We start from the raw sequence: 70541 nt of genomic DNA, 5'->3' as shown, positions 1-70541 counted from the left end.
TATGTATGTTTATATGGATATGTACGTATATATATTGTTGATTATCACTTGATGACTTAAATCTTTTGTATTGCTTTTAAAAGGTGCTCGGTGATAATATAGAGACCAATTTATTATAGGACCAATATCCCTTATAGCACTTACAACCCTTAGAAAATTCAACGTCAGCTTGACAAGATCCAAGATCATCAATCTCCCCTTGGGTAACATCAGAGTACAACCGACGGTAGATGGCAAGATGGTAATTTACTGCAACGCGAGGCCCGTTTAATTAGAACGACTATAGAAGCCGTAGCTCCAGCATTCCTTGTCCGCTTGCACCCGTAAGCAAAAGCGGGAAAGTATCTGCTTCTCCTGTCAGATACTCCGCCAGTCCAACTTTCCCTATATGCCTCCCTCCTCTCCTCCCCCTGCCATTGAAAAGTTAAAAATAGGAAAAACGCCAGCTTTACCAAAAAGCCTTTTCCTTTTACAGGCCCCCGTACCAATCAGACGGCGCACAAACACGCTCCATGATCACCCACGGCTGAGATGCATCAAGCAGTACCAAATCCCTGCCGCTCGGTACGAGTCACGTTCCTCTCGACAGCACTTCCTTTCCCACCTCACGTGACATTCCCTCCCGACCATGGAAATTGGAAAACGACTTCAGCACGAGCTTTGAGATGGCTACCGACTGGGGCGCACGCTAAATTCAAAGTCCAGCTGTATGAAATTCGACTGACTGGAATTTATAATTCTTGCAATCCGCTTTGCAGCGGGGCTGCCATGCGGACGCGAAAAAAGATATTGCAGTATGTTTAAATTTCTCTCACTTCCGTCCGTCCCGTGGAAAAGGCATGATTGTCCTGCCGAGGCTGCACTAACTGCTGCTTTCTGACCCTTCACACGGTCTTTGCAGCGTTTCTGCTGCCCAAACTTACTCTCCTCCCCTTCCCGCTTTCTTCCTTCTTCCTCTTTTTTAGTCTCCTGCTCCTTCTCCTCTGCGCTTCTCTTCCCTCTCTTTAAAACGTAGTAAAGAAGAGAGAGCTGAAGAGGGAAAGGAAAGTAGCCGAGAGCGCTGCCCTGCCCCTGGCTAACCCAACCATGGAGTCATTCAGCTTGCTCAAGTACTGGAGGGGCGGTGGCGGAGCGGCTCTGGCTGCAGCCGCCGCCACGGCCGCCTCTAGCGTGTGCACCGCTGCCAACGCCGCCACTACCACCATCGCCACCTCTGTCCTCAACCCGTCAGCAGAGACCGACGACGACGGCGGAGATGTCGGCGACGATGGCCCCTTCTTCGATCTCGAGTTCGCCGTGCCGGAGGAGGACGGCGAGGGGGAGGAGGAGGACGGTGGAGAAGAGAAGGATGGCTCTGCGGCGGGGATGGAAGCGGAGTCGGACGATAACGAGGAGGGGGAGTTTAATTTCATGGTGTCTTCGGAGGGGAGCTGCGGCGGCGACCTTCGGTCCGATCCCCTCTCTCCTTCAGACGATCTCTTCTTTAAAGGGAAGCTCGTGCCTCTGGAGCCATCCTCGATCGTGATCACCTCGTCCGAGGCCGATCCCAGGCCTCAGTTCGCCGTTTCCCTTCTCAAGTCCGCGACCAAGTTTCGAGTCTTCATGTTAGGCCTCCGGAAGGCAAAATCCACACCGGCGGAGCCCAATGGGGCTCCCGCCGCCCCGAGCACGGCGGCCACGGCGTCTCCAAAGCAGCAATCGCGGCCGCAGCCGAGCAAGTTCTTCATCAAATTTAAGGTGGAGGAGGTACCGATCATCTCGCTCTTCACCCGCGACAACGGCTCCCGTAACTCCAGCGGCAGTAAAGCGGCGAAATCCCAGGCGGAGGAATCCGCAGCAGCGCCGTCCTCGGCAGCGGCGGAGGACTCCGCAGCAGCGCCGCCCTCGGCAGCGGCGGAGGAGAAGAAGTTCTCCAAGGAAGTGGTGCATAAGTATCTCAACAAAATCAAGCCGCTCTATGTCAGAGTATCGAAGAGGTACGCCCAGAAGCTGAGGTTCTCCGGTCAGCTGACCCCAGGCGAGGCGGCTGCGGCGGCGGCGGCGAAGGCCGGGCCCAACGAAGGCGAGGAGACGGACGTGGAGGCGGAAGCGGCCGCGCCGCCGTCGGCGGCACCGGCGACGACAGCGGGGACGGCGGCGAGCGGCGTTAAGTGCCAGAAAGTGAACTTGCCGACGGGGTTGAAGGTGGTGTGCAAGCGGCTGGGGAAGAGCCGGTCGGCTTCGGCCGCCGTCGCCGCGGTGCCGTCACCGCCGCCGCAGAGGCGGGACGACTCGCTCCTCCAGCAGCAGGACGGGATCCAGAGCGCCATCGCGCACTGCAAGAAATCGTTCAACGCGGCCGAAGGTACGAACGAGCCGGGTCCGGTCACCTCTCTTAAGGAGCGGTTGGTGATGAATTTTGTTTTGTTTTTTTTAAGTAATGATTGGTGATGGTTTTAAAACATTAGGTTTCTGTCTCTTTTGGTGGATTTGGGTCCGGTTTGGCAGGGTCCGAGTCGCCTCTGGTGCGATCCAAGAGCGATCCATGCGATGGGAGGTCCGATAAGGGCGACTGCGTTTGATGATCTGATCCTCACCGTTGGAGTTTTGATACACGACGTGAGAAAAAAGTTAGATGTCTTTCGTCCTATGGTGGAAGTATGGCGTTATGGAGAGAGCTGGCGGCGAAAGATCTCTTTTAGCCGCGGCGAAGTTGTGTGCCTCTTTCTTTTTTGGGGGAGGGTAAGTTTTTTCTCTATCTTTTAAATGTTCGAGTGGCGGTGCTTGTGTAATTATATATCTTCCTTATCTATTCGAACTTTACCATTGCGATGGAGCCGTTCTTTCTTGTTGGTTACACTACACGGAAGACGAGGAGAGAGCGAGAAGGAGAAGACAGTAGTTTCTTTTTCTTCCTAGTTCTCGTGAGAAGGAGAGGACGATTACGTGAAAGATTCTGTGGCATGGGGAACTCTGCTGCTATTTCTTTAACCATCATTTTTGAGCATTTATGTGCAATGCTGCAGCAGCTCTGCGGCAGTCCTATGTATCTTTAGCTCTTTTCTTTCCGTCTTTGCGTGGGTGGGTCGTCAGGAACCTGAATACCGGGGCCTTTTTTAGCTTATGGCAAAGAGAAAGTAGCTAGCCAAGGCCAGAAAGGAAACCTGAAAAGCTTTGACAACAGTGAGAAGAGCATAGCTGCATCGGCCAAGCTCTCCTCTCTCCCTCTCTCCCTCTCCCCCCCCTTCGCTTTTTGCCTTTTGTTTCAGAAATGTAGTGCCAGCACCGGAGCTCTATCTACTCTTCTTTTGCCTCTCTCTCTCTATCACTCAGTGACTGCAAAGAAGGTACGACGGGATGCGATTTGTCTGTTTGCTTGTGACCCTTATGGAAGAAGAGCTGCACGCCACCAGAAAGGAGCAGCGATAGATAATATTAGTATTACTGCTAGATCGAGGCCGAGACACAATCCAACACAACCTGGTCTGCGTTCTATTCGGTTGTACGCGCGGGTGTCAACGAATCCTATGCTCTAGTTTTTAAATGGGGTGTTACATTAGACTGGCATAATATATTCCATTTACAAAAAAAAAACCCGGAAATATGGACTCGATGTGTTTCTTAACGGTTAATAGACGTGGCTGCGCACCGGCTTCCATCTTGCCGTTTGGCCTCCTCGGGCAACGTGCTTTGATGAAATAAGCTGGGGAGTTTGCCGGCCGGGGGTGGGAGCGCGAGTATGGCATTTGTGACCAGGCTGCTTGCCATGGAAAGATGTCGTTCTTTTGAGGGTTTAGTTTTGAGGGCGGAGCTCAGGGCTGCATGGGAGGAGCTCTCAGGGCTGCATGGGAGGAGCTCTCATATACGAGATATGTACTTGATGCCAGCTGTATCATCATGTTGGTAGAGCGTTTAAGGGAGGAGGGGCAGGGGGATGAGCATCCGCTACTAGGTGATACACGGCGCATGCTGCGGGAGTGCCGTGTTGTCTAGGTTAGGCACGTTTTTTGGAAGACGAACCGAGCTGCGGATTGGGTCGTCTCGTTTGTTGCTCATCATTCTGGAGATTTTCTGCGAACCCAGCAGTTATCTGTTTCTTCTGCTTTTTGTAGTCTTTTTGATAGTGATATAGTTGGCTGTACTTATACGAGAGCAATGTAAGCAGCCGTTTTACCAAAATAAAAAATAAAAAATAAGCTGGGGTGGTGAATGTGACGCTGCTTATGATTCTAAAATGAAAGCGACGATATATTTGTCTTTACTGGAGATACAGGGATGGCTTTTATGTATACTAATAGTTTTTATATTGGCTTATTAGTGGAAGGGTCCCAAAGCATCAAATGCTCAAACTTGCCATCATGAGGCTACCCGGAAGAACCGGAACTCCTAGCTTTTTTTTCCACTGTGCCAAGGCGGGATCTACTATAGTGGGGCACATATGTCTAAAAAGAATTAAGAGACTTTGATAACATAAAAGGAATGACAAAACTAGAAATCCTTGACAGTATTTTGGGAATCAAATTTAGATTTGAATGATGGGACGTGCAACACTTAGTATACGCATTCTGCTCGTGGAGGGCCCCATCACACGCAACCATTATTCAAAGTGTACGTTGCTTGGCTTGCTAATGTGGTCATCAAAGCTATGTTTTTCGTATGCTACGTGCATGCTTCCATATCTTCTTGAACGGTGTCGTAAACTTGGATCGTTTTGACTTGGAGATTAAGTGTGTTGTGGAGACCTTCTCATAAGCTCTGGTACTTAATTATGAGATGCTATTGCCACTGATATCTGCAACTTCCTTGCTCAGAAGATGACCTGGGACTGGTGCCCTGAAATAATTTAGGCCTGATAGTGGCGGAGAGGGAGCATGTCATGGTGATTTCTGCGCAATTCTGATATAGTAACGAGAGGCTTATTAATGAGAAGCTTAATCCACCTTGGCATAATGAATGATTTACTTGCGCGGGATTGGTGGTATGGTAGTAGACAGAAGGCTTAGTTTTGCTTTGTTAATTTAATCACGGTAAATACATTAAGAAGTTTCATGTATTTTGTGTTCCATTAGAATTAGTAGGCAGATGTGGAAAGAGGCCGTGTATTCTGTAATTTTCAAAGTTCGGTAGGATGATTCTAAGAATAAAAAACCCACTCAAGGACAGTCTGCTAAGTTGTTTGTTCTTTAGTTAAGGTGGCACGCGTTCCCATATTTCAAGAAAAATATTATCAAAATATAATGATCCAAGATGATTCTTAAATTCTATGTCGACCATTTTAGTTCTAAGGCTGGATAGGATCCAAGTGTGAGATCTACCATATAGAAAAGCTTAATCTGGTCATACGAAGTTCGATTGAGATGATTTTTTTAAAAATAAAAAGTCAGATAATTTTTTTAGATATACGATGTGATGTCACGCCCTTCAGGAGGCGGCACTCATAGTGATCGAACCCAAATTCTATTATTTGGGGTCTGAAATAAGCCGATCAAATCGAAACTTTTTTTGGTAAGACTTTGGCTATATTTTAAGCCATACCTCCAAAATTCTTTCGGTGAGGAGGTATTGATTATCCTGACCTTGGGTTGAGCCGCCCTCTTTGTCCTTGGCTATAACCGAGGTAAACGATTTTGGAAAATACCGCCGTGTCATTTTGCTTGGTGCGATAAGGATTGACAGTTACGCTTATACAATGGTAAATGCATGATTGACACAATTATCACCGCATGCTAATTATGTGGAGCTGTTACCAACTTACCATGCTATTAATGCACAATCAACTGTTATCATGCGGTTATGGCACGTCTCACTAAATTAGGTAATGGACTTTAATTTCATCCTATATATAGAAATGATTCGGAAACTCTAGGGTAAGCAATCTCACGCTCCTTTCTACACATTCTTCTCTCTCTTCCATGGTTGCTTTAAATTTTTAACTTAAACATCGGATGGTCTCTCGCCAAAAACCTTCTGACAAGTAGACTTTTTTTGCAGGTTGACACCGCCTCCCATCTTAGTTTCAACCGACCTCAGATCACTCCAGTTCCAACCGAGCTCAGCACAACAGCAGGTGGAGTTCGGCCTTAGTACAAAATCTAGCGGCAATATCTTCCATCTTCTTTTATTTTTTTTTTTTAAGAAATTCGAGTTGGACAAATTGAGATAATTTTTTTTTCTTCGATCAAATTATATATAAAATATATTTTTTGAACTTTTATCTAAAAACCAATCATTTCATTGGGATGAAGGAGGAATTGCAGTGTTCAAATCACCGACGGCCGCCTAATTAGAACATGGAACCTCCTTTCAAGTCTCAACTGAAGAGGGATTCAATTACTAGGCTACAATCTCATCTGCGAACACCAAATGTCTTAGAATTATCATAAATTGTGCTTAAAATTTTGAATATTAAACAGATTATTGCACAGTTGTTCATAAACACTCAGTGCAACTTGGACTTAGTCCAAGCTTAAGTGTTGTTGACTTATGAGCTTTGTCAAAGCCCAGGCATGGACCAGATTCTTAAATAAAAGCCGGTCTGTAATCAAACAAAATTATTCCAGATATTGTTCAATTGGTCTCAGCCAAAAATCGCTTGAAAGGTCAGGTTGAGGCTTTTAGCCTAAAACTAAGAATTAATCCAAATTAGATCTGAAATGCAGCACTAATTACCAAACATGTCCCAAAAAAAAAATCAATTATATTTAACCCATTGACCATTCACCAGATGCGTAGTCCTCTCCCATTGTTTCTCTCACGCATGACGTGATTCACATGCATCTCGAATTTCCCAAGAAGATTAACTCTCTTGAACATTTATTTTGACGGAGATGGCGAATACTAAAGAATTAATTGTAGCTAATTCAAGGGACAAGCATAGGCCCAGAAGCATATTGTTTGCAGTCTTCAATTTAACACCAGTAGAAGGCAAACCCCAACGCATGATCTCGTGTTATGTAAGGGGAACACCAGGAGGTTTTAAAGGGAGCATTCATGCCCTCTTGACAGTAATCCATTAGAATCCAAAGCATTGCACAAATCAAAGCTTGGTATGTGGTTCTTTGCCTTTCATAAAGCCATGGGGTCCGGGAATTGCTTACTTTTTCTTTTAACAGCTGGTAATCTTCACGCTAATGTTAATGGTGTGATGTCTCATCTTTCATTTCAACCTTTGGAACTAGTGGTTCCATTAACCTGGAGGGGTTCCGGAGCAAATGCGCGAGGCTTTTCTAATAAACAAAGATATATGATAGTTTCTTTCTGCTAGAGGTTTGATAAATTACAGTATGTGAATGGCAATGCGTGGTCCATGCGTCCAGTGATTACTACATTAATTGCAATGGGTTTGTCATTGGATGTGGACATGTTATTTGTTACACAATAATAAGAGTGCCTCTTGTGGCTTGTCCTTTCTCGATCCTTGTGAATGGTTAAGCGATTTTGGTCAAAATGATCATATTTTTCAACGCAATGGGCCCTCTTCACTGAAGTAAGGGAATGTTAAAGGTAGTTCCAAGATTAGTCATAACAAATAAATAAATAAATGATAGTTCCTCGATTTTATTACATTTGCACTAGGCTTCTTGGGTATAGCCCAAATTTGGAGGAGTTTATGCGAATTTGTCGGTCTAGGCCCCAACTTGGTCAAAGACTCCTAAAAGATATTGCAAAGGGGAGAGTTTTATTTTTAGAATTAAGGGCTCGTTTGGTTTGCGGAAAAAGAAAGAGAGAAAGTATGGTCAACGAAAAAGTAATAAGATGTTTCTTATTTGGTTGGAGTTTTCAAAAAGAGAGACGAAAAAGTTGTATTTATATGGAAATATGATTTCCACATTTAATGAAAAAGTATTTTCCATGAGAAATATAGGAAAGTAACTTTCCCATGAGGCGGGAATCACTCAATCTTTATTTTTTTCCAAAAAATCCCTTTAGTATTAAAGAGGCATTAAAGACCTAACTTTTATTAAGGATATAATGGAAATAACACATAACTTTCCTAGGAAAGTGGATGGTCAACCAAACATAAGTACTCTAAAAATCTGTTATTTTTCCGTATTAACCAAACATGCCAAAAGTACATTTCCAGACATTCTTTTTAGGAATCATATTTTTAGAAGGAAAAATACCTGGTTTGGAAGCTAAATCTCTTTTCACTGGCCACCGAAAGAAAATAGGTTAAAAAAATTAAAAAAAATTAAAATACCAAATCAAGCACACCGTCTGCGCCATTACAATCACCTCGTCTCATTTATGTGAATTATACTTATTATGCATTCATCTTGAACTACCGTCCTTCTCATTTCATCTTGAATTGTGTCTATGGTGCAAGATATAATCTCTTAATATGTAACGTCATATCAAGTCAGCTTCCTCGATTCCCTTTTTTTTTCCCTGCGATCTATAATCTACCTTCGAAATCATCCCTATTTAGAGTACGAAAGTGACAAAATGGCTGCTGGGCAGCTGTTTAATCGGCAATTTGATATTTTTTGGGAAAAATCATATTAATGTTACTATTACAACATAATCCAAAATTGTATGGCTGTTACTTTGGTCTCCGGACTAATCTTTTGTCAATATCGCCGGATCGTGATTCTACCAACACAATCATTAATATTCAATAGTCGTGTCTCAAATCATTATAGATTCTTTTCAACAGCACTTTCTCATTGCTAAAGAGGCTGAAACTAGTAAATCATAAGAAAATCCTACGAAATTATTTGGTAAAGCGAACATCATAATCTTAGACATAATGCCAAAAAACGACTACTCTATTTAAACCGACACCTATATTGTCAATGATAATGAAGAGTATTAATTAGGACTATCATAGCGGCGCAAGAACAACATAACAAGGTTCACAGGTTTTAGCCACGCACAGAAACTTTTTGACAAAGAGAGCTTTTGTAAGCGACGATTCTTGAGTAATACGGTAGAAAATACCACCACACAATTCATTAGAGCTGAAATGGATGCAAAACAAGAAGAAAACATAGAAAAAACATAGGCAAGCGATGAGTGTATTCTTTTTAGGAACTCTTAACAGCACAAGTTATAGTCCTAAGACTGAATAGATAGCTGATGACTTGTTGCACGTTCACAAATGTATGTAGTGGCGTATGTATGTTGGTATCAAGTCTGGGGCTTGGAGTGAGATAATAAGCGACCCCACATAGGTTTTTTATTTTTTTTATTTTTTTTGCTGAAAAAAAGAGAAGGGGGGGGGGGGGGTGAGGAGAACCTCACCTGCGTGGCAACCCCCACTGGGTCTCCTCCCCGTTGAGGAGTATTTGATGCAGATAGAACATTTTTTACTCATATCCTCCCCACTCGTGGCAGAGCTCCACCAGCGTGGCAGCCCTATCTCCGTGTGAGTATATCACACCAGCACCACATAAGTAACGGCATATCAGATAGCGACTTCACCGAGCAAACCAGACGGAGGGCATCCGGCCCTCACATTTAATCGACGCCCGCATGTTTCAAATTTGGGACCCTTCGGTGAAGTCAAAGCCTCGTTCCCACTGTGCTACCACCTCGGTGGTACCCCACATAGGTTTTAAGAAGCAAAAAAAGACTGGCTAGTGGCCATTTACGTCTCATCAACATTTCTATACTTGAATTCGCAGAGAAGATGGAGAATTTAGGGCATGAATTAGGTTTTTAGGCATGCAGGCTGGCACTGATCTAGGTAATATATGTCAATGCCTCGTGTATCAAATAAATGTTTGGATCTATGGTGGGGATGTACATTGGGCTGGCCAAGCCATGGTGATGGATTAAAGTCGGGTTAAATTTGGGATTAGAAAAGATGGACCAAGTTGATTGTCACTTTTTCACTAAACAAAGTTGGGTTGTTTGTTTACAAGTCTAAAAGCATTTCGCTCGACTATTTAAACAAGTAATTCAGCTGTATCTGCCTTTGTAGGTAATTCGGTTGTATCTCTACTATTTAAACAAGATGAATTTTTTGTTCCCTCTTGCATAGCTTGATTGCCTTTTAAAAATGATTGGACATTTTAGAGTTTTATCAAAGGTGGAACAAGTTCTGAAGAGAGCCGGGGAATTCACATGTGACTATCCTTAAGGTAAGAGAGTCTATGATCTTTGATCGGCATCTTGCGTAGGTTATTATGTTTAATTGGAGTCTTGATGCATCTTTTTCTTTTTGGTTTTACTTTTGAGAGAGAGAAAGGATCCATTAGAGCCCAAATACATTAAACATATATCCTCTCAAAGTGAAGAAGAGGGGTAGAGATAAAGAAAGAAAATAAAAAGAAAAATTACAGAAGCAGCAGGATAGCACTAAGAAGTGTTAATAGACGGAAAGATTCAGATTAGAGATTCTCTGCAAAAGAAAAAGATCTAATATAGAGAGGACAAATTAATTCATCACGATTCTTCTAGAAAATAAATCCGCCCCAATCCTTTAAGAAGACATATACTTTGTCAAGGAGAGCAAGTTGCCGCTAAGTTTGTTTATAGAAGACTTCCCTCCAACCAAATGCACGAAATTATAGAAGACGTATTAGCACCCAAATTAGAAGTTAAATCCTGCGATAAGTTTTTGGTGAAAGCACAGTTAAACATTATATAATCACTTTTCTCCTCTTCTAGCACACGAAACAGCGAACCGCGGACCAATCCATCAAAAATAAATTTGTTCTTAGCTGCAAGACATGCGAAAATCAACACTTTGGCTGGGAGCTTTCACAGAGACTTTGTCAAATAAGACATCGCCCCCCATAGTTAAAGAATATTGTATAGGTCGCACTCATGCAGGTGTTGTGTGAGGCACCGTTGTATCAAAAAATGCTCTTTGTCGTAAATGTCCCCCGACTTTTCCATTTCCATTTGATAAAATCTTGTCCACTCATCTAGCTAGTATCTTGAAGGACCTCCCCAAGCTTCGATCGATGGCGTATATCTTGTTCACAGCAGGATGGGGCCTACCGCCGTGATATCATGGCTATCCATGCTTCCATATGCATGCATCAAATATGCCCACTACTAGTATATGCACAATTAGCAAAGATCGTAGCACAGCAGAATTCAAAAAGAATTTTTGAATTCCCTATAATATTATAAGAATACACATTTGATGACACAGTTTTCCTAATAAAATCAAGAAGATGAGAATTATTTGAACAATCTTGTATCACCTGGATTTTTCGTGGACTCATATTTAACCTGCATTTGATCAGTCGTTGTAATTGTGCACTGTTGAACTCTTAGATTTTGGATGGTGGACCTGGCCTGAGAGCCTACACTGACGGAGGAACTTTGATGCCACGTTTTAAAACGCGTTCCTACCAACAAGAGGAAAACATACACCTCTGAAGTGATACCTTTTCAAAGCTGGGGTTCAGTGACCTCAGCTAGATTTCCTAGTTTTCTGGTCATGGGAGTGTTTTTTCTTGCCCTCTTTTGCGGGTGTCGATGATCAACATTAGAAACTGCTGGGCCAAAGTTCTTGGAGGTCTATTGGTCATCCTTTCAGCATCAAGGATTGTCTTATTGGATTCTTTTCCACACAAGACTAAATAAAAAACATCAAATGATGACCTCCACATAGTTTTGCAAAGCTACCAAGGTTCTACAAGTTGGAAATTTAGCAGCACATAATTAATACTTGAGTCATATTCTCAAATAGTTGTAGGTTTACTTGGTGAAACACGTGGTAAGACAATATCTTTTACCTAACCAAATCTTTTCCATTCTTAATATTTTATTTGGAACCAGGATCTGAGTTACCTTGTGGAATAGCCATAGCTTTACTTAGTGAAACGCCGGGTAAAACTAGTTTTTACCTAACCAAATCTTTTCCATTCTTAATATTTTATTTGGAACTAGGATCTGAGTTATGTTGCGGAATGGCTATAGGTTTACTCGGTGAAGCAATCTGTAAGAAATTATTTTTTACCTAATCAAATATTTTCCATTCTCAATATTTTATTTGGAATTAGGATCCTCTACGGCGCACACTTTGCACTGCAAAGTATTATGTAGTGCTTGATAGCTGCCATCAGAAGATTACAATTATAAAAGACAGACAAAGTTGGTATGTCTAGAAAAAGCAAAATATATCGTATATTAGTAATCCGTAGCTATAACCACATCCGATAAACATAGTGAAATCCTAGGTACAAATCTATAGGGATGGATATTCCAGCCTCACATAATTTCGAGGTATAGTGTGTACATACATGTATTCGGATCTCGCCTCACCTATTTCTGAGCTAGTTGACATCTATCGAAATGTTTCTACTTCAAATCTATAAGCGTATTGATCTAAAATCCATACCAAATCTATCATAAATTATAGCCGCACGCGCTGGTTGCAACTCTGATCCAAAATCGACATGTTGGAGACGGCCACGGTGAAGCTGCAGTTCATCATCACATCCGCATGGCGTTTGATGATCAGAAAAACCGTCGCCCTTCCGCCGACTTTGGTCGACGTGGTCAAGTCCAGCTTCCCGGCGGCCAGATCGCCGATCAGATCCAGCGGATCGGCCAGAAGCTGGTTGGCTATCACGTCGACCGTCACCTTGATCGGGAACGTCTTGTGGGCCCCCGCCGTCCCCGGGGGTCCATAGCCCACCCCCATCACCCGCTCCCGGTAGTAGACATCGGTGGTGCTCTTCCCGAACCGGAAGGAGGCGGCGTTTGGGTTCTTGACGGAGGCGTCGGCGACCACCGTCATGTTGAGGGAGACTGGGGAGGTGAGGGAGGAGCCGGTCTTGAATTTGAGGTTTTTGATGGAGATGGAGTTCATGGTTATGACTGGTTCCTTGACCTTGTAGACGGTGAGGACGATGATAACGAGGACGATGACGATGACGGCGACGAGGGCGGTGCAGGAGCCGCAGCAGATGAGGCAGCGACGGCGGCGGGAGGAGGGCCGACGGGTACTCGTGGTGTTGGGATCCTCCTCATCGCTGGTGGGGCGGTCGGCGGCGGCGGTGGCGAGGGGGGTGATGTGGTCGCGGTCGGCGGACATGGCGGCGGCGGGCGGTGGCGAATGTTGGTAGGAACGGTGCGGTTTACTCGATTTGATGGGCTTTATAGTGCTTGCGGAATTCGGATTTTCCTTTTTTTCCATGGAGAAAATGATTTAATAATGGGTCGTACGAGTGCGGTTGGACCGGGCGGAGGTGACGACTAATGATACTAACGTCGTAGATTGGGAGTTAGCTACCGAGAAATCTAGTCAAGTGAAAAAATAATCATACATGTTGTACTTTAAGATACACGCCAGAAAGATGATACCAATGAGACTCGTTACACTTGCATAGGGTGTGCTCTTGACTTTTATAACATTTGTTGCCCAAACAGTTAAAAGATGATACCAATGAAACTCGTCGCAGTTACAAAGGGCGTGCTCTTGACTTTTATAACTGTTGCTGGAAATTGGACCCGGGGGCCGCCGCGAAGTCGGGGAAGGAGGAGCTCCGCTGCTGCAGGGGGCGGACGGCGGTGCGCCGGCCGGCTGCGTCCTCCGCCGCGGGGGGTGTGCAAGTCCGAAGAGGGGTGGTGCGTCCAGTCCTGTCCTGTCCTGCAAAAAAGCCGGTGGCCGGGCTCCCCGGCGCCGGCCTTCCGATGCCTAAGTCAGAGGGGGCAAGTATGTGGAGAGAGCAGGGAAGAGAGTATGTGGAGAAGACAGAGAGAGCTTCGGATTTTTCCTCCCGTTTTTGTCCCCTTTTTCTCTTCCCCCCAGGTTCCCTTTTATAGGAGGATTCGGTTACCTGAGAGGTGACAGGAGGTTTGTCCCGTTATGTGATAATTGGGCACGATTTGGCCCATTAATGGCGTGGTGTTAAAAAAGGCCGAATCAGACCGGAACCAGGGAGTTGTCACGGTCGATCGGACCTGTTGGAGTGGCTGAACCGTCGGCCGTAGCGGGCCTGGGGTCTGTGGATGGTAAGTGCATTTATTACCGAATGAACCGGCGGTCAGGTAGAGCCATGCGCTCTGATGGTTCAGTGATCCGGAGATCGTCTTGGGCCGTGTTCATTAAATGACTGAGTGCATCGGAGACTTGAGAGAGTCTCATGCATTAATGGCAGGTCGTGCCGAATACCTGCGAAGATCTTATGCCTTGATGACTTGGAGATAGTGGCAGGTCGCAAGCCGTAGGAGTTGTCAGTCCCTTGGACTTTAGGCGGAGGTTGAACATTTGGTTAAGGCATCGGCTCGGCAAGAGTGCCGAGCCGAGCTGGTCGCCCAATGGGGCGCCCTGTGGCGGGGTTGCTTCAAGTGCTCCTGGTTGGCGCCCTTTAGGCGAGCACCTTCTAGCAGAGCGCCTCGGCGCTGTCTTTGGTCGGCACTTTCTAACCGAGCAGCTTTGGGTGGGGCACCTCTTGGCGCGCGCGCTGGTCGACGCCCTCTAGTCGAGCGCCTTCCTGGTCGGCATCCTTTGGCCGAGCAGCTTTCCGGTCGGCGCTCTTCGGCCGAGTGGCTTTCCGGTCGGCACTTCTTGGCCGAGCAGCTTTCCGGTCGGCGCTCTTCGGCCGAGCGCCTCTGTGGATATATGACTTGGGGTTTTTCCCCTAACACTACCCCCCGACTTCCGAGCTCCAGTTGGCTATCAGCTGGAGCGCGGGAAGTAGCTTTAATTGGGTCATCACGAATTCCGAAAATTTTGATTTACTGTGCGTTTTGAATTATCGAACGCTTCGAGGAGCCTTTAATAGGCGGCGTCTCTTCTTTCCCGAAGAGCCTCATTATTGGGACACCTTTTGCGAAGCGTCCTCGCGTCGTGGGCTCATGATGGGGCCGCACGATCTTCGATTGCGGATGCCTTTCCGCACGATCCGATGGGGCGCTTCGACATTCGAAGCGCCAACCCTAATTAAATGCGTCGTTCTGTCTTTTAGGCCGACACGTGTTATCATCTAACCAGGACGCAGCGCTTTCTTCGCTGATCCGGGCCGTCGGGGAGGTCTATATAAACTCTCCCCCGGCCCCCTGTCCTCTTTCTATTGCCTTCTGCTTCCAGCTTCCTATTCTCCCAGCCTTCCTCAGACCGAAGTCCCTTTTCTACGGCATCTTTCCCAGGTCCCCCTTCTTTTTGATTTCCCTCTCTTGTAATGGGTTCTTTGCCTAGCGAAGTAGTATCCACCATGAGTGTCCTGGAGGTCGAGATGACCGAAGAGTGGTTTTTCCCTCTTCATTCCATTTGGAACCCGCCAGGCGAAGGGATCGGGTAACCGATCCTCCGGTAGGCCGGATCGGAGTGCACTCGGAGTCACTCTGGGCCGGCCTCCGGTTTCCTCTTCACAGCTTTGTGAATGAGTTGCTGGCGGTATGCCAGTTGGTCCCGGCGCAACTCACTCCAAACGCTTGGAGGGCAGTGATGGGTTTCCTATCACTGTGTTTACTACAGGGGATTCCTACCTCTGTCAACGTCTTCCGGCGACTTTTTATTTTTAAGTCGAACCCGGGAGACGGGGAGTGGCTCTACATCGCCCTCCGGGCGGGTCGTCCACTTTTTCATGGTGCCCCCTCATCCATTCATGGTTGGAAGGAGAAATTCTTCTTCCTGGGTTCCGAACGGGCCTGGGGGTTTGACCCCAGGTGGAGGCCGGCCCAACTTAAATCCATCAACAGGCTCCCCCAGCTTTCTCCGCGTGAGCAGGAGATCTTCGATACCATCCGCAACCTTGGGGACGGGATTTTGCTGAACGGCCTCATTAGCGAGGACGCCCTGGTGAACGTGGGCTTGAGCTCGGCACGTCCTCAGGGTAAGGATAGTTACAGCAACTTCTTATTTTCTTATTGTTCTAATGTTCTAATTTTGCTCATCTTTGCAGACATCGCAAAAATGGTGACCAAGAGCGAAGTCCTTTACGCCCGCTTCCAAAAGAGGGCGGCTGAACTCTCAGGAGAACCGACCGAGCCGAGGAAGAAAGCAAAGACCTCGGCGAAGACCTCGACGACCACAACCGTTGAGGCGCGCGCTTCTCGCCCCATGCGCCCTGAGGCTGGTCGGGGAGAGGGCGTGGGCTCTGGCGGAGCCACAATGGCACCTCTGTGTCCGGTGCCGATTTCGCAAGTCCCTGGTCGGCAGGAAGCTCCAGATTCCGACCAGGGAGGGAGGACCTCAGCAGATCTGGCGCTCGCACGCCCCACCTCTACCACGCAGCGGTCCGGTCAGCCGTCTACTCGACCCCAATTCCCCAGCTCTGAGCTGGGGAATAGCCAAGAAGCAACGGGGTCGGCCGCACCCCGGCCAGCTGAGGCCGGTCTGGCGGGTCCTTCGGGTCCTCAGGAGCGGGTGCCTTACGCTCCTGGATGGGCTGTTTTCGAGGGCGACTCGGCCCTCGATAATGTACAAGTGGCGCGCGAAGTTCTTCGGGTCGCGCTGCTCCCGGCCGACCAGGCAAAAATTCGGTCCATGAACTACGGCGAGTTCATGGACTTCGCTATTTGCTCTTCCATCCGAGTAAGTCAGCTTTTATCTCTGTGCAAATTGGTGTTTCGGCTTAAAACTGTTTCTTACATGTCCCTCTTGCAGCGCCTCCACGAGACCGAGACGATGATTCACATCATCCAGAACTATCGGGACCAGGCCCGAAGGCATCAAAGGGGGCGCGAGGAGGCCGAAACAAAGTTCCTCGCGTCTGAGGCCGAGCAGAAAGTGCTTCAAGCGAAGCTAGGGGCGGCCGAAGACGAGGTTCGGACTCTGGTCGCCGAACTTGAAGAGGAGAAGGGCGCGCACTCTTTGACTAGGTCCGAAGTGCGCGCCGCGGAGGCCCGCCGGACGGAGGCCGAATCGTCGCTCGCTATACGCGAGCAGGAGGTGGGGGAGGCTCGAATAAAGGTTCGAGATCTCGAGATCCGTCTACTTGACGTGCAATCTCTGCTCGCGGATCGCGAAAGAGAAATAAAGATTTTGGAGCGGAAGGCCGCCTACCATGAGGCTCGGGAGAAGGAGGCCCGGGAGCAGGCCCAGGACGCCGTCAAGCTCTTCCGTGAGTCGGAGGAGTTTCGCGACCTCTTAGCAGAGGAGGGCGTGAACGGGTTAATCCAAGGCTTCCGGGATTTTCGCAACCAGTTGCGGCATCTTCTCCCGGATTTCGATGTAAACCTGCTCAAACCGGGAGCAGGGAGGGCGGAGGCGGAGGCAGAAAGTCCGGGAGCTGAGGCGGCCGTAGCCGATCCTGAAGCGACCGAGGTCGCCCCCGAGGCCGCTCCTATTATTGCCGAGGCCATTGTAGAGGTCTCGGCTGCTGAGCCGACCACTCCCGGGACCGCCGAGGCTGAGGTGGTCGAACTCGAACCTTTAGTGTAATTTTTGTTCTTTCTTGTAAGGTTGGGATGGCCTCCCATTCTTGTAAGGGCCAAATCCGAATTTTGTACTTAGCCTACGGGCCTTTTTGAAATGAATATGCATTTCTTATTGGAAACTCGTTTACGTAGCGTAGGTTTTCCAGCTCGGATCTGTTTTGAGTTCCGAGGACATGGGCTCTATGGCCTCTAATTTCGCCCGCCACAGGGTTTGGGTTTAGGTTCGGCTCGTCGAGCCCCATTGTTCGGAGTATCATTCACCCAAAGGGTTCGGGCTCGGAAAGTCTTTCCGAGCCTAGTCCAATGCGACCAAGCCCTGGGGCGGTCATTAGGACTTAGCTTTAGCGAAGTTAATTAACTTCGGGTCCGAGCCTTGAATTATCGGGGTCGGACCGAATTCTCTCCCCACAGATTGGTTGAATATTTGCCAACTCGTGACAGGGACTCACCAGCCTTAGCATGATAATGTCCCGGTGTCGTGAGCATTCTTTCGCCGAGGCGATTGCAAATGCTTTCTGCTCGGAGTCCATTCTTCAAGGACGTCGGCAGAGATCCGAAAACGAAAATAATGTAAAGACATTAAATAAATGGTACCTTGTACCGTATGCGTCCTGGCGCCGAGGCGACTGAAGACGCTTCTCTGCTCGGACTCCATTCTTCGAGGACGTCGGCAGAGAAATCCATAGATAGATAAAATAATGCCGACAATAAATAAAATGCATCCATGCGCCGAGGCGACTGGAGACGCTTCTCTGCTCGGACTCCGCTTCTTGAGGACGTCGGCAGAGAAATCCATAGATAGATAAAATAATGCCGACAATAAATAAAATGCGTCCGTGCGCCGAGGCGACTGGAGACGCTTCTCTGCTCGGACTCCGCTTCTTGAGGACGTCGGCAGAGAAATCCATAGATAGATAAAATAATGCCGACAATAAATAAAATGCGTCCGTGCGCCGAGGCGACTGGAGACGCTTCTCTGCTCGGACTCCGCTTCTTGAGGACGTCGGCAGAGAAATCCATAGATAGATAAAATAATGCCGACAATAAATAAAATGCGTCCGTGCGCCGAGGCGACTGGAGACGCTTCTCTGCTCGGACTCCGCTTCTTGAGGACGTCGGCAGAGAAATCCATAGATAGATAAAATAATGTTGACAATAAATAAAATGCATCCGTGCGCCGAGGCGACTGGAGACGCTTTTCTGCTCGGACTCCGCTTCTTGAGGACGTCGGCAGAGAAATCCATAGATAGATAAAATAATGCCGACAATAAATAAAATGCGTCCGTGCGCCGAGGCGACTGGAGACGCTTCTCTGCTCGGACTCCGCCTCTTGAGGACGTCGGCAGAGAAATCCATAGATAGATAAAATAATGCCGACAATAAATAAAATGCGTCCGTGCGCCGAGGCGACTGGAGACGCTTCTCTGCTCGGACTCCGCTTCTTGAGGACGTCGGCAGAGAAATCCAGAAATGGAATAGCGGGCCGAGTTCGTTGGCTGAAGCCGGTAAAAAATGAGCCGAGCTTGCTTGGCCAATGAAGACAACATCCCAACGTATCGGGGCATCCCGGCCGAGGTCGGGGTAGGAGCACGAGCCGAGCTCGTCCGGTCAGAGGACCGCTACTCAATAATCGATGGAGCACGAGCCGAGCTCGTCCGGTCAGAGGACCGCTACTCAATAGTCGATGGAGCACGAGCCGAGCTCGTCCGGTCAGAGAGGACCGCTACTCAATAATCGATGGAGCACGAGCCGAGCTCGTCCGGTCAGAGGACCGCTACTCAATAGTCGATGGAGCACGAGCCGAGCTCGTCCGGTCAGAGAGGACCGCTACTCAATAGTCGATGGAGCACGAGCCGAGCTCGTCCGGTCAGAGAGGACCGCTACTCAATAATCGATGGAGCACGAGCCGAGCTCGTCCGGTCAGAGGACCGCTACTCAATAGTCGATGGAGCACGAGCCGAGCTCGTCCGGTCAGAGAGGACCGCTACTCAATAATCGATGGAGCACGAGCCGAGCTCGTCCGGTCAGAGGACCGCTACTCAATAGTCGATGGAGCACGAGCCGAGCTCGTCCGGTCAGAGAGGACCGCTACTCAATAATCGATGGAGCACGAGCCGAGCTCGTCCGGTCAGAGAGGACCGCTACTCAATAGTCGATGGAGCACGAGCCGAGCTCGTCCGGTCAGAGGACCGCTACTCAATAGTCGATGGAGCACGAGCCGAGCTCGTTCGGTCAGAGAGGACCGCTACTCAATAATCGATGGAGCACGAGCCGAGCTCGTCCGGTCAGAGGACCGCTACTCAATAGTCGATGGAGCACGAGCCGAGCTCGTCCGGTCAGAGAGGACCGCTACTCAATAATCGATGGAGCACGAGCCGAGCTCGTCCGGTCAGAGAGGACCGCTACTCAATAGTCGATGGAGCACGAGCCGAGCTCGTCCGGTCAGAGAGGACCGCTACTCAATAGTCGATGGAGCACGAGCCGAGCTCGTCCGGTCAGAGAGGACCGCTACTCAATAATCGATGGAGCACGAGCCGAGCTCGTCCATGGAGAGCGCACCATAAACTCATGGACATCTTCAGGGAGTCCACGCAGGTACTCCATCGTCCCGAGGTATCAGGGCATCCCAACCGTGGTTAGGGAAGAATAAACCTGATGCCATGAGATAATCAAGAAAATTGGTGAGCTCGGAATAAGTTCGCAATCCATCAGTTTACCGTGAAATGAAATTTATAGAGTGAAATTCATAAGATGAAATTTAATAGTTGAATGATGAGGGACCCCTTAGGGTTCTACTGGTGGTACACGCGGAGATTTTCAGAGCTCCAGCTCCGCGGAATGGGAGTCCCATCTAGAGACTCCAATTGATAAGCTCCGGGCCGGCGAATGCACGTGATTCGGTATGGTCCTTTCCAATTCGGGGCCAGCTTCCCTCGCTCAGTTGGTCGGGAGGTTTCAGCTCTTCTTAGGACAAGGTCCCCTGGTCTGAAAGATTTGACTTTGACCCTGGCGTTGTAGTACTGAGCTGTCTTTTGTTGGTACCTCGCCATACGCACTCGGACGACCTCCCTTGTTTCCTCGATCAAGTCGAGGTTGCCTCTGAGCTGCGAAGAGTTAGAGCTAGCATCATGGTGCTCGACTCTTGGAGAGGGGAGCCCAATCTCTAGTGGAATGACGGCCTCCGTCCCATATGTCAGGTTGAAGGGAGTCTCGCCGGTGGGGACGCGGAACGTAGTCCGGTAAGCCCACAGGACATTTTATAGGTCTTCGACCCACTGTCCTTTGGATTTGTCGAGCCTGGTTTTGAGACCCTGCAAAATAGTACGATTTGTTACCTCGGTTTCTCCGTTTGTCTGAGGATGCGCGACCGAGGTGAAGCGGTGGTCAATGCCAAGCTCGGAGCAGAATTCTCTGAAATGGATGTTGTCGAACTGGCGACCGTTGTCAGAGATAAGGATGCGGGGAAGCCCGAATCTGCAAATGATGGACTTCCAAACGAAATTCCGCATCTTCTGTTCGGTTATCCGGGCGAGGGGCTCAGCTTCCACCCACTTAGTGAAGTAGTCGATGGAGACGACCAGGAACTTCCTTTGCCCGGTGGCCAGAGGAAATGGCCCGAGGATGTCAATTCCCCACTGGGCAAAAGGCCAAGGGGAGCTGATAGAAGTCAAAAGAGCCGAGGGCCGGCGCTGAACGTTGGCGTTCCTTTGGCACCGGTCGCATCTCTTGACGAAATCCATAGCATCCTTCTGGAGTGTCGGCCAATAATACCCTTGGCGCAGAATTTTATGGGCCAAGGCTCGTCCTCCCAGATGGTTTCCACAAATTCCTTCGTGGACTTCGCGCAGGGCATAATTAGCTTCCGTTGGGCGAAGGCATCTGAGAAGGGGAGAGGTGAAGGATTTCCGATAGAGCTTTCCCTCGTATAGTATGTATCGGGTGGCGAGGCGCTTGATTCGGCGAGTCTCTCGTACATCAGCAGGGAGAGTTTCGTCTTGCAGATAGCTGATGAGTTCATCCATCCAGCTTGGCTCGAGCTCGGTGCAGAGGGTCCGCTCGGTCTCGTCCGTGCTGGGCTTTTGGAGATATTCCAGGACTGCCCCTTTGGGAAGCTCGCTCATGCGAGAGGATGCCAGCTTTGATAGCCGGTCGGCCCTGAGATTCTCCGATCTGGCAATATGTTGGACGTGGAAAGAGTCCAAGGTCGAGGCGAGATCCCGTACTTTCTGGAGATACTTCTGCATGGTCGGGTCTCTAGCTTCGAAGTCGCCCACAATTTGGTTGACGACGAGCTGGGAATCACTGAAGGCCTTCAAGTCCTTCACTCCTAGCTCTTTGGCTAGCTTAAGCCCGGCGACGAGCGCTTCATACTCCGCCATATTATTGGAAGCAGGAAACTCGAGGCGCAGGGCCTGCTCGGCGACCACCCCCTCCGGGCTGGTGAGAATAAATCCTGCTCCACTGCCCCCCGAGTTTGAAGAGCCATCGACATGTAGAGCCCATGTGAAACTCGGGGTCTGCTCCAGCGGTGGTTCAGGTTCAGGCTTGACCTCATCTGGTATAGTGCACTCGGCCATAAAGTCTGCGAGTGCTTGTGCTTTGATCGCCTGTCTTGGCCGGTACTCAATGTCGAATTCCCCGAGCTCAATGGCCCATTTGGTGATCCGACCCGCACGATCCGATCTTTGCAGGATCTGCTTGATCGGCTGGTCAGTCAGCACGGCCACTGTGTGAGCTTGGAAGTAGGGTCGGAGCCTCCGAGCTGAGATGACCAAAGCATAGGCGGTCTTCTCAAGCTTGGAGTATCGGGTCTCAGCATCCCTTAAGACCCGGCTGGTGTAATACACCGGTTTCTGAAGTTTCCCCTCCTCTCGGACCAGGACCGAGCTTACTGCTACAGGGGAGACAGCTAAATACAAGTAGAGGAGCTCACCCTGTTGAGGCTTCGTGAGTAGGGGAGGGGAAGCCAGCAGGTGCTTGAGCTCTTCAAAAGATTGCTGGCACTCGTCCGACTACAAAAAGTTCTTCGGCTTCTTGAGGGCTGCAAAGAATGGAAGGCAGCGCTCGGCCGAGCGGGAGATAAACCTCCCGAGGGCTGCCACTCGGCCCGTGAGCCGCTGTACCTCCTTGACCGTCCTGGGAGGCGTCATCCTTTGGAGGGCTCGGATCTTCTCTGGATTGGCCTCGATTCCTCGTTGTGTAATGATGAAGCCGAGGAATTTGCCGGAGGTGACCCCGAATGCACATTTAGCTGGGTTGAGCTTCATCTGGTACTTTCGGAGTGTGGAGAATGCTTCATTGAGGTCGGCTATGTGGTCTTGCGCCGCCTTGCTTTTCACCAGCATGTCATCCACGTAGACCTCCATGTTTCGGCCTATTTGGTCTTTGAAGATCCGGCTGACCAGCCTTTGATAAGTCGCCCCGGCATTTTTTAGACCGAATGGCATCACTTTGTAGCAGTAGGTTCCCCCGTCGGTGATGAAGGCTGTCTTTTCCTCGTCTTCTGGCGCCATGCGGATCTGGTTATATCCGGAAAAGGCGTCCATGAATGCCAGCAGCTCGTGACCCGAGGTGGAGTCCACGAGCTGGTCTATGCTAGGAAGTGGAAAGCTGTCCTTCGGGCAGGCTTTATTCAGGTCGGTGTAGTCCACGCACATACGCCACTTCCCGTTGGCCTTCTTGACGAGGACCACATTGGCGAGCCACTCCGGGTAAGCTATCTCCCGGATGAATCCAGCTTCAAGGAGTTTGCTGACCTCCTCGGCTGCTGCTTGCTGTCGTTCAGGGGCGGCGCCTCGCTTCTTCTGCCTCACGGGCTTGCTGGTTGGCTTTACTTGGAGCCGGTGGACCATGATCTCTGGATCTATCCCCGGCATGTCTGCAGGCGACCATGCGAAAACATCCATGTTGTCTCGCAGGAAGTTGACGAGGCGACCCCTCTCGTGCTTGCCAAGGCCGGAGCCGACCTGCATGGTTAGCTCGGGAGAGTTCTCACGTAGAGGAACCTGAATTAATAACTCACCGGGCTCTACCCGCTCTTTCTGGGGGTTGGCCCGTGCCTCCATAACCTCGGTTGAGGGCTGGTCAGTCGCTGGGGCAGGCACCTCGGCGGGTCGCTTTGCCTCGTGGGTCGCCAGGTAGCATCGCCTTGCCACCATTTGGTCTCCTCGGACTTCGCCGACCCCCTGGCTGGTGGGGAATCGCATCAGCAGGTGGTGAGTTGAGACCGCTGCTCGGAGGGCGTTGAGTCCTGGCCTTCCAAGGATGGCGTTGTAAACCGAGGGCAGGCGTATCACAAGGAAGCTCATACCCACGGTACTTTCACGAGGGGCGAGCCCGGCTGTGACCAGAAGGTCGATCTCGCCCTCTACTGGGACTGAATCCCCAGTGAATCCAACTAGCGGAGCATTCATCCTCCGTAGCTGTTCCTTTGTCATCCCCATTTTACAATAAGCATCAAAATACAAAACATTCGCCGAGCTTCCATTATCAACCAGGATGCGTTTTACATCAAATTTATTTATGATCATGGAGATGACCATGGCATCATCATGGGGAGTTTCGACTCCTTCTAGATCGTCGTCTGAGAAGGAGATAGCTTCAAATGTGCGCGGGCGCTTCGAGGAGGTTCCTTCCCCTGAGGCTTCTCCAGCCGAGGTCCCTCCTCGGATAGTGTTGATGACGCCGGCGATGGGCCTGTTGGCATTGGAACCTTCAGGCTGTGCTGCTCCTTCGGCTGGCTTCTTCCCTTCGCGCCGGCCTTGCACAAACCGATCGAGCACCCCTCGGCGAATGAGTGCTTCGATCTCATTTTGGAGCTGATAACAATCCTCGGTATCATGGCCGTGATCCCGGTGAAAACGGCAATACTTCCGGAGATCACGCCGGATTCTGGTGTCTGGCTTTGGAGGGGGGAGCCGGATGCAATCCCGATTCTCAATCTCCATGAGGATTTCAGCCCGAGGAGCATTGAGGGGAGTATACTTTTCATACCTCCCTTCAGGTGCACGGGCCTGCAACGGGAACCTCGGGCGGAGTGACCTCTGCTGCGGCGGTCCTCTCAACCGGGGTGGACTCTTCGGGCGGGGCGGATTCTTAGCTCGTCGTGGAGACGAGCTTCTGGGTCGGCCGCGTTCCTCGCGGCGCCTCTTCTTGGGATTCTGCTCGGTTCCACCCCGCCTAACTGCCACGGCCTCTTCCGCCTTGGCATACTTCCGTGCCCGAGCAAACATTTCGGTGAGGTCCGCTGGGAAATTCTTCTCAATCGAGAAAAGGAATCTGTAGGACCGGGCTCCAGTCTTCAGCGCCGACATGGCGATTGACTGGTCAAGCTCCCGGACTTTCCATGTTGCGGCGGTGAACCGGTCCAGATATTCCTTGAAGGACTCTCCCTCCTTTTGTTTGATGTCGAGGAGGGAGTCGGATGTCCGCCGCTGGGGCTGGCTGGCGGCGAAGTTGCCGGCAAACTGTCTGCCGAGCTGCTCAAAGGAGGAGACAGTACTTGGCTTCAGCCCGGTGAACCAAAGCCGGGCTGGTCCTCGAAGTGTCGCCGGGAAAGCCTTGCACATCATGGCTTCCGAGGCTCCTTGTAGGGCCATCAAGACCCGGTAACTCTCCAGGTGGTCAAAGGGCTCAGCCTTGCCGTTGTAAGGCTCCACCTGGGGCATTTTGAACCGGAGGAGAACCGGTTCATCTTCAATCTCCTGGGAGAAGGGCGACTTCGTATTGAACTCGAAGTCGCCGTTACGTCCCGATTTTCTCCCGTGGAGTGCCTGGATTTGGCGCTCCAGCTTTTCGACCTTCTTGTCGAGTTCATCATTCTGGAGGATTGCTACAGCGGTTCCTCTGGGTGCAGGTTGCCCTGGAACCGACTCGGCTTCTGAAGGCTGTGGCCAGCCTCCGTGATCTCTGACTGGGTGCTCTCTCCAGAGGGAGGCCTGGACTTGAGAGTCCTGACCTCGAGGAGGAAGCCCGCTAGTAGGGGGGCCCAGTTGAACTGGAGCCGGGGGAGGCGGTGCTGCTGGGATGCCCCTGGGTTGCAAGTTTTGAACGGCGGTAGCCAACGCCTGCACTTGCTGCACCAGGGCATCAAATTGTTCCGGTCGAACTTGAGGTGCTGGCTCAACCGGGGGTGATGAGTTCCGAACGGAACATTCTGGGCTTGGTGGAGGACGTCGAGAGGCGTTGGAAGCCCCTTTGCTTCTTAGCTTCATGGTGGCGAACTCGGGCCCTTCCTCTAGCGCCAACTGTTGCTGGAAATTGGACCCGGGGGCCGCCGCGAAGCCGGGGAAGGAGGAGCTCCGCTGCTGCAGGGGGCGGACGGCGGTGCGCCGGCCGGCTGCGTCCTCCGCCGCGGGGGGTGTGCAAGTCCGAAGAGGGGTGGTGCGTCCAGTCCTGTCCTGTCCTGCAAAAAAGCCGGTGGCCGGGCTCCCCGGCGCCGGCCCTCCGATGCCTAAGTCAGAGGGGGCAAGTATGTGGAGAGAGCAGGGAAGAGAGTATGTGGAGAAGACAGAGAGAGCTTCGGATTTTTCCTCCCGTTTTTGTCCCCTTTTTCTCTTCCCCCCAGGTTCCCTTTTATAGGAGGATTCGGTTACCTGGGAGGTGACAGGAGGTTTGTCCCGTTATGTGATAATTGGGCACGATTTGGCCCATTAATGGCGTGGTGGAAAAAAAAGGCCGAATCAGACCGGAACCAGGGAGTTGTCACGGTCGATCGGACCTGTTGGAGTGGCTGAACCGTCGGCCGTAGCGGGCCTGGGGTCTGTGGATGGTAAGTGCATTTATTACCGAATGAACCGGCGGTCAGGTAGAGCCATGCGCTCTGATGGTTCAGTGATCCGGAGATCGTCTTGGGCCGTGTTCATTAAATGACTGAGTGCATCGGAGACTTGAGAGAGTCTCATGCATTAATGGCAGGTCGTGCCGAATACCTGCGAAGATCTTATGCCTTGATGGCTTGGAGATAGTGGCAGGTCGCAAGCCGTAGGAGTTGTCAGTCCCTTGGACTTTAGGCGGAGGTTGAACATTTGGTTAAGGCATCGGCTCGGCAAGAGTGCCGAGCCGAGCTGGTCGCCCAATGGGGCGCCCTGTGGCGGGGTTGCTTCAAGTGCTCCTGGTTGGCGCCCTTTAGGCGATCACCTTCTAGCAGAGCGCCTCGGCGCTGTCTTTGGTCGGCACTTTCTAACCGAGCAGCTTTGGGTGGGGCACCTCTTGGCGCGCGCTCTGGTCGACGCCCTCTAGTCGAGCGCCTTCCTGGTCGGCATCCTTTGGCCGAGCAGCTTTCCGGTCGGCGCTCTTCGGCCGAGTGGCTTTCCGGTCGGCACTTCTTGGCCGAGCAGCTTTCCGGTCGGCGCTCTTCGGCCGAGCGCCTCTGTGGATATATGACTTGGGGTTTTTCCCCTAACAATAACATTTGTTGCCCAAACAGTTAAATGATCGTTCTCCAAATTACTAAAAAAGAATTGAATCAAAACTTATTATTTAAGTGAATAACCTATTTTGGTTTGTGAAATACATGAGGATGAAATTTTAACAGGAGAAACTATAAAGAAATTTCTACTTTCATGACGGAATGTTCCGAATAGTTATAGTCTTTGGTTTGGATGTTTGTATATATATTTGCTAACACCATTTGCACACCATTATAAATTTTTTTTTTTAACAAAAATACCTTATTTAATATTTTATCATCCTAGGCTTTTCCTCCTCCTCCTCCGATTTTTTTCAGCCTCCAATGACTTTCTTCTGAGACTCTTCCTCCGATCGTGTGGAGTCCTTCCAAGCGGGAAGAAGAACATATATATTTTGTAATGTTCTTGGATGGTTGTTATGTCGCTTAAATTTATTTTGATTATTTCTGAAATTTTTTCTAATATGGCTTTGGGATTCCATTTAAAGTTAATAGTTTGACTAACTTGCTATAATTAATAGCATGATTCATACACACATATGTATGTGTTTGATCGCAATTTTAATTACTTAATGAGAACTTTTTGATACTTATCAATTTAACAACTTCAAAACTTCATTTATTTGTTATTTATTTATATTCACTACGTGTTGACAAATTATTTTCTTTTTTGGTTCCTCTGCCATTTGAAAGAGAAGCCCGCTCTTGCGTACGCTAGGACTTACATATATTGCCAATATTTCTTTTATAAAAAAAATAACTCGAACTATTTATGTTGCATGATATGGGCGTCTAAGGCTCCATGGAGAAGATATTAAGGGCATATTTGTTCTATGGTAACTTTATACTATGATGTAATGATCACATGCCACCACTCTATTAAAAAGAGATAAACGATAGGACAATTTTGAAACATTTTAGAGATATGAAGGGTAACTTTGAAAATTTTTAAAGATGAAGAGGTATGCATAAGAATTGTCCAAACTTGATAAGATAAATTGTAATTTTCCTTTAGACTATTGTGCGTATGGTAAAAGGGCAAAATTATCCACCCTTCGGTGGATGCAAATGAAAATAATCCCCTAAAACCGATGATTTTGATGGAAGTGGAATTATGAGAGAATTTTTTTCATAATTTTTATTTTAATTTTCTATGCTAGAGCATTCAATTGGTTCTCCAGAATTTTGATTCTCAATGTACTTATTCGAATCTTTAGTACTTATTTGAATCTTTCTTGTACTGATAATATATATGCCAGAAGGCAATGAAATTTCCACACCTGATGGCAAGAAACAAAGAGGCGGTAGATTTAAACTCACCATATTTTGATGATCAGATCATAATATAATATAGTATCATGCTAGTAAATCCTTACATTACCATCTTATACACTTACGATTTTAAGAACATATACTTTGGGCATTCAGGGTTGCTCATTTCTATAAAAAAATGTAATCAAGTGGCTGACTAGTTGGCTCATTTGTAAGAACTGATGCCTTCGGTACTTCTTAGTTCAGATCTTGTTCCCAACTGATCAACAAAGGCCTTTAGTTTTAGACACATCCGAGTTGCACCAAATTGCACCAGAGATCATGTCAGGCCATGAATGAACTTTGCTATTAGGTAGCTTTTTAAAACAAATTGCACTGCATACATTCATAATCGAACAGCTTTTCTCTTGTTTAATAACAATTACATATAGAAGTATCTTGTAAGCTATTCTTGTTTTCTTGTTGCAGCCATTTTGCCGCTAAGTAAATCTTCCGGTGGGCCTGCACGCAAGGCAGAGTTTCGGCAATTGGAATTGCTGAGAATCCACTTCTAGCATCCCGTTATGACCATTTTTAATCTTTTCAGTTTCCAGGTACTTGCAAAATCTATCTTTCTTTTTCAAAAGCAACCACTGAAGAAATAAAAAAGAAAAACTTCTTTCTTTGCTGAATTCTCCTGCAATATAAATTTGCATGGAATAGAGACGAGAAATTTTACAAGTGCAACTATTTTTTTGGTTCGTCAGTGTCTGACAGGATTTGTAGCAATGGCAAGTTGGACGATACCAAGTCCTAGCTGGTAGATTAGCGTCGCACCTTGCGAATTGCGATAGATATGATTAATGGGGAATCTAACTAAGTTTGTCGAAACAAACATGAAGCTCGAGTATAAGATAAATAAATCTTAGAGCCATCTATCTGCATAAATTTCAACAGAACATTCCCAACACAGCTTGTGTCAGCACTAATGAAATAGGGGTCTGCGACGAAGTGGTGAAAAGAGTTAATATGCGGTACTTTCGATTTTGGATTTGTGCATGCAATCAGGATTCATGTTTCGACCAATGCCTCGTTCTGCATGGGCCGTCGGACGGCAGCAGGAAGCTGAGGGAGAGGATGCTGGCCGCCAAGGTGGCGGCCAAGGCTCGTTGCAGAAGGCAATGATGGAGTTGGTGAACGAGTGGGAGAGAAAAGAGTGGATTCACTGATGTTGTAGAAGATTCGGTGCTATATATACGGGGGAGTTTGGTTTCATTTTAGTCACTCTTGCTATGGATTGATCTTTTTTTGAGTAACTTGTAATTGATTGATCCTTGCGTGCGCTTTCTGCTTGTCTTGTGAACCGTTATGAATGAGATGACGTTTTGTGTTTGCATTGCTATGAAGTAAATAGATTCTTTTGTGTTATTTCCTTCGAAATCTTTTCTTTGATCTGGATGGATTTAGGTAGGAGAGCCCAAAACGTCATCTTTTATCTGAAGAGAGAGCACAAAACGCCAAAAGGGGTTCCACTTCGTTTTTTTTTTTAGTCAAAGAAAAGAAACCTCTTTCAACTTTCTTTCGGGCCCAAGAATTTTATGCTCCTCCACCAAGAGCTTGCTTCTGGAGTCTCCGAGTTCCTCTATGGACAAGTGTAAGATTCAAATCTTTGTGATCCCATTTCCATATCATGGAGGCGTTTTAAAAGTGTATTTTTTTTCTTAAAACCCCTTCCCCTTTAGGATAAGATCAAAATGTGGATTTAACCTTCCAATTTGAAGAGCAAAACTAAAAGGACTGAGCTTTACTTGTAGCTCCATTCATTATGACTGGCTCACTTAAATCTTACCCCCTTCTGCAGGAAAAAGACCATTGCGTCGAAAAACTGGAAATATTTTCTCTCAGATACAGGTATATTTTCCCAGCAAAACAATGCTTGCATTTGCAGCGAATACTAGAGACCCAGTTTTGCTAGCATATTCATCGATTTCATAATCATACAAAACCTTTTCCAATCAATGTGGGATCAAAATAGAGAAAGAAATCCAATCCCACAATGAAAGAATCAAAGAGATTTCATGGCCAGCCATCAACTGGACAACCCTCTGAAAATTAATACCGGATACTCACCCAAGAAAAACATAGATAAAAGAAGAGGCCTGTCTGTAAAACTATCTGCTAAAGCAGAGAGAAAGAGAGAGATAGAGGACGGACACCGCACTATATATGGCAAATGTAAAAGACAAGTACAGCATCACAAATAACAATTTGGCCCACAAAATTGCCCAATTAATTCACAGAGCCCTCCAACCAACCCATTCAAGCTAAGAATTGGAGGCACATTTCTCTCCTCCAGTCAAACCATTTGTAAGGCTACATCTCTATCCTGTCACCTGCTGAGAAGCTCAACCCAGACCCCATCTATGTATTTCACAGCCTCTCAACAAGCAGCTCTGGCATTGACTGTGTATGTTAAAGAGTAGTTTACAATCACACTCTCTTGCTTCTTCCCCTGTTCCAGTCTTTAATATAAGACCCTCGAAAGGTAACTGATGATGCCACTGTCGCTTTCCTAAGCTTCTGCCGATTGTCCCAGCCCTTTTCGCCTTGAATGGGGGTTGGCATCAGAGATGAAGGCCTGGTGGCATAGCTATGCAATGGCCTTGTGCTGATGGTGGGATCTCTTTCCAGTTTGCTGGGAGATGTAACACCTTCCAAAGGAACAGACCATCTTACAGATCCTCTGCCAGTATTATTCATGTGGGTGAGATCATTTTTATTTTCACTCATCATCTTATGTTTCGCAGATGGAAGGCCTGGACTTCCAACTGGATCATGATGCCTACCCATGAGAAATGAATTCTCTGTTTTATCCATGGAAGATGTAGACTTGCGTGCCTTCATGGGCTTCTGAGAAGGCGTCTTGGGCCATTTCATCCCCCCACTGTTGTGGCTTCGAATCTTGAGGACATTGGAACGGCGTCCCATTTCACATAGTATTTCAGCAGCAAGCAGTACCCTCGGTGAGTAGCCTATTTAATTGACAAATATATTGTAGAGGTCAGAATGGGTGAGGAGAATTGCCACAACAGAGTAAAAATAATTTCGTCAGAGAAACAAAAGGAAAAAAGGATTCTGGACGGAAAAGATAGCAGATAAGAGTAGCATATGCTGCACTCCTGATAGGAAAAGAAAAGAAGCACAGAAGAAAAGAAGCAAATAATTTCAATTAGCTATAAGCCTAAAACAATACATTCATGCATGCATTCATAAAGGCCATAAATATCAAGGGGTCCAATTATAAAACTCGAGCTATAAATCATCAAGCTTGATCCAGAAGATGACTATTTTTTATCACCAGAGGTTAGACCTTTTTTACAATAGGTTCTAGAGATGGGACAGGTCTTGAATATTTTAATTGAATATATTTCACAATTGTCTGAGTGGAGTCAGTCTATAGAATTTCGAGATGAGCTCACCTCAATCAAAATTCAAGGTTTGTATGATATTGATTTACAAAAGAATTCTTATCAAGGATGCAATAAAACAAGTGGAACCAACAAGAACTTGGCCCAAAATTTTCTTTTCAACTTTACTTCTGCCAAAGTTGTTTTGGCGGCCGTGGCCAGATATTTCTGATAAATAGAACCAAATCTGTCCATACATTTGCTCTGGTGCCCTCAAAGTAGGCAGTTCGATGGAGCTAATTCACCTGGCAAAAGTAAACCATTTTGTACTATTTATTGTGTATATTCCAGTCTTCTATAAAAGAATGCAAAAAAATCTGGAATTTGCTCCGCCGACTGTTATTTCTCTCTCCTCTTAGCTGCTAATCTCCATGAACTTGGTTGTTCTTGTGGACTCTCATGCTACATCACAAGATCTAAATGTCACTGCTCCTGAACTCCCCTGCTTAGTGCCACATTAATTTTGAATAAAAAAATATATGCCATTAAGATCGTACATTTCAAAGGTATATTGACCTGACTATAGGTAGACCTTGTAGCATGTGAAAGTATAAAATAACTATACATCAGGTGATCATGTACTGAATCCACAAAATAGCAACCTTTCTCTACATATGTAAATGTTGTGGGCCATGAAAAGCCCTCAAAGCTATTCTTAACTCCTAATGATGCTTCCTATTGTGAGCTACTATCTATAGAATTAGTAAAAGGGATCAAAACAACACCAGACATATTCAAGGTACATGTATTTTTTAGCTTAAGCAAGTGTTTTTAGACTCATCCTTCCCAAGGAAAAAAAAAATGGCGATGGCCATTCCTTTATGTGTATGTTTGTTTAAAATCAGAATGTTACCAGCTAGAAGGAAGAAGACAATATGAAGGAAATCCACATAAACATTAGAACCACCCAAAGCTCCAAAAGCTATGGATGGAGTCTGCCATCTCATTGGCTATCCTTTTGAAACTCAACCAAGGGGTTTTTGTTGAAAATCAGTATTCTACCAGCTAAAAGAAGAAGATGATAAGAAGGAAAACCACATAAACAGCAGCACTACACAAAGCACCCAAAGGGATTGCCCCTTATCTCTAATGATGTCCTGAGCCAAACGAGCAAGGGTAGCCTCCTAGTCAGACACAATTGTTGTGCCTGTATCATTCTAGAGAGAGGAGTAACTGTTGATCACAAGATACAATAAAGCTCCTACCATCGCTTATTCATGGTTGCGAAAACCCTCTTTATCTTCTTTTAATATTTCTTTTTGAGTTATCTATTTTCTATCAGAGTTTCATCACCTCAATCACCAGGCTTATCTTCCTAAACCTAATCAAATGCAGTTTAGGTTTCTTCATCACTTAAATAGGCCTCAAACAGGATGAACGAGTAACTGCAAGATTTGCTTAAGAGGCAAAAATTTGACCTCTGCTATTTCTTTGCACATTCCATCTATCATCATGTTGTCAGATGCTTCAGCATCTATGAAAACTCCCTGGACAATAAATGGATATTTGGACTTCATGATCCATTATGCAATTCTCCATAAAGTCCTCAGCATATGACAAAGTAAGCATTTTTGACTTCCATTAGTCATGTTTTATGAAATTTAAATTCCATACAGGAAAAACTGCTCCAGTTTATAATCATGCAAAAGATTCCATATAGCATTGCTATCACCTTTACATTTTTGCTAAGCTTCCCGATCCATGCTTAATAGAATCAAATATACTATTAAATTTTAAAGGAAACACAGAAATACCTTAAGGATCTACAACTATCAAACAACAGCTGCGGTAATAACTCAACTACATAATAATCAAATAACTTCTCGTGGTACCTTTTCCCCTCACCTCTGATATTATAAAAAAAATACAATTGATTCATAAATTAAAATATTCGAAAATTAAACTTATCAAGACAGCCCTAACACAAGATTTCCTAATACTAAATACTCTAACTCAAAGTAAATTTAGGATTTCCATCTCCTGTATCAATCAAAGAGCTCTAAAGTCTCAAAAAATTATTCTACCTTAGGATCTTCTTTTATGAAACCCAAAAAAAAATAATTCTTCAAGCGTTTCTAAATGAATACCAGGTAATTTGCCTCAACAAAAAGAAGGATCATATATTGATTAACCTTTCTGAGAGAGTGATCAGTAATTCTCCATGTATGAGCAGACATAAACTCCCAGTAATATTTCAGGTACTCTCATAACATGAGATAATTGCCACATTCAACCATGTAATCTGGAACTACCTGACATGTACATGGTAGTGCGTGCATGCATGCATGCACAGATGATAGAGGCATGCATAGAAGTGGGCTTCTAGCGCAAACCAATGTTTGTAATGCTTTTTTTTTCCGTCTTGCAATGAAATACACAAGGCACCTGTCTTAGATACTCTTAAAACATCCTCCATGAAACAGAAGCAGGCAAAACTGCATTGGTTGTCAGCTCTCTCTTTTATGACCAGTAAAAAAGTATTTTAAAAGTATATACAATGCAAAACTAAAAAAGACATCTGAAAACAGAAAGCATTCCATCACAGAGCTAAAATATGTCAAAATCATTCCACATTCCATTAGAGGAAAAAGAAATCACATTCTAGATGGACAGGATTAACTTTCAATAAACATAAACTGTTTCCATAATGGCTTTGCAAATCCTATATTTTCTGCATATACAGATAGGAAATCACAATCCCCATGTTTAAATCACACAAATCACATATAAATTATTTGTGCATTTCATTGAACCTAACATTCAGGAACAACAAATTGAATTCTTACTTCATGAAAACGCATACATCAAACTCCACAATTATGTATTCTCTACAACATAACTACTCAACAGATAATGATGTGTCTTGATGTACAAATATTTACTAGAACAATCCAAAAGACAACAATAAGCTGTTATTTTTTCTTCTCACATATAGTAGGATAAGTATGATGAATGCCATTTCCTAATTTATCAGCTTCAACTACGGCATAATGCTAAAAATAAAATAACATTAAGCTTCGATTATGCATGTATATACTATGCTAGCAAATTATGTTCAAAGATGAGATGGAAAATATTAAATCTGTCACTGGTATCAACTTTTCTTTGGAAACAAAGAACCGATAACCTGAGAAGCAAACAAGATATATGCCTTTCAGGTATGGCATGGCCCAAGTAATGCATGTTGAATTTTAGCATATTACCTGGTTTAGATATCTTTGGTGTAAGAAAATACCGTGAACTCTGATCACATCCACCAGAAGTGCTTTTACAGGAGTAGCAAGAGCAATTTTCTGAACAACCATGTCTGCCCACTGTATCCTGTGCTTTCTGGGTGACTTCATTGTCCTCAAATTGCAAAGTAGACTGTGATGGATCCGCTAAGTTCGGTTCAAGTCCTTTAAACCTCTGACAGACTTCAGATTCAGAAGTTTTCAAGAACACACTATCTTTATAGTCAAATTCCAGATGGCTATCTGAAGATTTGACGTGCTCCTCCATTAAATTACACCTTTTAGAAATAAATGAATCAGAAACACCAGATTCTTTCTTCAAAACAACACTGTTCGAAATATGAGCTTCTGGAGAAATTGGCATAGTGCATAATGGCTTGACAGATGTTGTCAGGGTGTTCACATCTTGAAGAAGATCATCAATCTTTTGCTGGATTATAGGATCTTCATTGTGGTTAAATGACTTCAATTCCATTTCAGAGAAGCAACTCTGATCATCTCCAAAGGAAGTGGAATTGCTTCCTATTCTAACCCATTTACCTTGGGATGTGCTCTTTGTTGAAGCCACTTTACCAACATCGACACTGGGTTTGCAAGCTCCATTGTGGCAAAAAGACCATTGAAAAGGTGGCAAGCAGGCATGACAAAAAGTTGTCATGTGCATAGCAGACACCAAAAGAGCATCCAAATCCTGAGCTGGAGGAAATGTTAACTGCTTTAAAATGTCTTTAGGCTGGTATAAAGTGGAGAGATTCAAGTTCAACTGACCAGGATCCTGGTGAGAAGTGTAAATAAATAATTAAAAGATGCTCTGCTTATTTAATATTTATATTTATATGAGAAAATAACACAAATTGTAGACTTACCTTGTTACAAGGTACTGATTCATCAATGCCCTTATCCTTGTTATCACATTCAGACAAGTTCAGTGAAGCGCAATTAGGTTTCAAGAGGTTTATAACAGCTTTTCCATTGCCACTGTTACCAACTGCACCCTGGAGTGGAAGGATAGAGCAAGCCTTCCTAACTGAGGCTAAAATAGTTTCATCAACATTGGGGGCTCTCTTTCCTTTTTCAGGACATAAGTTAGAGTATTTGTAACTACTGTCAAGAAGTTCATTCAATGACAGATCATCCATATACTTTGTAACATCACGGAGATCTGACTTGAGACCATTTATTCCTAATTTGAAATGGTAAGATATAATTATAAATCTGTGTAAGTACAAAACTAAATTGCTTATGAAACCTAATAATCAATATAAGCAAAGACAATCTTGCTATTGCCTTGGTGATTCTAGGAAGGTACCAACTGCAGCAATATTGATTTGCTAGATGTCTTGTTTTACCAGGGTTAAATTCACATCATAAATCCATTATTTCATATGCAAAATCCTAAGTCGTTTCGTAGTATAGAATCCAAAGAATCAAAAGACAACCAATATTAGGTTTGACTTCTGAAAGTATATGCATGCGTATATGTCTCTCTCTCAGTGTGTGTGTGTGTGAGAGAGAAAGAGTCTAAAGATTTTCTTTGAACAAATAGCCAAAATTTTGAAAGAAAGAAAAAAAAATAATGGAGGTGGAAAAAGGCCATCAAGGCAAAATATATGGGAACCTATATTACACATTGGGTTCAAAAAGAGAAGAAAGCAGCTTTGCCAAAGTCTATCCATGAAATAAAAAATTGTGATAACATAATATGATTAAAGGAATATCATGACAGCCAGCTATGAATAAATGTACAATAGAAACTGGATCAACTACCATAGTCAAACTTATGTGACACACTATGGAGTCAACAGAAGATCATATAAGAGCAACAGCTATAAAGGGCACAGTTAATTGGGTATTATTAAGAGTACATGTATATGTGTGTTTACATACATATATGCATAGTGTATGTGTGTGTGCACATACATATATACATATATATAGTTAGACTCAAGGTATGCCACACCGTACCGAAAGGGACGGTTTGGGATGTACCGTACCGTACTAGTAAATGGTGCAAGGGGCGTATCGACACTTGGTGTGCAAAAACAGCTCCCATACCGACACAATAATAGGGTGGCACCGGTGAGAAGCCCAGTGCCGAGATGGTGTACCTTGGCTGGACTACACATCTTGCACTAACTCCTCAAAAAAGGAGTTAACAATTTTAAAATTAAACATAGGTGATCCAATTTGAAGATTCAAACCGTTGAATATGCTCTACACTATAAAAAATGATTGTAAACTAAAATTCATATATATTTGGTGGTTTCTAATGCATGCATCAAGTTAGTACAAAAATGAATGATAGAAATTACACTATTGTGATAAAATACATAACAGGGCACATGAATTGAAACTCTACATTATGGATCATGATCTACACATCTTAAAACATGGATGGATTTAAATTCACTGGGTTTTGATAATTAGGTCATAGCAAGCATAGTATTATGCTAATAAAGTTATCCATCTAACACCCACTTGACTAGGTTAGAAAACACCAAACTCATACATTTTGGTTTCTAAGAATTTTTATAGTATAAATCAAGAAAAGCGAAACCATCCCGAATTGCCTGCTTTGAGGCATACTGAGCCTTGCGGCGGTGGACTAGGATGGTTCCGGCAATGAAATTGAGAAATGGGTGAAGGAGGGGGAGAGGGAGAAGGAAGGAGAGGAAAAGAGAGGGGGTGGAGGGGAGAGGGAAGAAGAGAGAGGGAGGGTGGTGGACGGCCGGTGGAGGGCCACGGAGGACAGAGGAGCCGCGTAAGGGGTGGAGAAGGGACTCAACCTCCGGTTCTCCTGTTTCATTTGAAACAAGGGTCCCAGAGGGGGGACCTTTTTATTTTCAAAAAATTTAAATGAAATCAGCAACCTCCTTTGCCCCTCCGCGCGGCTCCCCAGCCCTTAGTTGGACATTTGCCACTTTCCTCTCTACCTCCCTTCCTCTCCTTCTCCCTCCCTCCCTCCCCCCTTCTCTCTCTCTCTCTTTCTCTCCTGTTGTCCCTCTCCCCTACCCTCTTTTCCATGTCAGGGCACACTCCACCGGTCTTCTCCCTCTATCTCCCTCCCTTCATCCCTCTCCCTCTGTCTCTTTCCCCTTTCTTTCTCTCTTTTCCCCTCCCATTCTCCCTCTCCCCCACCCTCCCTAATGTGTCGGTACAAACCCGGCATAGAATGTCACGAGAGGGTACCGAAGCATGCCACCAAGCAACTTATCTGAACCCTGGTGCCGGCATAGCGATCCTTAGTATAGATCATATTCAACTCTTTAGATCTTGAATGTGGAGAGTCCATCATATATATACATGCAGACATACATACATACATATATACATATGCATATATATGTATATACTGCAACTATCAATATGAAGGAGCAACGGGTGTCGTGGATACCACAAGACAAGCAAGTTCCTAGAAAAAAAACTTCTCGTTGATGATAAGAGCCATGCCATGGCATAAGCAATTTGCAGAGGGTGTAGGGTTAAAGATGAGTCGAGAATATGGATGACAGCAAATTGATATGATGAGGGAAAGTTTTGGAGGATCCAGCCAAATACCGATAAAATTAGAAATCAGAATATGCTATACGATTTTCGTGGAGACAACTCACAACTTAGCAAAATTACAAGTAATATCCGACTGATATAATTTGTGTGATGATAGATTATCATACAAAAGAAGGATTGCATGGATGGCATACAGAGATGCTTCTGAGAGTTGTGTGATCATTGAATGCCTGAGGTTACAAGGGAAATTTATTACTTTTTAAAAAAGGGTCAAAAATGAGTACTTAACAAGAAGAAAGATTTGTAACGGTGTAGGATAAAGCGGAAAGAATGGAATGAGTTGATATCACCACGTGCTGGACAATGAGCACATTTGGATTTCGCCTTAAGCAAGGAAAGTGGGAAAAGACCATAATAATGTTAGTAGTACACTAATAGGAGCTAAATCTCAATATCATGAAAATCAGGGTCGGCAGAACCATCCCAAACTGCGTAGTCCCAATCGTACCGAGTCGTCCTGCCGGCAGACCGGGACGGTTCTAACAACGGAAATGAAATCCATCGCTGGAGGGGGAGATGGAGAAGAACAAAGAGAAAAGAGAGAGCGAGTAGGGGAGGAGGGAGATGGAGAGGAAGGAAGAGAGAGAGAAAGGTGGAGGTCGGCCGATAGAGGGCCGGCGGAGGCCGGCGAGTTGAGCGGAGGCTGGCGAGTCGTGCAGAGGCCGGCGAGCCAAGCTCCGCGGCCGGTTCCTTTGTTTCGTTCGAAACAGGGGACCCAACTGTGGAGCCCTCCTCCGCCTCCCCTGCTCAAGTCGCCGACCTCCGTCGACCCTCCACCGGCCTCCGCCACCCTCCTTCTCTCTCTTTTTCTCGCTTCCGTTCACCCTCGCCCATGCCTTCTCTAATGTGTCAGTACAGGGCCGGCACGGAATACGATCACTGTACCACCGGGCAACCAGTCTGGGCCCCAGTTCCAGCACAGCAGACCCTAGTGACAACATATTTAGAAACACAACCATATTTGGAAAAACATGGGGATACACTTGTCAGGTCATAGCAAAAAGATAATGAATATTGCAGTTCTTAAAATATTTAGTAGCAGAACTTATATTGATCATCATCCGTTTATTCAACATGTTATATTCAATACCCGGTAAGTTTCCTTATCACTGAAGACTAACATTACATGAATGTGATGAAGGGCAAGAGGGTGATATCAAGAGACAAAATAAAGCAATGGTCATAATATATGATCAAGATTAGGTCAGCCAATGGGTTGGCCTAGCCCGACATTGTGACCCTGAAACAACCAAACTCAGTCTCAAGTTTTATGGACGTGGGCCAGGCTCGGCCTCAAAATGAGGCTTGATCAATTTTTGGTCAGGGCCTACACCGAAGATAATGTTAAAAATTATATATGGGCTGGTTCTGAGCCTGACCCAGCTTGAAAGCATATATTGAGTTGGGTCAAGCTTGGGCCTCATACTTTCAGGCCAGATCCGGGCTGAGCTGAGCTTGGTGCGAGCCTAGGGTTCAAACCTTCGGCTTGCTTCGGGCCTAGGCCCCGTTGACACCCTTATAAAATAAAACAAAGAGCAAAGTAATTTCTTCAGCAAAATGAGATTTACATCAGAACAACTAAAACTCTTTGAAGCCCACCACAGGCTACAAACAACTTTTTTCAAGAAAGGAAACTTGGAGATTAAAAAAAAAATCATCTTTAAAAGATGTGCAAGAAATTGTTTGCCTGCTTATCAATTATTAAAAGTAAAGCAATTCAACCACTAGATGCATCCAGAAATAAACATATCTTCACTCTTAAATTTTAAAGACTTAAATGATTTTGCTTCCTTCCATGTGAAAAAGCCCTCGTTATCAGGACAAATAACGTACAGAAGTACATGTCCAAAAGAACCATATGAGACACCAAATTGAATAGCTTTTCCAGAAGGTTCTCTGGAAGAAAATTATTTAATTTATACACACACACACACACACATATACATGTATGCATGCATGTGAGTGGGCCTTTCTGTATAGATGCATGCATGCAAGCATGCACTTAGACACATGCACATGCACATGCACGTGCACATGCTAATGGAAAAGGAAAACATACATAAAAGAAACATCAGAAAAAAGTTATTCTGCATATTTATTGCATACCAAGAATGTTGTTTCCTCCAGAAGCCGAATCACAGTTGGTTAACCCAGCCTTTGTTGTAAAATAATCATATTTACTTTTCAAACCGCCTCTAAAATTCTTTTTATCCATTTTCTTTCCATCATGACCACGCTTCTGCTTGACCATTCGGGATTTATCTGCATAGTCAAATGAAAAATCAAGATTCAACACTGTCAGCCATTACAAACATCATCCTGTTCTTTAGAATATCTAATAATGCTAAGAAATGCAAAGGCATACACCATAAGGAAATTAAAACCAAAAGTGGTGTCCTTTTTACCAGTGGAAGTGCATCGCATGCTGTCAGATCCAATTGTCCTCGATATATTATTCTGGTCATCAACTCCAGAATTTGTCACAGAATTTTCAGGTTGATCTATTCTTGGTCGCTTAGACCCAGGAAAAGTATTCAACTTTTTTACAGATTTCTTGTTCAATGATCTGCCCTCATACTTGGGTAGTGATAGGACAGACACATCTGCCTCCCCAAGGTGATGCCTTTTACCATTACCTTCACATTTGGAACTGGGAGGCATATTTTCATGCATACAAAGTTCCGAGTCAAGCTTTTTGTTTCTGGAAACTGAACTGAATTCCGAAATTGGATGTTGAAGTTTGGCATCTGGCATGCATATAATGTGTTCCAAATCAGTTAACAAGAACATAATACATTCTTGTGCTTAAAATACAAAATATGAGGATATGGTTATCCACTTATCCCAGTATCAAGACTTATACAATCAGAAAAGAAGATTTGCGAAATAAAAGCAGTAGAAACATCAGACACTCATGTTTAGACAACTGCCAGAAAAAAATTAAAAAAAATGGCCTTGAGCATCAATAACTTATCGCATACCAATACTTTCTAACCTAAATATAGATACCAAGATTCAAACAAACAAAAAGTAGAACCTTTAGTTATATACACAGATAGCAATGCAAAAGTACATATGTTGAAAGTATATCTTCTGGATATCTGGAGCACAAGAGCATGTAAAGATACTTGAAAAGTTGCACAATTATGATTATTGAATATCAGTCATAATTCTTCAGAATCCTGCTTGGTAGGTCGTTAGGAAGAAAATCTGAAACTATATAGCTTGATAAACTTCATTACTGTATGATGATAATGCTCCGAATAAAAATGTAAAACAAAAGAAAAGGAAAGCATATGAACAACAAAAGCGATGAGACAAGGATAGAAATGAGAAAAGATGTCATCTAACCAAGTGACCATTTTTCTTTTTTTTCCCCACTCTCCTGGACTTATAGATGTGAAGTAAAATGAAGGGCCAAGCACGTAGACATGTATAAATATAAGTCTGTACAAACATGCATATACTGCGTACAAATATGATAATAACAGATACCACCACAAGAACCATGAGGAAATAGCAAGGGACCAATGCCAAAGTAGCCGTTACGCAGCAGATCTGACAGAAAGTTTTCTTTCAGTCAAACTGACAACATGACATGAATACCACTACCCTTTGGCTTACAAGACGCCACTCCATGGATTTCCAAGAAATTCCACCAGAAGTAGTAGATCCCTAACTAAGAAATTACACCCTGTTCTCCAGAACCAAAAACTAACAACAAACAAAAGCAAGAAGAGATGAACCCCATGGCCTTCCAATAATTTCCACCAGAAGATTGTAAAATCAATCTCTAAATAAGCAATCACACCCAGTTTTCTGGACTCAAAATAACATACATAAAAAGCAAGAATATGTGAACCCCTCAATTCCTGACAACCAAAACCCTAGCCTTGAGGAACAACATTATTACATGGGTACAGCATCCATTTATCAAGACACCTAAAATGCGACCTACCGTCCACCCATATATCCATCAACCCCTCCAAGAAGCAACAGATCAGGAAAAATGACCCTCGATCCATGTAAAAAATCGAATATTCATCCCTTATAAGGTCTAAAAATCCAATATTTATTCCGTCTAAGGTGTTAAAATCGAATCTTTATCCCATCAAAGGGCAAAAATGTTACCGCAACGATAAGGGCTGCAACCAGAAAGCTTGTGACTTCCGAAAACACGAGCATCGGCGCCGTCAGAGCCCCTATTCTCCGGCTCCCCAACCCTCCCGAAACCCTCGGTGGCCAAGAGCTTCGATACTGCAACAACATTCGCTGGCAGGGACAACTCCACCGCGTCCATCCGCCACGGAAAGAGCGCTCTGCGCCCTAGATAACCAAGAAAGTCTCTATCTTTCCCGATCCGAAGCACCTCTCACTGCTCAACCTGCGCATCCCCTTCGAAGGCTTCCATCGCGCATCGATCTCCACGCCAGAAAGAACAAGCACATGGAAAGAGAGGAGAGAGAGAGAAAGGGTGGAAAGGCGATGGGACGGCGGAGGAGAGAGGCGTAGGGAGGAGAGGCGGGGGAAAGAAGGGGGATGCGTATTTTAGGGCAGGGAGGAGGAGAGGAGAAAGGTATATATAGTTTTCGGAAAAATCCAAAAGCTCGCCGTCACGCCGGAATATTCCGGCAAGTAGGCAGTCGGGACTTGGGAGGAGGGGTTTGGTGTACCACTGTCGCGTGGGATTTGTACTTCTCTGCTCCTATTTTCCTCCGTTGGTGGCCGTGTTGGCGTGGGCGAGGCTTTACACGTGTCCTCATGCACCAGTAACCCTAGGCGACAACATTTGGCGTTCCTCAGAAATATGGGTAACGGTGTGATCTTATTTCCCGGTTATCTACTTTTGTGTTCGCTGCGCCGCTCCTTAGTACGGTTCTTTCTTTTTTTGGTGCAGGGCTTAAATCGAATCGGCCCATGTTAATATTTTCATATTTATATTTTTTTTGGACAAATATGTATATTAATTAGATATAAAAATTTATATTTATATTTATTTTAAATGAATGTAAAGATACCGAAAATATGATATAAATATTGATGTAAGCCAGATAATTAAATTTTATAACTATAAAATTAAAAATATTACTAAACGAATGATAAACCAAATTAATAGCATATTAATATGATCATTTATTTTTTAAAAAATTTATAAGTACTATATAAAATTAAATAAAACTAAAAATAGAATCAAATATTTAGATGCCAATCGAATAATTGTCTATCTATACCTATATCTATGTTTCTTTGATAGATATGGATAGAAATATAATATTAGTCGGATGCTCAAATTTCTTTCATACCTAAATAGATTCGAATATAAAAATGGATTTAGATAGGTTCATCTCTATAAATAGATTGAAATGTATATGATAGGCTTGATTGAGCATGAATGTCTAGATCAATAATTTGATCATGAGTGGCACAAATCCACTTTAAATGGTAATATGGATAACACTTTTTATAAATCCATTTAAGATTTCTGGGAAGGAGAGATATACCCACGATGTGAAAGGTGGTGGATTTCAAATTTCAACCCTGGCACATTTGGAACGATGAAGCTTTATAAATTTACAATTTTTAACATTTCGTAAATCTCAAAAATGTTGTTTGATATATTCTACCAGATCTTTTTGACCCCTTCATTCCTTCGTTGAATTCTTACTTTTTGGAAAACGTTATATTGATATGATGGTAAAAATATTGTTGTATCCAAGCAACATTAAAAGAAATTACAAATGAAAAATGTATACTATTTAAATAACAGATGCCTACCTGAGCCAGTGGAGATGAGCAAATCTAGGAACTATGTAAAAGCAAATCTGGAGTTTATCATGAGTGAATGGCGAAATTCACAAAATTCAAACCTTGATTTAAGGACCCATCAGTTGCAAAATTTCTGGATTTAAGGGTGGTTGAAGATATTCGATGATATCTGTTAGGTTTCAATAGTTTGCTAGTACTGGAAATGTAGATTCATGGCACCATGAATAAGGACACCCATGCAAAGACTATCCATGCAAGTTTAGATCATCGACTTTTGACAACTCGGAACGTCTGGGGGCCCCATATTGCTTCGGCAGCTTCTCACACGATTTTCTTCACCGGAGAGCCTCCACCTCCGAGTTTTCTTAAGGTCAACTTTGACGGCTCTTTTCTGAATGGTGGTAGGAGGGGAGGGGCCAGTTTTGTCATTAGAGGTCTGACTTTAAGTGTGGTGGCAGTGGGGGGTATCAGCTCTTCGACACCTCGGTTTCAGGCGCAGAGTTACGAGCGGCTTAGATGGAATTGAGTTATGTGCGACATGTGCTGCAGATGACCTTCATCCTTTTGGAGGTAGATTCGGCTATGGTGATCAGCTGAATCTGGAGGGGCTCATCCAGTGATAGAGGAGTTCATCCCTTGCTCCGTGATATTTGGTTGATGGTGAGGAAGGCTGTCACATTTTAAGTTGTGCATGTATATCGTGAGGTTAATGGAGCCGCGGACTGGGTGGCGGCATTTATAGTGCGCCACTCAGAAGGCGCCCTATGAGTTGGAAAGGATGAAATGTTTGATGTATTCCGAGATCTTTTGTTTACCGTTTTACTGGATGTATTCATACCCGCATTGTATGATACACCTATTTCAGCAAAAAAAACAAGGACACCCACATTGCGTTATTAATGAACGTGGTCTGATTCGTGGAGAATTTTATAGGTAATGGAACCTTCTGACATCAAGGCCTTTCTTTTCTTTCTCCTCTTTCTTCTTTCTTTTCTCTTTTTTTTGGTATGGCCGGGGGCGACTTGAATCTGTTCTCTAATGAACAAATGCAATAATAACCACAACTTTAAAATTTTATCTGAACAGGGTGTTCACAGTCCTGGCCTCCCGTCCCTGGATGACTGTAAAATAAAAAAGAAAAAGGAAGGCAATCATTGGCTAAAAACTAATAAATTGTTTTTTTATAAAAAAAAACAGAATAGACCTGCAGTCCTCACACCAATGTAGAAAAACCTAGGATCAGTTATTTTTGACAGCAGTTGCTAAATATGCACCTTTACCAAATCTAGAACATACGAGATAAGTGATGGCCTTGAAGTGATCACTTCATGAGGCCACGAAGTAGCTGGACTTGCAAGATATTTAGACGATTAGTGAAATTTAAGGAAAGAAAGCAACCTCAAATGACCAAAAAATCTATAAACAACAAATTACCATACTAGTTTTCTGCAGCAACTCTAACATAACGGAATTGTATTAAAAAAAAAACAAAGCAATTCAAACATGAAGGTACGAAGAACTCCTCAGAATTGGTTCTGTGTAATTCAGTACAAAATAAAATAGAATAAAATAAAGCAAAGCCCTCAGACAAGTCATCTATCCAAATTCTTCCATCTCGGACAAGCCAATGGCTTTTATTATATCTAAACATGCTACACTTTGCACAATTAGAGTAACTTATGAGCTCATACTCCTGAATATAGTATTCAGAAACCAAGCAACAAGAAAGATTTTCTTATACGAGTGAGGCACATCTGGATATCACCAGGTAGAATAAGAGCAGCCAAGAATGTAAACGTCTCCATGTTCCAGGCTTTCAGGATATCCAGAGTCATAGGTATGTACAGAAACTTCTATAAGCCGTGGTTCTCTGGTTGCAGCAAAGGATCTTTCCTAGATGATAGCAGTTCTGACAGCAAACCCTGCAGATATGACAACTCATAAATGACTTGAACATTCCGATGGCTAGCACAAGTTTAGCATGCACTAGTCAAATATTAAGGTTGTACAATAAATGCAAACAACAACAATTGACTTTATACATATAAATGAGAATATAAAATTGACATAATTAATGAAGATAGACAAGTTAGAAGAAGAAGAAGAAGACAGATACCCAACTGCCCATCAAGCAAGGGGTTCAATCTAAGTCTTTCATGTGGAAAAAAATGCAAGAGAATTGGCACTCCATGCTCAGAAACATGTAAAATCATAGCCAGCTATCTAAAAATATCACGATGTATTTGCAAATTACCTCAGCATTCTGCAAGCTATATCAAAGTCTTCACATATTGGTCAAGATTTGTATTGAAGAGCTCACATCTACAAAAGGGATAAAATGTAATCAGGCATCACACATATCTGTATCTTCGAAGCGAGAACACTATTAACACATTGAGAGAGAGAGAGAGAGAGAGAGAGAGAGAGAGAGAGAGAGAGAGAAAGCATGTTAAGACAGATGCACATGAAAAGTGCAACATATTATTACTATTGTTTTGTTGTCTAGTTGAAAATTGATTCTAAATGAAGTTCATATAATTATATTGAAATGCTATGAAGTTACATGCACGAGCCTGGCACAACTAATATTGGTTAGGAGTTTGTATGGATAAATTAAAGCAATGGCCATCCAGCTTATGCAGTGCATTTTTACTAGAAACTACTACTTTTCTTGGCAGGAAACAGCACAGCGAGTTGGATGCATATCTGAACCGCACACCACTGTTGAACAATGCAACAGGAAATAGATGGCTAATTTATGTGCTTGGTTGAGTCATAGATTAAGAGCAATCTCTAGCAAAACAGATCGAAACTATAAATGGCGATACAAGGGGAAAAAATATTTAATTTGAATAAGCTATTGGTTATTTTATTGACAATCAAGGGGAGTCACAATAAGGCAAGTCATAGAATATCGAGATTTCTACATACATTTGTGCATGTAGGTCGATTGATGCATTAACATATTCATGAATATTGGCTGACGCATTTACATACACATCCATGATTGGAAAAAGTACAAAAATGAAAAAAAAAAAAGAGAATTTTTTTCCAGACTGCTTTTGCCCCATGTTTTCGGTGAAGCGGTTCTCGAATAGGAATGAATCCCCGGATAGACACCTTGCTTATCTTCGAGATTTAGAAAACTTGAACATGTGTAACGCGATATCAGATTAGCACATTCCTCGGAGCCGGCCTCTAAGCTCGCAATCTCATCAGAGGTCTATCGTTCAATTATTTTCGATTCCTCTTCGATTTCCCTGTAACTATGAACAGAAACTCTTTCCAAATGCCAAGAATCCCAATGGGAAAGAAATAGATAGGAACCCAATAACTCTCTAATGAAACTGGAATGTTGAACATGATGCATTTATTCAGTGTACTGGTAATAATACACATGCAGATGCATGTGGGCACTAAAGATTTTAGATTTGATATATGTAACTAAGACCTAAATTCTAAAAATATCTGAAAATAATTCTTTATCTCTAGGTTCAGAAATATCACTTCATCCTCTCTTGAAAGTTCATACTAAGATAACCTTTTTAGAAGCTTTTTGAGCCCCTTATTCTATAGAATTCTAGCATGTTTTTAGCCTCTTAAATGAGAATCTAATTAGGATTATTTTTTAAATTGAAAATTGGGAAATTAAGCTGCTTCATATAATTGGGAAAGTTTTCACAAAAAGGGTTCAAAATAGAGAATGAACAGTAGCTATTAGAAAGAAGAAGTTAATACTAGACAGACCATTATATCTTCCAAAAGCAGGCTCACAACCTGAGAATCAATTGGTAGAAATGGAGAATATAGGTTTTGCAATATGAGCATGAGTAATATCGAAACTTCCCTGATTCTGTAAAAAGAATGACTGTGTGGATTACTCATTTCTCCACCACATATTTCAAGACATGCGGCATGAAAACAGCATGCTGCATTGAAACAAAATCAGAAATGCAGATGACTTTAAGTGTGTATGCATGCATATGCATATCCCCAGCTACATTTTGGTACCAGAGCAAGCATTTTTTGGATCCTTTTTCACTCTTCCTCTCGAATTTTCTAAGTTCTTATCTTCCATTTTTGAAACCCCTTGACTAAGTTGAGCCCCTATCTTTACCAAGGTCTCTCATGGACCCCTTGAAACAAGCTTTTACAATCTTAGTTGGTAACTCGATTCTCTGCCAATTCCCTTAATAACTGTAGTTCATAATATTTATTGTTGTACTTACCTCTGACAATATCCATCATACTTCAGCCACATCAACATCTGAGTCTGCAAGTTAGACACAGTATTGCTAGTCCGAATCATCCTTTTCCTGTTGTTGGACATTTTTGGTTCAAATTTCATGGTTAACATATTCCCCTCAAAAAAAAAAAAAGGGATCTTGCTATGCTTCAAAATTGTAGGAAAATATCAATATCCGACATTTAGTATATCCCTTTGATTACCATGCTGGATTCAGCTCAAATTTCACAGTACAATATTTTCCAAATATCAGCATTCAGCAACATTATCTTGTTTTGAAGTTTAACCAGACAGCCACCTGGCCATATGCAGCCATATCTTTAGAATATGCATCCTCAGATAGCAATTTTCAACAGTTGGATTTGTCCCTTCCATTACTGGATTGGTTTCAGTTCATATTTCATAGTTCACAATTCTATAATTTGCAGAGACAAGAAATCCTTCATCAGCACTTATGAACCCTACTATTCATTGTTACAAAATTATGTTGGAACATAGGCATGTTGCCTAGAACCTAGCTGTTAGGCATTAGAAGGTAGAACTAATTTTATATATCGAAATGTGCGGATCCACATGAGCTTGCTTTCATCTGTCCAGGAAGGCTTATAACCTTCCAGGTCCAAAAGCCTGATAGTGTCTAGTTTAAGCAACCATTGATAAATGATAATGGTATGACTCGCTAACAGTGCACAAGGCATGCAATCTGTGGTCAAGAAAATGGACCCTTGTATATTTAGATGGGATGCCAATGCCATTGTTTCACCCATAAGCCTAATGAACATGTATATTCAGCTACAAATCAATTCGATTCAAGGTATTTGTACATTAAAAGAATAGCAGATCTAACATAATAAGTGGTAGGAATCATACTTGATTGGAGTCCCATTAACATAGAGGGGATTCTTTACGACATACTCCACATAAATGTTGTATATATATCTCAGTGGTTCCCGCATGTCGCCAGTCTTGGGATGAGTAATTAAAATAACCTGCATCAGAGGACTAGGTAAATTACAGCTATGGCACACATTATGAAGCTGCTAGCAAAACAATTTACTAACAAAAAGAGGTAAAATACAACCATAACCTTGCAACAAGGGAAGAACACTAGCTATGGACATTATGAAGCTACTAGCAAAGAAATTTACCATCAAAAGAGATAAACATCAAGTCCATAACCTTGCAACTAGATAAGTGAGTACTCACATGAAACAAAAGGTTACAAATATGCAGCATCTAAACCAACAGGTTATAAAGAGTGAAATGCATTTGCAAGTTCACAATTACACTAAATCTAATTCATAACTCTAATAATTCGTAGCTTCATAAATTGTAAAAATGACTGGAAAATATTAAACTAGTGCTGCATTCAGTAACCTGTTTATAGTCAAATCCGACGAATAGTCCAGTCAGAAGCCATCTAGTGTCGTAGTAAGATATCAAGTATCAATATATATGAATACAAAGTAGCCAGGAAGACATGCAGAGTTCAGTGAAGGGGCAGAAAGATATCTTAAGACTAAGTGAAAAGCACCTTGCTATAAGCTACAGTGCTCAGGGAGATTTATTATGGAAATGATGAGGCTGGTATATGACTTATGAGGCAGCAACTTCTTAAGATTTTGAAATCAGAAATAAATAATTAAAAAATTAAGATAAAAGATGAAGCCCCAAATTATTCCATATACAGCACTGCATGACCATCACTTGAGTATGAGTTCAATGCTAAACAGATCCATGATATTAGCAAAGTTTATTCCTATGTAACCAAAATCAAGTATCTCTATTCCTGAAGTCATTCATAGACACCCCAACCATGAAAACAATATGAGGCACAAGGCCACCAAAATTAAAAAGAACCACTAAACCTTCTTTTCTTTGAACTACCTGTATATCCAGAATGTCACATTTTTGTTGTGCCTAGTTTGAAATTCATGGCTGAGGGGAATTAGCGACTTTGTTTCCTTTCTAAAAGCTCATGGAAAATTAATAATCTATGCATCAAGTTTCAAGCATTTATCTAATCCACGAATACTTATTTTTGGACATTCAAATCTCAAATGCTGAAGAGACTAATCTTACTTCGATGCTATGGGTCACTAGGGGCCATATTCATGCATTGGGAATTACAATATTCCACATTCCTCCACTTCTTTTTTTTTTTTCCAAACATGGCCCAGATAACGAAATAGAATCACAGAAATCCAATACCATCCCTGATAGTTGCTCTAATTACCCCCATTATTCCAAAGAAAGAAACTTCTGTATTTCCTAGCATACAGATTGCAGAGGGAGCTGTAAAGATGGAATAGAAATGTGCATGAGATGGATGAACATCTTACAACACATAACTGCAAAAGTCTACATCTTTATACTTCACTGCATCAATCATCAAGTAATTATGTTCTGATATGCAAAATCATTCCCCAAATTTAACAATACAAAATGATCTTTTTGTCTTGCTTGACCAAATGGTCACCTACTCCTTTACACATGCATTGCTTTATGCTGAATGATCCATGCACTCCAGCGCATTTACTGGTCTTGCTCTTGGAATCTTGTAGAACGCATAAAAGACTAAAGTATTCAACTCCCGTAGTTTCACACCATGGCAACTAAGATCATGTGCAATTTCCTCAAATTCGAACGTTCTAGAGCAGGTTAAACAAAAGATTTCCAATCTTCTCGAATAATTTCGATTAGATTGAATATAAACGAAGTTATAGAACAAGTGACCTTGACACCGGAAGGGGATTCCAGTAAGCTAAGCTTGTAGGTGTTGGTGTGGAAGCTGTAGAAGGAGCAGCCCTGTCCCGGGAGCAGAGGCACCCCAAGATTTCCTTTGTCGACGCTGCTCCAAAGAAGAAGACGGTTTATTAGGGCTCAAATCGAAAGAGAAAGAAAAAAGGGGAAGCGGGCGATGTGGATGCGGGATCGGGGTAAGAAACCTGGTTGGGTCTATCTTGGTTGTGAAGGAGCGGAGGGAGAAGAGGAGGCCGAACATGAGTTTCTGGTCCTGCTGGGCGTCGAGGGTGTGAAGCGGGCGGTGCCACTCCCTGTACAACAGGCACACCCCGCTCCGGTTGAAGATGTACAGCATGTTCGCGTTATTACCCGCCAGCCCCGTCGCCGTCCCCGGCGGCGCAGCCGGGGATGGGGCGATCTCCGCCGCCGCCGACCCTCCGAAGAATTGCATCGCTGATCTGCGCCGCCCAGCCGGCAGCCGCCCTCCTCCCTATCTCTGCTCCAGAAGGCGGCAGCAGATCTCGGAACTCCCCGTTCGGGTCCTTAGGATGATGGGAAAGTAGCGTGCGTCAAGGTGGATTGGTAGTGCCGACCTGTACTTCTACGAGTAAATCCCGAAAGAAATCACCGACCATCCGATCTCAAGGATGTCCGGCGCGGACAGAGTGGCTGACTGGGTCACCTCTTTTGCTGCTCATCACTTTGGAGAGTTTTTTGAACCTCACATATTATTCCTTCACTTTGTGGAGCATTTTGGCTTTTTATTCTGTAAGCAATACTCATGCGAAACTAGTATGAACCGTCGATATATTCAATATATATATATATTGTAGGTAATTTTATCAGGCATACATAGAAAAGGCTACATGTAAATTATTAAGCTAGTACATGATGGGCTATACTACAACTCATCCCAAATTTTAATGAAGGAGATTCAATTTCAGGTTATTTCAAACAGTTATCAAATGTTTGCTAGCTTAATAGAATGATACCTCCTCCTTGATTATATCTTTACATTCGAAAAAATGAATATAAATTGCGCATAAACTAAGAATGTCATGATCAGACACCTGATACTAATTTTTATGATCTAAGCATGTTAGGATAAATATTACGTAGATGTTCGAACTAGTTTTTGCAAATATTGTGAAAACTTTTACACAGGAACTCTATAAGACAAATATATTCATATGTTTCATAGTAATAACGCAGGAAAGGTTTTTGTATTTTAATTTTATATTTAGTCTTATATTCATTTATATTTCTTTATTCATCATCTAGTTTTAATCAAACTTGAGCTTCTTGAAAATAAGTTTGCATTGATTAAATTCATTCATATTTAGAAGCACATGAACATTTCCAAACTTCCATCACGATTAGGTTGGACACTTCCATATTCTGTCAGGGACTGAGAGAGTCAAACAGAGGGAGTCTGATTAATTTCACCTGAATCATTAAAACTTAAGAATAGCCTCTACTTCTATGTTGTTGTCTTTTAGCATATAAATTTTATTTAAGGATAGATGGCTATCCATTTTGTTATAATTTCCATCCACTCTCTATACTATAAGCCTTATCATCAAAAACAATATATCGCCATCCCATATTATTTTGTTTTATTTTATATAAGATTGCTCGATAATTATATTGGTCTAGATTCTATAATATCCTCATCCAAGAACCAAACATAGAATTTGATTGCTCAGTACATGGTATAACCACTAAAATAATTCCAATTCAAAAAGTAAAATATAGATTTATGAAAATTTAATTTTTTAATTTATTTTAAAATATATGAGCATGTTAGCATGTGCATGGCACATGCTTAAAATTTACTAGCTATATATATATATAATACTTTTATTCTAGTCATCTACATAGGTATTTTTTTTATAAGCGAGATGAATCAAACAATCTAGTATGAATATATCTAAAAAAATTTAAAAATAAAATATTAAAAAAATATAATCGGGATAACTGTCATGGTGGTTTACAAAATTTTTTTTGAATGTCCTGCTTCATAGGATGTGATTTAATTCGTCGCTGTAATTTTTTTTTTTGAAGTGGATGTATCATATATGTCGGATACAAATACACTTAAAAAGTCAAAAGATAACAAGTCGCGGAGTACATCGAATAATCCCCTCTTCTAGCCACAGAATCTTTTCAAAATGGTTAGCAACATATAAAGCTACTCAATCTGCTATCTCGTTGACCTCACGATATATGTGCTTTGCCTGCAAGATCATCATACCATGGATCATAATCTAGATATCTTAGAGCAGCAGGTGGCACATATTCACCCCTCATATTCTAATAAATTCAACTAATAATTATAGCCGAATCATCTTCGAGCACGACAACACAGGCCATGCATAGCATGGCTCGCTGCATTCACTTCACAGTAAATATGCCTACGATGTGCACTCCCTTGACCCAATTCTCTCTCCTTTAAAAAGCTTAGTTAGCTGCTTTAACTTTTAACTTTTAAATCAAAGTTAATATCGCCCTCCGATCCATCCATGTCAACCGGCCGACACAGTAAGTCAGCATGTGACTGTCACATGCTCATCATGGTTCCCGTTGGGCCATTGGCGTACTATGGCGCCTATCTTTATGGTGCCCGTGCAATCGTGCCATCTCCATCCACGTCGACTCTCACATTCATGCCGACTACCTCGTCTCCCCACCCATCCCTAATTTTCTTCAGGCCGAGGAACGAGGAGACCTCAGGCTCCCCCCTTCATGGCGGCCACATTGGTCTTGAAGACGGGGGACACGAAGTAGAGCATGAGGAAGAGACCTAAGATGAGGTCATCCACCTCCTCAATAAGCTTCCCGGTGAAGGACCACGATCCCCACCTCGAGGGCCCCACAAAGGGTGTGGATGTTGATGGCGTCGGCGATGAACCCGTAGGCAAGCAGGAGAAGGGCCAATGTCTGGGAGGGCAACGGCGAGGGCGAGGAGGTTCCAGTTGTTGATGGGGAAAATTAATGGACATGGCTGGCCAAGATTCGTGGTGATGAGGAGTTGAGCTTGACAACGATGTCGGCAAGGACCAGGAGCTTCGTGATGGAGAGGGTGGCACCCATGGCTATAAAGGAGGCTTCACCCATGCCTTTGGCCATGGTGACGCAGGGGACGGAGGAGCTGCCAATGCCCATGATGAAGGGGAGTTAGATGCCGATGGGAATGCAAGGGCATACTTGCAGATGCCGAGAATGGTGGGGAGGTTGTGCTCGAGGTTTACCAGGAAGAGGAAGTAGAGGAGGCTGACGTTCGAGAGGATGTCCGGTATAGTAAGGATTTGCTTGGGGACGAAGATATCCAGGAACTTCGAAGGCATCTTAGACTCCGGCAGTGGCTGGATTGAGCTTATAAAAGCCCATCCATCTTCCATCTTGGCATCACTTCTCCTTCTCAATCAATGGCCGGTGATTTGTATCAAGTTTTCCTTCGATTTCAGCTGAAAAAAATTCATCATATTACCAACAATTCGATCGAGAGAGCTCAGGCAAGATTTTCTAACTTCTCTCTTTTCTCCTTTCTTTCAATTTGGTCCAGTCGTCTTGAATTGAGCTGGCAAGTCGCAGAATTTTTGTTCGAAATAAGAATACCCTATTTCATTCAAAATAAGAATACCCTTCTTCGATTTCAGCCGAAAGAATTTCACCATATCATCCGTGATTCTGCTGAGAGAGTAAGATAAGATTTTCCAGCTTTTTTTTTTCTTCTTTCTTCCAATTTGGGCTATTCGCCTTAACTTAAGCGACAAGTTGCAGAATTTTTATTTGAAATAGGGGTGCCTATTTCAGTTTTTTTTTATATTCGAACGTCTTGGTCGCCGGCCGTCGAATTTGACCAAGCTCGCCTGTATTTCTTCCAGAGAATCTCTTAGCCTAATCATCCAGAAGGTATTTTGGTCATTTCATGGGTGGTGTCAGAGGACAAATCAGGGAACTGGTGATATTGACTCGATTTAAAAGTTAAAGGGGTTAATTGAAACTTTTAACTGTTTTTTTTTGGTGGGTAAACTTTTAACTTTTAAGGCAGAGGGTTTGTCTGTGTAAATGGCTTAAAGTTAAGGGGACCAAAATATAATTCACTGCAGAATTAACAGCTAGAGCTGCAGAATTAAGAAAGAAGGCATCCTCAGGGGCTGCCATCCAGGGCTAGGAAAGAATGTAAATATAGATTTGTTTGGGGGTACAAGAATATAGATATAGATTAGGGAGGTTTCCCAGTCTTTCAGGCAGAGGCGGGAAGCGAAAGAAGCGGGAGTGTCGCCTCCAGGCCTACTGCTCCCTTCTTCTTCCTTTTGACCACCGCCAGTCCCCCGCACATCATCTATCCAAAAAGCTGAGGCGAAAGCTTATCGAAAGACAAAAGCGGGCGAGGGAGAAGGTCACGGCCATAGAAAAATCCAAGTCCAACCCACCCTTTCTTGGTTCTTTCCTTACTTTCCTTTGATCGATCGGAGGAGAGCAGTAAGAGGTCTTGGGTTTCTAGGGTTTCGAGAGGAGTGGAGGCGAGGTTGGAGGACGGGGAGGGAGATGCCGATGGATGAGGGGTTGCTGGACGGCATCATACGGAGGCTCCGGGACGCGAGGAACGGGCGGACGGTGCGGCAGGTCCAGCTGACGGAGGCGGAGATCCGGCAGCTGTGTCTCGCTTCGAAGGAGATCTTTGTCAGCCAGCCTAATCTCTTGGAGCTCGAAGCCCCGATCAAGATTTGTGGTAAGATAGCCAAAGCTTCCATCTTTTTTGGGTTCTTTCTGGTTTTGAGAGTGCAGAGATTGTTTTTTTAGATAAAAAAGTGTTAAAATATTTGCAGAAGAAGAGAAAAACGAACTTTATATCTCTGTTGGGGTTATATATACCCTTGTACAGACTTCATACAAGGAAAATAATATAGGCAAGGTCATGCTAATAAAGAAAAATGATACTCATTGATACAAGTTGTTATGTGATTCCTAAAATCACTCTAGCCAGATCATGCTAACAAAGAAAAATAATATTGACCAATATAGGAGCATGCTAACAAAGAAAAATAATACTGACCGTTACAAGATCATGCTAACAAAGAAAAATAATATGGATTGATACAGGTTGTTACCCGGTTCCAAAAATTATGCTCACAAAAAGATTGAAAAACTAGATCTATGACTCTCCTCTGCCGGGCCCATGTTCTAATTTTAGGAATTATAATTGCTTGTCAGGTTCCTTGTTGCAGCTTTTCACTTTGGAATGATGTTTCACAGATTCCAAGATAGATCAGTTATATTAACTAGGGGAAAAGATTCAATCTTGATGATAAATGCCTCGAAAGAAATTGAATTATAGAGAGTCAAGAACAAAATTTAGCGTGTAGAACACCTCGAAGTATCACAGACCTTATAGTTATCTGTGTTGTTCCATGATTTGCTAACGTTATGTGCTTTATTGAACTTCTTGTGAGTTTTAAGTTCGATCATAAATCGATAAACTGTCCATAAGTGAATACCTGTTTTCTTAAGGCACGCGTAGCTTTGATTTTAGTACCTCAATGACCAATTTGATACTCCATTTCATAGATTTCGTGGTGAAAATTTATTCTTTACCTAACATACATGCATGTGATAATTGTCTTTACCTTTTATTATGGGTCATGCTTCACTTGTGCTCCAGAGAATTGTTTGTTCATGGAATTTACAACTGATGATATTTGTCTGACATTCAAATAACCAAATCAGTTATCTGGCACTCTGGATCAGGGCTAGTGAGTGGTTATTGGTTACTTTTTTCCTTTGCGATTAGTCACTGATTTTCAGCATGAATTTATAGGTGGGATCTATCTAGGGATTATATTAGTTATTTTGGAATGACATTATTGGCATACACTTTCGGAATCAAAGTTTTCTCAGCTTTCACTTTATTGCTACATTCTGTAAGTGGTACAAATCTGGTTTATTGTGTAAACAGTTCTTTGAGTGCTGATATAGTATTGGCAATGTGGCATTAATCAGATGTACATTTTGGTTGAATTTACAAGGGATGGATGATGCGTGGTGCAGCCAAAATTGCTCGAGATTGCCAAATGGCTGTAGTATATTGTTGGGCATTTTCAATGTTAAGATGCATGTTTTAAAAGCATTTTCTTAAATTTGTGGCATGGTTCGTTATGTGAGATCTTTTCTTGGGCTTATTGCGGCTTCCCTTATTTAATTTGAGTAGAATTACGAATTGTTATGAGATTTCTTTTCGATTTTACTATAATATCTCTTCTAGATATAATTTTGAGTAGTACTATTTTGTAGTTTAGGTTAGGGAGGCCTTAAGGGTGATCTTTCTGCATGGGGTTCCATGGGGATTTGTATTTTGTCCATTCTTTCCTTTATTAGTATATTTTGCAATATCTTAAAGAGGTTCTTTAGGGAAAGAAAATTCAGCAATTGACTCATATTAGGAGACATTACATACTGCCTTCTGAGGGAGGAATGATCTTCTATACATCCTTAAAGCTGCAAGGAACCCCCATATTACAGGGATGTGTGTAGGCAATTTACATTGCAAGTTGGATGATACTCTTTTCTTCATGGTGTGTCTTTGTACTTTGAAAATGCAATTAGGTAATCATGATAGTGCATTGTTATCCATCCCCACTGCCTTTCTTTTGTTAAGTTTGCTGGTATCTAAATTAGAATCAAGACAAGCTTGCTGAAATAAATTACAACAAATCTGTGATTTCAGTTGTTTTCTATGTCATTATTATCATCTAATACAATCTCAGATCCTCAGGCCTTAGGTAAAGCCCTATCTTCCATGTTGATGTGATATCAAGATCATATCCTTTTTAACTCAAATTGAGAGAAGTTTCAGGTTTAGATAGAGAACTCCAAGCTTTACTTTTGTTCTTTGTGGCAGGCTTAACTCAATTTGTTTTAACTCAAATTGAGAGAAGATGGTAACCGGTAAGTTTTTTTTTTTGCCATGCTTGTGAGAGGGCTAAACGTGCATTATATAACTAAAGAATCTTTGGCCTTAGCTTGGTAGAGAATAGGCAGAATAGTTTTACTCGAAGAAGTTAATATGACTGTATCATCTGGGGTGTAAATGATTTGGGCAAGACTCCTTAAAGATCATCCATTCAGTTTCTGGATGGCAATCTATCAGCCTAATAGCTCGATATCTCATGCTTTTCTCATTTTGTATAAATATGCTCTTTGATTATGAAAATAACAAATGGACCATCTCACCCCTTTAGGGCATAAAAGATGAATTGCTTGGCATTGGATTCTCTACTCATGAGGTGTTTCAATGTTCTGTATACTTTTACATTTGAAGATGTCGGTTCAAGTAGGTATTTGAAAATTAAAACGATATTTTCTGTATTTTTACAATGAGCAAGCTCTACTGATCAAATTGGAGTTTTGCAAAAGATGTTTTTGCTTATCTTTTCCTGATGGTGGGTGTTTAATGAGGTTGAATTCATGCCCAACCATTATATCGTGGTGATTAGGCTGCATGGTATTTTAGGTGTTGAGCAATATCTGAAGGAACAACAATTGATTATTTGTTCTCATTGATTCTGTCAATATATCTACTGATTAACTCTTTTTTCTTTTTCCTTGTAACACTCGGCTAACATTAATTTCCTTGACATGGACACATCTTTACGATTAAGTGCCTTTTTTATATGATGTTTATGTGGGTTCTGGTTAACATCAATCTAAAATTATTTAGTTGGATATTCAAAATGCTCATTTCTCACTGACAGGAGACATTCATGGTCAGTATTCTGATCTTCTTCGGCTATTTGAATATGGTGGGTTCCCGCCAGGGGCAAATTATTTATTCCTTGGGGACTATGTGGATCGTGGTAAACAGAGCATAGAGACCATATGCCTTCTCCTTGCTTACAAAATAAAGTACCCAGAGAACTTCTTTCTTCTGCGGGGCAACCATGAGTGTGCTTCCATTAATCGTATATATGGGTTTTATGATGAATGCAAGAGGAGGTTTAATGTTCGTTTGTGGAAGGTTTTTACTGATTGTTTTAACTGCCTTCCTGTGGCAGCCCTTATTGATGATAAGATCCTCTGTATGCATGGGGGTTTATCTCCTGATTTAAAGAACTTGGATCAGATCCAAAATATTGCTCGTCCAGTGGATGTACCAGATCAAGGTCTCCTTTGTGACTTGTTATGGTCAGACCCTGACAAAGATATTGAAGGCTGGGGGGAAAATGACCGGGGAGTCTCTTATACTTTTGGGCCTGATAAGGTAGCTGAGTTCCTTCAGAAGCATGACCTAGATCTCATTTGCCGAGCCCATCAGGCAAGTGATGATATCTAGAAACATCTATCAGAGCATTTATTTATTAACTAATTGATCGATGCGGCCTTTAGTTTTTACACCTCGATAATACTGATTATAAGAAGTGATTAAGATAAATAATGCTTGCTATGTTGCCCATTTCTTTTGCTTTGAGGTGAAGGCCAAACACAGCAAATGATAAACCACTGCATTCATGCTCTGCTGCATATCAAAAACCATGTTAACAAATTAATATTTGTTGTTTCCTGCTGGGCAGATAGACTCAACAAAAACTATCTCCTCCCTATTATATCTGACCACTTTCTTCCAAAGTTGGGCCTCTTGAGTTAGCTGATTGCCTTTTTTTCTAGTGCATTTATCTAATCTATCAGTTTGGGCAGGTTGTGGAAGATGGCTATGAATTCTTTGCAAAACGCCAGCTGGTGACCATATTTTCGGCCCCAAACTATTGTGGGGAGTTTGATAATGCTGGTGCTATGATGAGCGTAGATGATACTCTGACATGTTCATTTCAGATTCTTAAACCATCTGATAAGAAAGGGAGGATCGGCTTTGGGAACAATTTATTGAAACCAGGAACACCTCCTAGAAAGGTAATGAATTATACACTGCATCAGCAAGAGATTTGTTATAAGATTGTGTGGGGCATAGTGAGTACTAACCCATGAGTTACCTGGACTAGTGTTATTTCATAAAAACAAATATTGCTAATTTATTTCTTTTTTAGATATAATCTAGTACTTTTATTAAAAAAGAGCTTAATTGCAATTCACCATTCTTCTTTTTTTCTATATAAAAAAAAACCTCTTATTCTTTCTATTACTTTGTTTTGGAATACACAAATTATAAGGCTAAGTTATTGCTCTCTCTCTGGCATTTTAGTTGCTTTCATTTTAAAATTTGAATTTGGCCGTCCCACTTCTGTTGCTGTTGTTTCTGTCGATTTATTACTCAGATTAGCTCCAACTGATGCTTCAGGCCTTAAATGTTTCAATTAACTTCTTGTTTATTTATATATATAAACCATCTCGATGCTGTTGATTCCACTTGTTTCAGACCACTGCTCTTGTCATCGAAATACCCTACCTGTATGGGAGTCCTTGGCACTAAATTCTTGAGAGGCTAGGTGGAAATATTTTTTGTAAACCCTAAGACAAGAAATTAATGATTTCAGCTATCCTCCCTGGGAAATTAAAATGATCTATTTGGCACTTCTAAATGATTTGTGATCAAAAAATTGCAAATCTGATCCTGTTTTCTTATCCATTTCGGGCTGGCTTCATAAATACTTTATCATTCATTCTCGTTGACGGCTATGCATTCTGTGACCACCTTTTTCCAGATCTTCAACCCAACTCCTATACGTGATACTGGGGCGCTGTCAGATCTTTTTTTGACCGTTGGTACAAATGCAAACTTCTTGTACCGGGGCCTTCTCAATTCCTGTGCACACATTCCTAGCCCATCAAATTCTGTTTTCCACCACTGTATCTTTAATTCAATTCCTCTGTTTCTTCTTCTCTCTAAATCATATTCTGTAAAATAGGTGAAGGCATTTACATTATTTGCTACAGAAGGCTGCATGTATTGCATCATTCTTCTGCTGTTTCCTCTCTTTTTTTCACTCCTCCCCCCTATTGCCTGCTTTGCTCTTATTGTTTTTCGACACAATGTGATCCCAACCTCCCACTTAAAAAAAAAGGAAAGTCCTTTGCATGTCCTTGCTGACAAAATCGTTTAGCTGATCATAACACATGGCGACAACGGACCTCTTGAAGCTCATAATGATATTAATTGATGGTTGGCTTATCAGGGTGGAAAAGGTTAACAGGTACCATCTGAAGTTGATGCTATTATATATTGTGGACTTCTGGAAGGTTGCTGTGAAGCCAGGCTCAGCTCCCCCTAGTTTACCAGCAGGTCCAGGCACCGGGATTCAAGAACAAAAGCTGAGAGCGTAAGCAAAAGCGTGAATGTGTAAATTTATCCAGAAGCTCCACTTTTGTTATCATCTACTGTAGTGTAATGGTCTGGTTACATTTATGGGTTCAACCCCTGATATGCATGTCCATCAAACTGGCAGTCGAGCCAATGCCTTCCATGCACTTTGTAAGATTTTATTAAGCTGGCAGCCTCTTTATGGCATATTCGTGACTAAGAACATCGGATGTCCATATATTGTGGTATGGGCAGTCTGCGTGGTTTGAGTTAAACAGGCTGTAGTAGGAGCCGTACTTGGTTCTCTCTCAATCATGCAGCCTCCATGAATACCTCAGGCATGTTTACTAAGCATTGGTTATTTAATCATAGGTGCTCTGCTCCGAGGTATTGTTGTTTTCTTGAGTCCGGTACTCATGGTGATCATTTTCATGGCACCATGGTGATCATTTTCATGGCAGGTAATTTATTACTGAAACGTGGGATGCGTGTTTTGGTGTACTTTGGAGAGGCCAGAGGTGCAATCCAGCCAAGCCCAATCAAGTGTAATAGCCAAGCTGAGTCGAGCTTGAGCAACTTGCAAACTACTTGGTTCATATGCACCTCATCGGAGGAGGGACAACTATTTATAGCCATTAATCTGTACCATTGATCAATTTACCATTGAACAAAATTGGCATATGCCTTATGACTGACATTAGTAAATTAAAGGTTTTAGCATTGGGAGATCAGGACTCAGGAGCAGTATCATCTCTTTTTAGACATTTTTCACTCAAGCAAGTCCTCTCCTCTCTTTAAGCTGATTCTGAATCATCCAAGTTGTACCGGTGTTGTTCTTCCTAATTTTGCTCATGGGCAAACTGCTGCCAAACCTATTCCTATCATTGGGTAGTGCAGGGTCAAGATCAGAACCCTTGAAAGCAACTTGAAGTGGAAATAAAAATCAGACTACCTCATCAGATAACCTGCGTGGAGTTCTCTTTGGAAATTAAAAGATGCCATATCATAGGGAAAGTAGAAATAAAATGGAGGTCCCAGTCTTCATGATCGATTTACATGTTCTGCTAATCTATGTGCTCTATTTCCTTCCCAGTGCTCGTCGTTGTGACGTTACCATTCTAACACGCGTTTCAATTGATCACTACTGCTTCTGAGATCGGCTGATTCACAGGAGGATGACCAGAGAGGGGAGAACCTCTCTTTGATCTTTTACCATCTAAAGGTTTTTCAGTCTTTCGAATATACAAACCTATGCGGCATGATGGGAGCAAATGAGATCTCTTCTAGGGTTGCAAATAAGATTCACTGTCTCGATATCGAACTCTATACCGGTATCATACTAGTACAGCATGGTGTGGTATGATACGAAATTTTTTTGGCGTACCAACAATATACTATCCGTACCAAGTATCAGTACCAAACTGGTATAGGTACGATACGCTCCATACTATCTGATTCATACCGGTACAACATATTATGGTAATAAATTTTTATTTCATCTCAGCAGGATGGAGGTAATTGAAGGGGGGAAGAAAAGGAGTGTGGCATGGTATATAGCTAAAATAACAGATGCGTCTAAAAAAGAATATTTACTGACTAAAATAAACGGCATCTTGGTTGAGACAATATTTGCTAGCTAAAACAATCAAAACTTCAAATAAGACTCCTCAGCTAGAAAGATCGGCGATATGAATGCACGCTAAAACAATCCATGCTACACATTTTGAGATTGGACAGAGGTTGCATATATTTTGAGAGTCTAAGAGGGTTGATTTCTTGGATATTTATAATGCAAAAGCAATCCAACTAGCCTTTAGCGGACCATCGCGTCGTTATCCTTAAATTAGCATTTTTCTTTCTCGATGCACGTGCATTAGTAATGGATGCACATATAATCCAACTTGATTTGCGTCTCATGATAGGATGATTATAGTGGACAATGTTGGACCATTCGTGAAAAAAATAAATAACAATTGTGGCCCCCTTTTGCAACATGAACGCAAAATGTGCTTTCACTTGAACATTCTCCCCACTTTTACAAGTGGAAAAGTTGACAATTATCTATTCGACATACAAATACAATCATCTATTCGAATAATGAAAGAACAAGGTGATCCAGAGCCCCTTGTCACAATTAAAAATTTGTGTCCTCATTTCACACAAACTTTTAAGGGACACTCAGGGCTGCTCTAGAATTCTTTACCATTCTAGACACTCTAGAACGCTTTCAAAACTTTCCTATATATTTCTAACAGCTCGAATTTTCTTGTAAATATCTCGTATGAAAAGAGTAGTATAGAATGTTCTAGCCGAGGTGCTAACAATGTATGTGGCGGACGAAAACTAGCAGGAAAAAGAGGGTTTATATAGAGGTTCAACATATAACATGCATGATGTGAGTACACACTACTGACTGATAGCGTGATTCTGGAGCGAAGGACAACTAGATAAAAGCATGCAGCTCCAAGACAAAATTCATGAATTTTGCAAACATCATAGAGGCTGGTGCATTTTGCAGATAAGAATTTTCAATGTGATCTTCTGACCATTTCAATGAATTGATATCATTATATTGAAGTTTACGAATATTTGTTAATTAATGAGCATACAAGATGTTAGAAGCATTTCAGCATCAAATGAAACAGTTTTTGGAATGGCTACGTTAGAAGATAAAATAGGTTGCTCTCCACCTCTGTATGCAACTTAGAACCTGCAAAGTAGCTCCTCTATTGCTATTTGATAAAGAGGGAAAACTTGTGGTTAGCCTCTCGTGTAATTAAAAAGAAACTGCAAAATATATGAAGGTGGTAAAAGTAGGAACAAAAGATTGGGTTTATTTAACCTTCAAGGTTATCTACCTAAAGTTGTCCTAGTTCTGTTTCAGAGACAACAAAATTATTCTCTTCCATTTCAAAGAATAAATACCCTTTTCTACAAAAAAAAAAAAAAGGAAAAGAGGAGGCAGGTGCGGCAGAAAGCTTGAAGCATAAAGAATTACTGACAATCATTAAGCAAAAAAAGAACAGATTATTGATATATTTTATTGGATTTGCAATAAGATGCTTCAAGCTAACAAATGCCCCTATTCTCTAATTCATTAGAAAATATCTTAAATTGCATAACAGGCTATTTCTAGATTTATAAATGAGTAGCATACAGCAAATCTTGAGAGATTTGTGCCAACAAATTAAAAATATCATTTGTTTTTTGCGTCCAACAAGTGTGTTTTCATCCAAGATATCATGTTACTTGGGCATACTAATACCTAGGGTTTGTTAGCAGTCGAAGGGTATACAAGTAGCTGGCCTAATAAACTCACCAACACTATTAAACTCATTCAAGGTATATTAAACTTCTTTAAGTATCAAAGATGGAGATGAATGCAAAGTACCAGGAGGCATGCAACAGCCAAACCGTTGACATTTTAAATCCCAGCATCTCATGCAGGCACCCAGGCATGAAAAACTAGGTCACGAGCAACTGCTATCTACTGTTCCAGCACACAGAAATGTGTTAAAAACAAGAATTACAACGAAATACAGATCAAACAGAACCTAACCTCATTGTGATTCCAAATTGAAAGACACTAATGCTCGAGGATTCTAAATGTTCTAGAAGATCACAGTAGCTGATGAAGACATTTCTACAAAAACTTCTGATGAACATTTCTAACATTTTATTCATTTTGTATTCACTGTTCTGAACACTGAGTCATGAACATGGGCACCCAATGATAGATGTCTAGACTATGTCACATGGGTGTCAGATTTTAGTATGTTGAACAAATCATAGCAAGGAAGATGACTTAATGATAAAAGATGAATGACTTACACCATCCAAAACCAAGTTGACCATGGAAATGTTACCAAGAATTGAAAAAACTCCCAGTTTGGTACGAAATGCACGATCCAAACCGAACTGAGGCAGAATCGGTTTGCACAATGTTGGTTCAAGGGTAGATCAGAGACGAACTGCACCCAAACTACTTGAACCACTAGCAGATGGAATAGTTCAAGCTGAACCACTGTCACTTTAGGTGATCAGTATAAGTTGGTATCCAGGAAAACCATTTAGGACCCCTTTGTCTTTTATTCTTTCTCACCATTCGATGGTTCCATGGGCAGAAAATGCATGGAGAAGGAAAGAGGAAGTTGAGAGCTTGTAATTTCAAGCTCTTCCATCTTAAATCCTCGGCTTCAAAAACCTCAAATTTATCTTAGGCCCTATCTTGAAGAGCTTTTGGACAGCCAGAAAGTGTTTTCTGGAGGGTGGAAAGCACTTTCAGATGATATGAGGGTGTTTGGTAAAATACTGAGAAGTGTTTTTTGATTCCCCAAAGGGCTCGTTTGGTTCGCGGGAAGCATTTTCCTTCCTAGGAATATGATTCCTGAGAAACAAATTCCTAGGAAGAGGATGCCTAGGAAAGTACTTTTGGCATGTTTGGTTGACCATGGAAAAGTGACAAATTTCCAAGGTGCTTATGTTTGGTTGGCCATCCACTTTCCTAGGAAAGTTATATATAATTCCTATTATGCCCTTAATAAAAATTAGGTTTTCAATGCCTCTTTAATGCTTCTTTAATGCTGAAGGGACTTTTTGGGAAAAAGTAAAAATGGAGTGATTCCCGCCTCATGGGAAAGTAACTTTCCCATGTTTCTCATGGGAAAGACTTTCCCATGAAATGTGGGAATCACATTCCCATGGGAATACAACTTTCCATTCTCTCTCCTTTGAAAACTCCAACCAAACAAGAGGCATCTCATTACTTTCCCGTTGACCACACTTTCCCCCCTTCTTTTCCCGCGAACCAAACGAGCCCAAAATGTTGAAAAAGTTCTACTCAGGGGAAGCTCCATTTTGGAGCTTTTCCCCAAAAACTATATTTGGCTGATGTCCGAGAAGCTGTTATTGTTTTAATAAAAATTTCTTAGTAACCAAAATGTCCATGAACCAATCAAATTAACCATATCATATTATAATATAATATAACACATTACTATGTTATATTGTACCATATCGTTTCATATTATATTATTATACTATAGAATACGATATTATATAATAATAACATTGTATTATATTACATTACATTACAATATATTACAATAATATATTACATTATAATAATATTATACTATGTAATAATATTTTAATATATAATAATACATTACTATATCATATCATGCCATATTATATTATTACATCATAATTTACATCACATTATAATAATATCATACTATATTATAACATTTTAATATGTTATATTACATTATATTATACTACACAATACTATGCAATGTCTTTGTCATACCAAAAGTACTTTCTCAATTTGGTTACGGAACAAATGTTAATGTTCCACAAGACTTTAAAAATGTAATTATCAAACAACAAACAAATTTTTGTAAAAACTCTACAAACAAAAACTCTACTACCACCGGCAAACTCAAAAAGGGACTTAGACTTATGTTAGCAGCTAACAAGGTGAGGAATGAAGTACTATTCTCTCCTAGTTTATTTTTTCATGAGTAATGTATATGCAATAAAGAAGAAAAAGAGAAAAGCATAATATCTAAGAAAGAGAATGCTGATCCAAGTATGCTAATGAGAAAAGCCAAAGCAAAGGAATTTTTTTTGTCACATTCAATTTTCATTCTTTCTCATTTGAAAAATAATTTTAAGAAAATACTTGCATGAGGAGAAGATCTAGCCTAAGATTAAAAACACTGGCCAATAAGGAGTTCAGAAAGCCAACTCAGAATGGGCATAGGCTTGTCCATGGCTTTGGTTAAAACGGAAATTCTCAAAGGTTTATCCAAATTGCCATGCGCTCAATTCAACAAGAGATCTGACTTGAATGAGATGAAATAACCTACGTTGGAAGAAGATGCTACAACTTTCCGAATCTAATATTCCTGGACTCTACATGGTCCCAATTGTATCCTTCTCCATGAACATTAACATTTCTTTGTGCCTCTTGATCTACAATCTTCAACCATAAAACATGGTCTACTTGTCACCATCACCTTACACATATTATGTTGTACCCAATATATAATACATTATGAAGAAGGCATCGCCCTTTAAAGCTAAGAGTATACCTGAATTATGAATCAGCAACTTTAAACATCATGGACCAGTAAAACTTCTTAAATATACACTTGCACACATGCCACAAAAACATGACTTCATTATTTAGGTCTAAAGCTAAAAAACAGGATAAGCAAGTTTTCATCACCAGGGAGGAGTGGAACCCTGTCTTACTGAAGGAGATCTTGATGCCAAACTAGCATCTCTTGAGAACCTCGACCTTTCCTTTGGGGTGCTCGCAAGTGGGCTCGAACCACGATAGCTTGCACGAAGTGACTCATCCACAGTGTGTGAAGACTTCGCAATTGCATTCCTCACAAACTTCTGAGCAGCAGATGACAGTGTCCTCACACTTGGGCTGGCGCTGCCCCCTCTAGCTGGTGATGGCAAGGGAGGCTTCCCAAACATCTTAGATCTCTCCCTCAGCTTTCGTGCGGCTTCCCTTGACAGCGAATGGGCTTTCACATCCCGAGAAGGTGGCAGTGGAATCCTATAGTGGGGTCCCTCACTGCTCCCACCAATGCCACCCGGTGTCTCCTCAGGATCCAATCTCAGTGGTGTCCCTTCTATTTCTCCCCATGTCATGAATGGTGATTCGTCCACACCCGGGGCAGGAGATGGTGTCCTCACAAAACTATACCCGTTCTCCGATTTCTTGGTGGATTCCACATAGAACGGATTCGGGGTCTTCCTCAAATCCTCCAAGTCATATTTTTTCGACCTCTCTGCCTCTCTATCTGGAAAAGGCCAAGCAGCACCTGCTGGAGTGGTGCCAGGGACTGGGGTGTAAAGGATTGCGACGGCCTCTTCCTCCTTCGTAGGCTTCGAATCCGCCACCAATTTGCCATGGAACCGAGTGTTGGAATGGCTGATTTCCTTCGTCAAGCCGTTAAGCCTCGCAGCCCTCTCCTCCTCCGTCAGCGCTACCTCCCCTCGATCGGCCGGATAGTACATCAAGAGATTCTTGGCCGCGTACTTCCATCCTTCCAGCGTGCTTGCCGGCTGACCGGACGTGCCGTACCCATCGGTGATCCGATCCCTCTTCTCATCCTCTAGGGTTTTCACTGTCTCCTTCTCGCCCTCCAACAGATAGGCGTACCTCTCCCTCTTCTTCCTTTTGACCTTCTCCATGATCTTCGAGAAGCTATCGTTGTCCTCGCTTGTGTACCTACGGAAGAACTCATCGAGCGTGAGGGAGACATCGACGTCGGCGGCAGGGTCATCAGACGCGGCCTGATCAGCGGTCGCGGGAGGGACTGCTGGAGTCTGGTCGGAGCCGAAGGGGGTGGCCGAGGCGGCGGGGAAGAAAGTGGAGCCGGGGGTCCGGGTCCGGGAGTGGTTGCCGGTGGCGGTTGCGTCCGGGGCGGCGGAGGGGGTCTTGCCGCCGGCGGCGGCGGCCCGCCGCTCGAGGATCTTGAGCTGGACGTCGCGGATGAGAACGGGATCGCCGCTGCGGACGGCCTCGAGCCAGTCGAGGCGGTCGCGGAGCTTAGGGATGTCGGGGAAGAAGTCGCGCTCGATGATCTTCTCGATCGCGGCCACGTAGGCGTCCTCGTCGAGGACGGTGTCGCGGCGCTTCCGGTTGTTTCCCGGAGGCTGGTAGGCAGCGGCGGCAGAGGCGGCGGAGGAGGATGAGGCCGGGGCAGAGGGATCTAGGGTTAGGGTTTTCTCGGAGGCGGGGGGCGAAGAGATTTGGCGAGGGGAGTGGCCGGGGGAGAGAAGCATTTTCGACGGATAGGAGATCGAGAGGATCAAAGATTATCAGCTTTTGATTTAATTCAAGACGGAAGAGGTCGGTGGTGTTTCGGATCTGGGGTTGGAGAGATATATAGAGAGAAGGGGATTTCGACGCGGAGACGGAGAGGGATTCAGAGTTCGAGCGCTCCGCGGATACGTGTAAGTTATCGTGTTCGTAACCGCGGAGTGGTCTGCAGAAGTGAAAAATCGGGTTGTACCGAGCAAAAAGCCGGATTGTCCGGTCTAAGAAACCACGTTGGAACGGAGGAGGACAGGATTTAGGAGACTGGTTGAAAGAGGTAATTTGATGGTCTCATCCAAATATTTGATATTTATTTTTGGTAGAAAAAGATTTGATGGTTCAACACAATGCGAGCCTGAGATCATGTATCGAGGCGCATTAGGATGCAAAGTGCACCAATGCCTCTATACTAGTATGTATGTGATCAAACATCTCATGATACAAGTTAATGGAGGTGGATTAGGCTTTATGCTCATCAAAGCAATTTTAATAATTTGAGACACCACCAGCTGTATCCTGATGCATAAGATGATGGCAACTAATCAATTTAGATTTTTTTATGAAGCTTAAATAGGTGAAAAGTTTGAAGCTTTTCCAATTCTAATAAAATTTTAAAAAGAAAAATCTAAGCCCACCAATATGGATGGATGAAATGCACCAGAATTGAAGTGTTATGATGTTATCTATCACATCCCCCCACGCCCCGTTTTTTTTTGGAGTTAACAATGCAGCATAGATTCATCACCTGCTTTAGAAATAGCAAGTCTATAAACCAACACGGAAAGAGAAATGGCAAACCTACTAGAGAGAGGCCATAGGAAAACAGAAGTCGAAAGCTATAAAACATGTGGATCACACTATACTAATTGATGATAAAACAATTTCATCTACTAACAAGGAATTTTCCGCATTGGCTCCATGCTTGAATCTAGCGACACAATTTCCACATCGACTCCGTGATTCTATGCTCTTTTTTCCTTTTTCTTTTAAATATATGCATCGGTTTCCTACAATTACTCATGATTTTATTTTAGTAAAACATCTTTTATTAGATATGGTCATGTACAGCATAAACCAAGAGATGCACAAGTTCGAATGAGCGATTTAATATATGTTTAAAGAAAGAAATGTAGAGATCGGCCAAAAATCATATGGAATGTAGTAAAAAAAAGAAAATTGATATCCCTACAACTTTTAAAAAGTACAGCCCAAAAAAACAGATGAAACAACTTTTAAAAAGTATGGCCTAAAAAAAACAAACGAAGGAAAAGGATTCATATAATCGACCTCAACTAATTTGGGATCAAGACCTGGTTGAGTCTAGAACATCTTAGACTCTGAGATGCATATTGAATCTTAAGTCCACATGCTTCAAAATACAGACCATGTCTCAATGATATTAGTGTTTCTTCCGTCTCAGTGATATTAGCGCTCAAAGAAGCACGATGTACAGTTGTGCTTGTGATTTGTGAAACATGTAAGAACTAC

At 43.0% G+C, this 70541-nt stretch overlaps 6 protein-coding genes across 8 annotated transcripts; 2 read left to right on the top strand and 4 right to left on the bottom strand.

The window, feature by feature from the left end:
* Positions 1-606: 606 nt before the first annotated feature.
* LOC103711672 (probable membrane-associated kinase regulator 2) lies at positions 607-2815 on the top strand. 3 transcript variants are annotated; one of them, XM_039130274.1, is made up of 2 exons: positions 607-2344; positions 2448-2815. In XM_039130274.1, the coding sequence occupies exons 1-2, from the start codon at positions 1087-1089 to the stop codon at positions 2543-2545; spliced, it is 1356 nt and encodes a 451-aa protein (XP_038986202.1). In that variant the 5' UTR covers positions 607-1086; the 3' UTR covers positions 2546-2815. The 3 variants fall into 3 exon arrangements, with proteins under 3 accessions (XP_038986202.1, XP_026663087.2, XP_008796169.2); XM_026807286.2 differs by having other exon boundaries at positions 607-2384; positions 2488-2815; XM_008797947.4 differs by having other exon boundaries at positions 816-2344; positions 2488-2815.
* Positions 2816-12036: 9221 nt separating this feature from the next.
* Positions 12037-13036, bottom strand: LOC103701379. Its single transcript, XM_008783420.4, has one exon. The coding sequence runs from the start codon at positions 12977-12979 to the stop codon at positions 12296-12298; it is 684 nt and encodes a 227-aa protein (XP_008781642.2). The 5' UTR covers positions 12980-13036; the 3' UTR covers positions 12037-12295.
* A 16949-nt stretch (positions 13037-29985) lies between these two features.
* Positions 29986-42909, bottom strand: LOC103711753. The gene is made up of 6 exons (XM_008798058.4): positions 42327-42909; positions 40601-40942; positions 40302-40457; positions 35495-35811; positions 34599-35403; positions 29986-30960 (listed from the first exon to the last, which is right to left on the bottom strand). Exons 1-6 carry the CDS (start codon positions 42493-42495, stop codon positions 30419-30421), a joined length of 2331 nt encoding a protein of 776 aa, XP_008796280.2. The 5' UTR covers positions 42496-42909; the 3' UTR covers positions 29986-30418.
* A 2510-nt stretch (positions 42910-45419) lies between these two features.
* Positions 45420-51626, bottom strand: LOC103711837 (trafficking protein particle complex subunit 1-like). Its single transcript, XM_008798167.4, has 5 exons — positions 51156-51626; positions 50944-51058; positions 49078-49196; positions 46216-46283; positions 45420-45883 (listed from the first exon to the last, which is right to left on the bottom strand). Exons 1-4 carry the CDS (start codon positions 51401-51403, stop codon positions 46232-46234), a joined length of 534 nt encoding a protein of 177 aa, XP_008796389.1. The 5' UTR covers positions 51404-51626; the 3' UTR covers positions 45420-45883; positions 46216-46231.
* A 2864-nt stretch (positions 51627-54490) lies between these two features.
* Positions 54491-61573, top strand: LOC103711920 (serine/threonine-protein phosphatase PP1-like). The gene is made up of 4 exons (XM_008798279.4): positions 54491-55690; positions 58710-59269; positions 59650-59862; positions 61083-61573. The coding sequence occupies exons 1-4, from the start codon at positions 55507-55509 to the stop codon at positions 61095-61097; spliced, it is 972 nt and encodes a 323-aa protein (XP_008796501.1). The 5' UTR covers positions 54491-55506; the 3' UTR covers positions 61098-61573.
* Positions 61574-67101: 5528 nt separating this feature from the next.
* Positions 67102-69226, bottom strand: LOC103711995 (splicing factor ESS-2 homolog). The gene has a single exon (XM_008798391.4). The coding sequence runs from the start codon at positions 69017-69019 to the stop codon at positions 67439-67441; it is 1581 nt and encodes a 526-aa protein (XP_008796613.1). The 5' UTR covers positions 69020-69226; the 3' UTR covers positions 67102-67438.
* Between the last annotated feature and the right edge of the window lie 1315 nt (positions 69227-70541).

This window comes from Phoenix dactylifera, chromosome 9 (assembly GCF_009389715.1).
Source record: "Phoenix dactylifera cultivar Barhee BC4 chromosome 9, palm_55x_up_171113_PBpolish2nd_filt_p, whole genome shotgun sequence".
Lineage (NCBI taxonomy): Eukaryota > Viridiplantae > Streptophyta > Magnoliopsida > Arecales > Arecaceae > Phoenix > Phoenix dactylifera.
This window is presented reverse-complemented; position numbering and strand designations above follow the sequence as displayed.

What these genes read in the sequence shown, in the direction of transcription:
- LOC103711672 (XM_039130274.1), top strand. Translation starts at nt 1,087, where the DNA reads ATGGAGTCATTCAGCTTGCTCAAGTACTGGAGGGGCGGTGGCGGAGCG. An exon ending in ATCGTTCAACGCGGCCGAAG is followed by an intron (nt 2,345 to 2,447) that starts GTACGAACGAGC and finishes TTAAAACATTAG; the next exon opens with GTTTCTGTCTCTTTTGGTGG.
- LOC103701379 (XM_008783420.4), bottom strand. Translation starts at nt 12,979, where the DNA reads ATGTCCGCCGACCGCGACCACATCACCCCCCTCGCCACCGCCGCCGCC.
- LOC103711753 (XM_008798058.4), bottom strand. Translation starts at nt 42,495, where the DNA reads ATGGACGCGGTGGAGTTGTCCCTGCCAGCGAATGTTGTTGCAGTATCG. An exon ending in CATGCGATGCACTTCCACTG is followed by an intron (nt 40,458 to 40,600) that starts GTAAAAAGGACA and finishes TTGACTATGCAG; the next exon opens with ATAAATCCCGAATGGTCAAG. An exon ending in TGGAGGAAACAACATTCTTG is followed by an intron (nt 35,812 to 40,301) that starts GTATGCAATAAA and finishes ATTTCAAATTAG; the next exon opens with GAATAAATGGTCTCAAGTCA.
- LOC103711837 (XM_008798167.4), bottom strand. Translation starts at nt 51,403, where the DNA reads ATGCAATTCTTCGGAGGGTCGGCGGCGGCGGAGATCGCCCCATCCCCG. An exon ending in ACCAAGATAGACCCAACCAG is followed by an intron (nt 51,059 to 51,155) that starts GTTTCTTACCCC and finishes TCTTTGGAGCAG; the next exon opens with CGTCGACAAAGGAAATCTTG. An exon ending in GTTAATGGGACTCCAATCAA is followed by an intron (nt 46,284 to 49,077) that starts GTATGATTCCTA and finishes TCCCTTTTGTAG; the next exon opens with ATGTGAGCTCTTCAATACAA.
- LOC103711920 (XM_008798279.4), top strand. Translation starts at nt 55,507, where the DNA reads ATGCCGATGGATGAGGGGTTGCTGGACGGCATCATACGGAGGCTCCGG. An exon ending in AGCCCCGATCAAGATTTGTG is followed by an intron (nt 55,691 to 58,709) that starts GTAAGATAGCCA and finishes TCTCACTGACAG; the next exon opens with GAGACATTCATGGTCAGTAT. An exon ending in TCATTTGCCGAGCCCATCAG is followed by an intron (nt 59,270 to 59,649) that starts GCAAGTGATGAT and finishes CAGTTTGGGCAG; the next exon opens with GTTGTGGAAGATGGCTATGA.
- LOC103711995 (XM_008798391.4), bottom strand. Translation starts at nt 69,019, where the DNA reads ATGCTTCTCTCCCCCGGCCACTCCCCTCGCCAAATCTCTTCGCCCCCC.